The following is a 72089-nucleotide window of genomic DNA, read 5'->3' on the forward strand; positions in this document are numbered from 1 at the left end:
AACACTTTTCTTTTAAAAGGATTGAGAGTGTTTATGCTTTGGATTCAATCAAGAGTGGATTACATATTAAATCTACCCCAGATCCTATCTAAAAGACAACTCAGCAACAGCAAGCACAACCAACCTTCATCATCCTTCAAAGGGTTTGGATTCTTCAAAGCTTGAACGCCAGTTGGTTCAACATATCAATCAATGACTTGCAAAATATTTGTAATCCTTTGGATGCATTAGAAGCACATTTGAAAAATAAACACCTTGTGGAGCTAAAGTTAATATGGAAGTCGCACTACATCCCTGATGATCCAAGGAAAGAGAAGAAATACTTGAGAATCTACATCCTCACAAGCACTAGGAGCGTTTGTCAATCAGGAACTACAGTGGTACAAAATTTCCAAGTTGGATATTTGATAATTCATTGTCAAATCTGGTGTTCTTATGATTGGTGGACTGTAAAAATTGCCTATTGTTCCCGCCGGTTGACCAGGGTCGTCTTCGTGAGTGGCTTGTCCTCGCGAGCTATGGCACCTTCGTTCCGCTCCGTTTGTGAATACTTGAAAAGAAGTGAACAAAGGGGCGCCCTCGCGGCCGTTTGCACTCCGACGATCAAGTCAGCTAGCGAGAAACATCAAAGGTGACGCACCTCCGTATCGGAACACCGTAAACGAATGCTCTGAAGGTGGTCAGAAATAACTGAGTGACTAAAACTGTGTTGCCCTAACTGCCTTGTGCACACAGTGGGTGCGCAGCGAAAACAACTAGGGTTTGTGCTCTGTGTAACTCTGGGAATTAGGTCAAAACTCCCGTCCCCTTCAAATGCCCCAAGGTCCCTTTTTATACATCTCTCATGTTTAAAGCGCGTTAAAGCGCATTGAAAGCATATAAAAATATTCCTTGGAATGTTCAAATCTTAACTGAATTAATGCGTACCTTGGCAAACTTTCACTGAAATCTTTAATGAGCACGTGCGCATCGTCACGTGCCCTTCTGACTTGATCATTATTCTGCGCAGAGGGTCCCACAGCGCCGCAACCCAACTTAGGGTTATTCCACTGTGTGGGCCCTCTTTCCTTCGAAGTGCTTCTGGCGCATGGGTTGACTTTCTGGGAGCCAACTCATGCGTCCCAATCGCTAGTCATTCACCCCTGGGAGTGTACCTACCTTTCTCTCGTACCATGCACGTGGTTCTCCCCTAGTCGTGGCCCTCTCATGGGTCGTATCTGTCCCAAGGTCTCCCAGCAGTGGCGTGGGTACTTCACGAGTCAGGTTTACCCCCTACTGGTACTAGAACTTATGGCCTTAAAGCCACCTTTCTCTTCTCTCTGTTATTGTTCTGAGCTATCAAGGTCCAAGGCTTCCTCACGGTCTTTCCTACCCATGGGCATCGGGGGGTAACACCATTGATATCTTTGCTTGGCGATGCCTCTCTCGGGCGATGCCTCTCTTGGGAGATGTCTCTCTTGGGCGATGTCTCTCTTGGGTGATGCCTCTCTTGGGCGATGTCTCTCTTGGGCGATGTCTCTCTTGGGCGATGCCTTTCTTGGGCGATGTCTCTCTTGGGCGATGCCTCTCTTGGGCGATGCCTCTCTTGGGCGATGCCTCTCTTGGGCGATGACTCTCTTGGGCGATGTCAGACCACCTGATCTTCCATTATCTAACACGTCGGTGACACACAAAGCGGCGACAACTGATTATGTATGCCGCAGAACGCCAGTTCCATAAACGCCGACTGTGTTGACTTCTTGGCCACCCACCTTTCTCTTGTCCACGTCATCACACCCGATGACCTGATCGGTACACCTATGTTTACCTCTGCTCGGAATTTTGTCATGTCTAAAGACCCTCGATCGAGATTAGAGGGTTTGATGGAATAGTGAGCATTGGAGCTGAATTAAATGGAAGAAACTCTTCATTTGCATCCTTGGAGAGATTGGAATTCTACAACATGAAGGAATGGGAATGTAAAACTACTTCTTTTCCACGTCTTCAACATCTTTGTATGCATAATTGTCCAAAGCTGAAAGGTCTGCCAGAGTAACTTCTTCATTTAAATAAACTAGTTGTTGGTGATGAGCATATAATTAGTAGAAATAGTAAGGACACATTGGTGCTTGAAACCTTTTATATTGATTCATGCCTACTTCTTATTATTCCCATGATCCATCTCAATTTACTTCATGAAATGAGGATTTCTGGTGGCTGTCACTCTCTTACAATCATAAAAGATGCACTACAAGGGTCTCTGCCATCTCTCCTCTCTCACACTTCATGATTGCCCCAGCCTTCGATGCTTACCAGAAGAGGGTTTGCCCAAATCCATCTCCTCTCTTTCAATCGGGAGATGTCCATTGCTGAAGGAGCGTTGTCAGAATCCAGATGGTCAAGATTGGGAAAAGATTGCTCAAATCCAACAACTTCATCTTCAATCATTAGATGAGTGCAGTTATTTTATTTCCATTTGTCTGCCACTTGAACAGGTTATAATTCTCCACGATATATTTGTATCTTTACACTTACAATTTTCTTAGTTGCAAATACTAATCCTATAATTGGCGTTTTTTCACTCTTTTTTTACACCATCCCCTTTTACATATGGAGGCAGTAGATGACACCTACTTCACTTCACCTGTTGACTTCTTAGTCTTGTTGAACAAATAATTACTGGATAAAATTCTTGTATTTAATTACATATATTAAATTAAAAACTATTATCAATAATATCAACTAATTTACTTATTAATAATTTTTTAGTCTCTAAAATAATATTTAATTTAATTAATATAATAATTAATTATTTTTTTTTCTAAATTTAGTTTTATTTAATGATTTTTTAAGTAGATTAGTTGTGAAAAAAACTATCTTGATAAGCACAAAATAGGTTAAAGAAACATATATGTATTTGATGCAGTGATGCAGACATGTGCTTTATCATTGATCAACTACATCACTCACTGAGCATAGTCAATTGAACTTGTAGCTAGTCCAATCCCATTGCAGAATGTCCTTAAATCAATATGGCTGAACAATAATTTATCTTAAATTTGTTTAATTTCGCATACTTTTAATCTAAACATGCAGCTAGCAGTGAATGCAATTACAATTGTGAAGCTTTAGCACTGCGATTTAATTGGAAAAATCTAAACATGCAGCTCTATAAAATTTGTATGCTGATGTATATTCTATTTTCGGGTGTTGATTTTGAAGTTAATGATTTAAATGGGAACAGAAGAGATCCCATGCTAATCACACTATCTTGTTTACAGTGTTTGTTTGTATGTCCGGAGGAGTAGAAGGCAGTCTCTTCAGCTCACCAGGAACAATGTGCTTACCAGGAACAATGTGCTTAGTCTTTATGTGAATACGAGCCTTCAGGAGATACTATACCCTTTTGGGTGTTATGCGTTTCTTTCTACCTTATTTCTTCCACACCTCTTCCAAAGTTGGTTTATACAATGTCACACAAGAAAACAGCCAAATAGCTTCCAAATTTCTGCGTGGGCCATTTTCGGACGCTACTATCGTCGGCCAAAATGGCGAGAAATCCACGCAAAAATGGCAATGGACGCAAAACGGACGCACTTATGAATTTAATGTTTTTTTTTTAAAACAGTCTAGTTTGCGTCGGCCCATGCCCACGCATATGTGTCGGCATGCGTCGACTGCGTCCCACGCATATGCGTCGGATTTGCGTCGACCACGGCCCTTGCATATGCGTCCGCCACGGTCCACGCATATGCGTCAGTCACAACCCACGCAAAGCCCACACATGTTTATATTTTAGGATTTTAAAATTATTAATTTAAATTTATTTAATGTATAACAAATATTTTAATATTTAATTCTTTATTGTATTTATTTTAAAATTATTTCTTTAATATTATAATAAATTATTTAATTTATCAAATTTTAATATAAATTAGTTAAATTAAAATTATTAAATTAATTAAGTTTTTGATTTAAAATTAATTTAGTAAAAGAAAAGATCTATTTAAATTATTTAAATGTTATATAAAATATTTTATTATTTTAAAAATTATTTATTTTAAATTTATTTTATTTATATATTGTCATAAATATATTTTTTTAAATTATGATATAAATTAGTTAAATTAAATTTATTAAATTGAGGAAGTGTTTAATTTTGAAATTATTTAAATGAAGTTATCTTAAAAAGTTTATAAAGATTTGAAAACATGTAGAAAAACAATAATTAATTAAAAAATAGTAAAAGAAAAGTAAAAAAAATGCGTATTTAAATTTTGTAAATATTATATAAAATATACATAAATTTAAGAATATAAATTCAAGATGAAGTAATTAATTAGTCCAAATGGTAATGGATGTATTTAAAAATAGAGAATAAATTTTATCTAAAAATGTTTTATTTGGTTTAAGAAAAAAAAAGTTAGATAAAACTTTTAATTAGTAACTTAAATAAATTTAAATGTTATATGTGTGCAATGGCTGAATGAACTAGGATTTTTATTTTGATACCCATTATAATTTTAAAGATGTTATTTCTCAAAAATGAAGCATAAGATCATCTTAAAGAATTAGCGAAAATGTATATGATACAAACATATTAAGACTAAGTGCGTGAGTAAGTAACTTATTCTTAATTCTTAAATTAATACAATATCCAAAGTGTTTCAAAGTTGACTACATGCTCTATAAATGTCATTGTTATAGTTAATATAGTTTCCCAATGTTCTTTATAAGTGTGTTAATATAGTTTCTCAATGTTCGCCTGGTAGCGAGAGCTAAGGGAGAAGCACGAAGACGAGAAGTACCCCAGTCAAGCACCCAACAACCTGCCCGACCGAGGGAAGAAGACGAAACTTCAATAGTTCTCTAGGTCCCATCTCCCTAGCAGGCACAAGTTAATAACCCTAGTCCATTGTCAAGGTAAGAGTTGAACTAAGAAGTGCATTGTAAAGACTGAAAGAGAGTATCATAAGCAATTTGAGAAATATGAGTCATTTCGTGATAGTTATAAAAATTAACTTAGAATCATGCAATATAGCTGATTATTAGATTTTGGATTATAAGTTAGAAGGGATTATAAGTTAGATTTAACCACTACACCAAACAAATTCTTTAGTATTATTATGATTTTAATTATACTTATTATTATTAACAATATTAATTTTAATAATATGAATATAATATTAATAATATGAATATAATATTAATAATATGAATATAATATTAATAATATGAATATAATATTAATAATATGAATATAATATTAATAATATTAATATTAATACTAATAATATTAATAATATGTATAATATGTATAATAATATTAATAATAATATTAATAATATCTATAATAATATTAGTAATAATATTAATAATAATGTTAGTAATAATATTAATAATAATGTTAGTAATAATATTAATAATAATGTTAGTAATAATATTAATAATAATGTTAGTAATAATATTAATAATAATGTTAATAATAATATTAATAGTAATGTTAATAATAATATCTATACCTATATATAATGGGGATTCCCCATAACTGTTTTTTATATATATCTATACTTCCATAACTGTTTTTGATATATATATAACTGTTTTTTACATATATAAAAAAATTTATTTTATTTTTAGTTATTTTGTAAATATTAAAACAGTTATAGAGTTTTTGAACGTAAAAGTTTTGAATTTAGTTTTTTTAAATATATCTTTATTTCTTCGGTTTTCACTCACAGTTTATTTTCAATTTGAATTTATATTTGGAATTTTTATTATTGATGTGGGCATCGACGGGGAGGATGAATGCGTTCTAAATATAACATTCTGAAAGGGATTAGAAAATAAATATTTTCTTAAGGCTTGTTATGGATTTTCTTATCTTATTCTTCTTTTTTTCTTTTCATTATTATATTTCTCTTTTTTAGTTTTATGTTAGTAACAACAAATCAAAATTAGTGATTCACAAGAATGATGACGTAATTTCTGTAAGGTACAAAGTTAACTTGACATCATTGTTTATGTGGGCATGAGAGGATGTGTTCTGAACATTCTTGCGGAGGAGAGGAAAGAGATTGGAAAATAAATATTTTTTTAAGGTTTGTTACAGAGTTTCTTATCTTATTATTATTTTTTTTTCTCTTTTCATTATTATATTTCTCTTTTTTAGTTTTATGTTAGTAACAACAAATCAAAAAATTAGTGATTGATGACGTAATTGCTTTAAGGTACAAAGTTATATTGACATCATTGTTGACGTGGGCATCTAGGATGAATGCGTTTTGAATACAACATTCTTGCGGGGAGGAGGAAAGGAATTAGGAAATAAATATTTTCTTAAGGTCTGTTATGGAGTTTCTCATCTTATTCTTCTTCTTTTTGCTTTGCATTATTATATATTTATATTTTTTAGTTTTATATTAGTAACAAAAAATCAAAATTAGTTATGTTTATTGTGTTATAAATTTAAATTTGTTTATTTTTTACTGCAACTTAATTATTAAAATAGTAGGTTGAAACTCATAAATGATGAGAGAAAATGTTTCTATCTTATTTTTACTTAATAATATTTGATATTTAAAAGATATGAATACACATAATAATATACAATATAGTAATAATAAAAAAAAATGCGGATACACAGGTGCTTTTAGCGCCTGTGTTTCTGCTAGTTAATAATAATGTTAATAATAATAATATTAATAATAATTTTAATAATAATATTAATAATAATATTAATAATAATATTAATAATAATTTTAATAATAATTTTAATAATAATATTAATAATAATATTATTAATAATATTAGTAATATAAGTATAATTTATTTTATTATTAATAATAATAATTATATTAATATATATAAATTATATTAATAATAATAAGTATAATAAAAATGACAATATAATCAAAGAATTTGTCTGGTCTAGTGGTTAATGTTTTCCTGGTCATTGGAAGGATTTGAATTAGTCATGAGACTAAACCAAAATCCATGTAAGAAACAAAAACACAACTTAAATATGGAATAAAAAATTTGGTATTTGTTATGGAAAAAATAAAAGCTAACTAGCCATTACAAAGTGCCAAATAAAGTCTAACTTATTACCAACATTCAAATTATTCCCAATTATTTCCTTCCTTAAAATATGAGAAATTTTGAAATTCATGTAATATGAGAAACATTACACATAGCTGCATAAATCTTCTCCACCTCCCTCTAAAGTCCATCGAACCACTCCCGTAGAAGAAAAAGCTTGACCAAACAAAGTAGAATTACTCTCCACCCAAAGCTTTCTGAACCCAATCCTCTAAGCATGTTCAATGGCAAGAATAGCCCTCCGCATACAAGGCATTCTAATTCCTCAAAAAAGTAGATTAACCACCAATATAGTCCTTGTGACTTTCTTTAAGGATACTTGCACAAGCACTAGAGCCTGGAGCTCTCAGACAACACTATCAGTGTTCACTTTAGTCCAACATTGAAGTCTCAATACACTTGTAAAGGAATAAAGACCTTACTAGGCTCGTGCTAATGTTAAAAAACTTTAAGAGAGATATTTCATCCATATGATTAGACATATATTGTTCAGACATATTACCTAAAATCCTAATGCAGGCCTTATACCATACTAATGCACGGTGTAATATTAAAATAATAATATTAATATTAATATTATTAAAAAAAATAATATTAATACTAATTTTACTATTAGTATAATTAATAATATATAATATTATTATTAAAAATAATATTAACAATAATAATATTAATAATAATAATAAAATTAATAAAAATTAATATAAATAATAATAATAATAATAATAATATTAATATTAATATTAATAATAATAAAATTATTACAAAGAAAATAAATCCTACTTTTATCAATGAATAGATATTACATTTTACTATTACAGTCTACCCTAACCTTTTAGGAAAATTTTAGTCAGAAACCTTTCATTTTAAAAAAAATTGCATTATATAATACCTAAAATCTACAATATTTTACAAGAAATCTCAAACCACAATATGCATTCAGTGGAAATAGCTCAAACAAGTTCACTCAAATCGTCTATCACACAAAGATTAACTAACAAGGTTGAATTGAAGTGTTAATGAATTTTAATTTATGTCCACAACAGAAATTCACTACCACACACAAAGATTACAAATCAAAGTTTCTATCTGAGAACTTTCTTGCTTAACTATTATAATATAGTTGAACTCACAACTCTCAGATAAACAAAATTGTTAATACAAGATCTTATATTTAACTATTTGACATCTGACATATATTCATTACGTCGAGGAGGAATTCTGGAAAAAATTCTTAACAGGGTCAAAGTGCTATATATAAATAAATCTAGTCTAATCGGTTATCTACGGCGTTTTTCTAGTACCTTTTCTCTATTTCTAAATTCAATAAGGAAAGAAATCATTAAGGAGCTGCAGCATATTATGAATTCATAGCATTAGCAATGGATTTGAAAAATAAAACACACCATTGTGAGGTTAAAGTTAAAATGGAACAAAAACCACATCTCTGATTCAAGGAAAGAAACGGAACTACTTGAGATTCTACAGCCCTCCAAACACTTGGAGCGTAATCAAGAGGTATAGAATTCTCAAGTTGGATATTTGATAATTTATTATCAAATATGATGTTCTTACGGTTAGAGGACTGTAAATATTGTCTATATTTGCCTCAAATGATGGCATTTCATGTGTTCTTCTTGAATCAAAGTAGTAAAAAAGATGCGGAAGCAATGGGTGAGTGAAACAAAGCCCTCCTAGGAGTTGTGTTGGCTTTGAAGGTGCATGAGGAGTGTGGTGTTTGAGTGGTTCGGCCAGCTCAAGGGAGAAAGGTGAAAGGATTGAAGTTTATAGCCTAGATTTCTAGGAGAAGTAAAGCTAGTGCACAAAATTGGCAGCATAACAATACTCAATTAAACTTGTCAAATACAAGGAGATAGCCTTCCTATTTATAGGCTATGTGGACGTAAATGTTAAGCCACATTTCTAAAGAAAATAAAACCAAAATTAAATCTAAATTCTAAGGTGCAATGACCGGCCATACACAACCCTAGATTCTAGAAGGTTTCCATCCAAAATGCTTCCTACACTATCCTATCTACTAAGTACCCCCAATGGGCCTTTATGCAAACATATACAAAGCTTTCTCTCTTCCATCCGTGGCCTCATTTGCTTGTGTTTGAATATGTTTGGCCATTGATCTTGTAAGGGGTCCTAGACGGTCTAGCTCCAAGGATAGCCTCCCTCCTTCACGTCCTAGACGCTCACCTTCACGTCCTAGACGCTCACCTTGGTCTTGGTCTTGGTCTAGACGCTCTCCTTGGCTTGTGCCTTGGCTTCCTTGGGTAGGTGTGCTTGGCCCTCCTCCATCATCCCCTCCCCCTTGGAAAGGATTTGTCCTCAAATCCAGCTCGTCACCGTCATTGGTACCTACAAATGGAGAAAGATCAATTACATTAAAAGTGTCATGTACTCCATATTCAAGAGGTAGGTCCAACTTATATGCATTGTTGTTGACTCGCTTGAGAACTTGGAAAGGTCCATCACCTCGGGGACTTAGTTTGGACTTCCTTTGATTTGGAAATCTATCTTTGCGAAGGTGAAGCCAAACTAAGTCTCCTTCCTCAAAAATTATTTCTCTCTTCCCTTTGTTGTTGTATTTTGTGTACTTCTCATTTTGTTGTTGTATTTGAATTTTAATCTTCTCATGCATTCTCTTGATAAAATCAGCTTTGAGTACTCCTTCCTTATGCACAAAATCTTGTGGATTAGGAAGGGGTATCAAGTCCATGGGCGTGAGAGGATTAAAACCATATACTACCTCAAAAGGAGAAGCATTAGTAGTCTTGTGAACTACTCTATTGTAAGCAAATTCAATGTGGGGAAGGTACTCATCCCAAGATTTGTGGCTGCCCTTCATGATAGCCCTAAGCATAGTTCCAAGAGATCGATTGACTACTTCGGTTTGCCTATCCGTTTGAGGATGACAAGAAGTTGAAAATTGTAGTCTTGTTCCAAGTTTACCCCAAAGAGTTTTCCAAAAGTGGCTTATAAACTTGGGATCTCTATCGGACACTATACTTCTAGGGAGACCATGGAGTCTCACCACTTCTCTAAAGAAGAGTTTAGAAATATTTTGAGCATCATCCACTTTGTGGCATGGAATAAAGTGGGACATTTTGCTAAAACGGTCCACTACCACAAAGATAGAGTCATGGCCTCTTGCAGTCCTAGGAAGTCCTAAAATGAAATCCATGCTAATGTCTTCCCAAGGAGCATTTGCAATCGGCAAAGGGGTGTAGAGTCCATGCGGCATTGTTCTAGACTTTGCTTTTAAACATGAGATACATCTAGAACAATGTCGTTGGACATCTTTCCTCATGTGTGGCCAACAAAATTTTGCTTTTAAAAGATCTAGAGTCTTATCAACTCCAAAATGGCCCATGAGTCCCCCTTCATGTGATTCTTTGACAAGGAGTTTTCTATGTGTTCCTTGGGGAATGCAAAGTTTTCCTTCTTTAAAAAGATATCCCTCGGACACATAATAACCTCCTTGTGCTCTATGTAGACATTGAGCATAGATGGATGAGAGTTCTTGGTCTTCTTGGTAAAGCTCTCTTATGTGGTCAAATCCAAGAATTTGGGCACCTAGTTTTGAAAAGAGTGTGTGCCGTCTTGAAAGAGCATCGGCCACTATATTGGTGCTCCCTTTCTTGTATTTGATTACATAAGGAAATTGTTCAAGAAATTCCATCCATTTAGCATGTCTCTTGTTGAGCTTGTGTTGGCCCTTCAAATATTTTAAAGACTCGTGATCACTATGGATAACAAATTCTTTGGACACAAGGTAGTGTTCCCAAGTCTTTAGGGCTCGCACAAGAGCATAGAGCTCTTTGTCATAGGTGGGGTAGTTGAGGGTGGCACCATGGAGTTTTTCACTAAAATAAGCAATGGGGTGTCCACCTTGCAACAAAACCGCACCTATGCCTACCCCCGATGCATCACACTCTATCTCAAAAGTTTTGGAAAAATTTGGAAGAGATAGAATGGGTGCATTGGTGAGTTGAGCTTTGAGCCTTTGAAAGGCTTGCTCATGCTTTTCATTCCAACAAAATGCAACATCTTTTTTCACAAGTTCATTCAAAGGAGAAGCTAGACTAGAAAAATTAGGTACAAACCTTCTATAGAAGCTAGCTAATCCATGAAAACTTCTTACATCACTTACATTTTGTGGAGTTGGCCACTCGCGGATGGCTTTGATTTTCTCGGGATCTACATGCACCCCCTTTTTGTTAACTATGAAACCTAAGAAAACTACACTATCTACACAAAAGGTACACTTATCCCTATTGGCAAAAAAACTATTTTTCCTAAGAACTAGAAGAACTTCCCTAAGGTGACTTAGATGGTCTTCTAGGCTTTTACTATAGACTAAGATATCATCAAAGTAAACTACTACATATTTACCTATACAATCCCTCAAGGTGTGATTCATAAGCCTCATGAATGTGCTTGGAGCGTTAGTAAGCCCAAAGGGCATCACCAACCACTCGTATAATCCAAATTTGGTCTTAAAAGCGGTTTTCCACTCATCACCCTCCTTGATTCGAATTTGGTGATATCCACTTTTAAGGTCAATCTTGGAGAATAGAGTTGACCCATGCAATTCATCAAGCATATCATCAAGCCTCGGGATTGGATGCCTATACTTGATGGTGATGTTGTTGATTGCTCTACAATCACAACACATACGCCATTTTCCATCTTTTTTTGGCACCAACAAGACAGGTACAACACAAGGGCTTAGGCTCTTTTGAACCCAACCCTTCTCCAACAAGTCTTGAACTTGTGATTCTATCTCCTTTGTTTCCTCGGGGTTGGTTCTATAAGCAGGCCTATTTGGTAGGCTTGCCCCCGGTATAAAGTCAATTTGATGTTCTATCCCCCTAAGAGGAGGAAGCCCAATGGGTCCTTCTTGGGAGAATAGATCTTCAAACTCACTCAAAAGGTTTTCTACTTGAGGAGGTAAAACCATGAGTTCACTACTTGTGGCAGTGCATGTAAGTGCTCCTTTACAAAAGATAAGGCTTGGTTGTTCAACAAGAAGCAAGTTTTCAAAAACATTTTCAAGAGGTTTTTCTTGTTGACCAACCTTGTGGGAAGGAACACTCTTCTCCCACGCCTTTCTATCCCTAAGGATTTTCTCTTTTTCTAGCTCTCTTTTTTTTTTTGTTTTCCTCATCCCTCTTTTGTTTCATTTGTATTTGGTCTTTCACCATTTGAGAATGTGGTAAAGGACTAAGTACAAACTTCTTATATTTATGGGTGAAGGAAATCTCGTTAGTGAGACCATCATGCAAGGTTTTCTTATCAAATTGCCATGGCCTCCCTAATAAGATATGGCAAGCTTCCATAGGCACTACATCACATAAAACTTTGTCTTTGTAGTTCCCTATGGAAAACTTGATTTCCACTTGCTTGTCTACATGTAGTTCCTCATTTTCATTAAGCCATTGAAGTTTGTAAGGTTTTGGGTGAGGAACTACTTGTAGCTTAAGCTTTTCAACCATCCTAGCACTACAACAATTACAACTAGATCCACTATCCACAATGAGGGAACATATATTTTCTAAAACATTGCATCTTGTATGAAAGATGTTCTCCCTTTGTGTTTCCATGGATGTGCTAGGGTGATTGTTGAGGGTTCTCCTAATCATAAGCAATTCTCCCTCTAGTGGAGCTACCCTCTCATCCTCTCCCCCTTCCTCTTTCTTACTAGGCTCATCCTCGCCACTAGTGTACTCGTCTACACCTTTTAAAAACAAAGTCCTTTGGTTTGGACATTGTGCTTGCACATGCCCCCTACCATAGCACTTAAAACACTTGACATCTCTAGCTCGGATGGGTGGGGTTGAGGTTTCTTTGGTGAAGGGCTTGGTAGGCTCTTTTGGTTTTTCCTTGGATGTACTACCCTCCCTTCTAAACTCTTTCTTGGGATAAAAGCTAGAATAGGGGCTCACCTTTTGACTTGAGGTTTTGCGCAAGTTTTGTTGCTCAACTTTAATGCAAAGTTGAACCAAATCATTCAAGTCTTGATAAGGTAAGAGCTCTACTCTATCTCTTATCTCAAGTGATAGGCCACTAAGGAACCTAGCAATGGTGGTTTCCTCTTCCTCTCTAATAGAGGCTCTCATCATATAGAGCTCCATCTTTTGTCTATACTCCTCTACGCTCATATTTCTTTGTTGGAGTCTTTGGAGCTTGTCCATCAACTCCCTATGGTAGTAAGAGGGTATATGTCGACGTCTTAGGGCTCCCCTAAGGTCATTCCAATATGTAATGGAAGGTTCCCTATGAAGACGTCTATCTCTTTCGAGAGAGGTCCACCAATACATGGCATTCCCTTGGAAACTAAGGGTGGCTAAGGGTACTTTTCGTTCCTCACTTACCCTATGGCAAGCAAAAAGTTGCTCTACCTTCATCTCCCAATCTAGATATACTTCTACATTTTCCTTTCCATGAAAATGAGGTAGGTCTACTCTTGTTTCCCTTGGCACCTCTTGTTCCCTTTGCCTAGTTCTTCTAGGGGGTGGTTGGTAATAATCATTGATTCTACGGCTTCCCTCCCCTAGAGACTCAATACTTTGAGAATGGGATGCATGAGTTTTTTTTTATTTTTGTGATTTTTGTGATTTCTCTTCTTGAGCTTTAGCCAACTCATTGATTTTGTTCTCATTCTCCAATTGTCTAAAAGATATCAATTGTACCGCTTGGGATACTTCTTTTAAAAGAGTTTTCAAAGATTTTACTTCACTTTCTATAGACTTTGGAGAGTGAGAAGAAGAAGACATGGCTAAAACTTTGTGTATATAGGTGTTTTACTTTGAGAAAGTTTAGGAAAGTTAGAGAAGGTAGTTTTCCAGGTAAGGGAGGTGAGTCACAAAGGACTACTTAAGTACCAAGCCTTTTCCTTGCCAAAAACTATCCCCCAATATCTTCACACAAGACTTTCTCTTAGTGAAACACTTAGAACACAAATAAGTTGAGAAATAAATGCAAGAAAACAATGCAAGCTAACTATGCAATCAAAGCTAGTCGGTATAGCACAAAATTAAACAATACTAAGCATGCAAAACGTTTCTACCAAATCAAAAGAAAAACAAGTTCAAACAAGCAACAAATTACTAAGCAAAATTACTATGCTATTCGGCCCTAGGTGAGGCTTCTTGGACACTTTGAGCCCTTGAAGACACACTCACCGTCTAAAACGTAATTTAAAAGAGGTAATTAACAATAAACCAAGTTGTAAAGGAGATAAGAAAACCCCCTTTGTTGTTCCTCTTTTTTGGTTAGTGCACTTTCTTTGTTGTCTTGATTGTTGATCTTCTAGGTGTTTGTAGTGTTTGTTTCAAGAAGCTTGTTTCGCCTTAGCTTTGACTCCTCCTTAGAAAGTTGGCTTTAATTCTCCAATTTCCAGCACCTATTCACAAGGGCTTAACCTTAAACCAAGTCAAATTCCATGCACATAAGCACCAAGGAAGAAATTAAATTCCAGCACCCAAAAAGAGAGGTCAAGGAACAAAAGCAAGAAACAAATTTAATTGAAAGAAAACAGTACCACCAAAAGGATTTATAATATGACAACTTAGAAAGAGATTCAAGAAATTAAAGCAAACAATTAAAGGTACTCAATAAAAGTTGGCACACAAAAGGAATTCCTAAAGAAAAGCACTAGATTAGATGACCAAATAAAAAAACAGCACCACTGGAAAATGTTGTGGGCCAGAAAACGTGTTTGTTCCCCGATTTATGCTGAGCTGTAATTGTAAAATTTGTTTCTGAAATTTGGATGCAAGAAAATTCAGGATCTTATCTAAATTTTGGCTTTGGAATCACCTAAAACGCATGCACCATTTTTTTTTAATAATTTTTGCAAATTTGGTGTGCAGTTAGGCCAGCTGGAGCGCTAAAGATTTGCACTCTGATTTTGTAAGATTTATCATTTTTTTTCTGTTGCTTCTTTTGACCTCATTCTTTTTTTGTCTTTTCTATAACACTTTAAACTTGCATTTTCCAGAAAATCAGAATTTTCCTATGGGTGGAAATATTTTTTCAAACAAAAAAGCCCAGAACAGAGAGATGATACAGGGGAAATCTGGAAAACTGGAAGAAAACAGCAAGATAACCAAAATTAACACAATGGAAATGTAAGAATGGAAATTGTGTAAGAACTAAGACACAATTATGAACTCAAACTAAAAATTAAAAAGCACCAAAGGATCAAAATAACAGCAGATTAAAGCAATATAAAGAGACCCAAAAACAAGAAACAATCAAACCAATAATAGAACTACTAAGAATTGTTGACAAATATGGATTCACATGACTTGACACAACATTTATAGATTCAGAAAATAAAGACTCAAAGCATAAAATGAAGCAATTATAAGAAAGCAATAAGGACTCAAATTCCTAAAAGAAAACAGCCACACAATGGTGTAAGGAATCCTATCACAAGCTGCACAGAATTTGTTCAAGATCAATTGAACAATTGTGCTTTGGTTGGATCTTCCATAAGCACACCAAGAACAATTTAAAATATAAAAACAGCAAGACAAGTAAGGAATTGAAATGACAAAGATGAAATAAAGAAGAACTGAAATTAAAAGACCAAGCTACTCATCTTGAAGAACCAAAAGCTCATGATACCAAATGATGGCATTTCATGTGTTCTTCTTGAATCAAAGTAGTAAAAAAGATGCGGAAGCAATGGGTGAGTGAAACAAAGCCCTCCTAGGAGTTGTGTTGGCTTTGAAGGTGCATGAGGAGTGTGGTGTTTGAGTGGTTCGGCCAGCTCAAGGGAGAAAGGTGAAAGGATTGAAGTTTATAGCCTAGATTTCTAGGAGAAGTAAAGCTAGTGCACAAAATTGGCAGCATAACAATACTCAATTAAACTTGTCAAATACAAGGAGATAGCCTTCCTATTTATAGGCTATGTGGACGTAAATGTTAAGCCACATTTCTAAAGAAAATAAAACCAAAATTAAATCTAAATTCTAAGGTGCAATGACCGGCCATACACAACCCTAGATTCTAGAAGGTTTCCATCCAAAATGCTTCCTACACTATCCTATCTACTAAGTACCCCCAATGGGCCTTTATGCAAACATATACAAAGCCTTCTCTCTTCCATCCGTGGCCTCATTTGCTTGTGTTTGAATATGTTTGGCCATTGATCTTGTAAGGGGTCCTAGACGGTCTAGCTCCAAGGATAGCCTCCCTCCTTCACGTCCTAGACGCTCACCTTCACGTCCTAGACGCTCACTTTCACGTCCTAGACGCTCACCTTGGTCTTGGTCTTGGTCTAGACGCTCTCCTTGGCTTGTGCCTTGGCTTCCTTGGGTAGGTGTGCTTGGCCCTCCTCCATCAAAAATTAGACGGCTGGATGAAATAGTGAGCATTGGTGCTGAATTTTATGGGACTAACTGTTCATTTACGTTCTTGGAAATGTTGGAATTCTACAACATGAAGAAATGGGAATGTAAAACTACTTTTTCACGTCTTCAACATCTTTCTGTGGATCAATGTCCCAAGCTGAAAGGTCTCTCAGAGCAACTTCTTCATTCTTCATTTAAAGAAATTATTTATTTGTCATTGTGATAAGCTCATCATTAGCCCATGGACACATGGTCACTTGAACTCTCGGAAATTGTTTCATCGCATGACCCATTACAATTTCCTTGAACAATTGACGATTGATGCTGGCTGCAACTCTCTTACAATCTTTCAGCTAGATTTCTTTCCAAAGATCCATTTAATTCATCTGAGAAGGTGCCAAAATCTGAGAAGAATTTCACATGAGCACACTCATAATGGAATTAACAATTGATGATTGCCCTCAATTTGAATCATTTACCGGTGAATTATAATGAGTGAAAGGGTTTGAAAATTGTGACTCCTAGATGAGAAAACAAGTGAAAGGGTTTGAAATTGTGACTCCTACACGAGAGAGGGAAATTGAAGCAAAAGGGAGTTGTGAAATGTAAATACTTTTAAATTTCCTTTCATAGAACTTGAAGTTGTATTTGTCCTCATGCTGTGTTGGGAGTGGCACTGAAGCAGTGAGCATTGCAAATAGCTTTTTACTTCTGACATTATAATTGTCCTCCTCAGATTTCCATTTATTTATAAAATTTGCAGAGGCAGGATTGTTTAGCCTGTCACCTGATGACATGCATATTAGGTATGTAAAGCTTGTGTAATTATTGAACTATAAAAGGTATCTGTGTTTGTTATTGGAAACAACATTAGATATTTTACAATATATTTTAGATGTGGCAAATAGAAATTATATTTCACTTTATTCATATTTATCTTCCAATATATATATATATAAACTGTTTTGTCATCTGCTTTAGGAGAAAATTATAATCTGTTTCTTCCAATGTGTCAAGTTATGATTAAGAGAAAACAAGTAGAGGGGTTTTACTTTTTGCTTTTCCACCTTGGATTTCCATTTGTTCATAAAATTAGCAGAGGAGAGATTTCAGTAAGTAGTCTATTAGTAAAGCTTGAGTACTTGAACCAAACAAGGCACATGTATTTGTTAATGGAAGAAGCTTAAGATATTTTACAATATATTTTACCTGTGCCAGCATAACACAAAACCAATTTATCCTCGTCAACAGTGAATGAACTATTATTGATTAGTTCAGCGAACTAGTTATGTACTAACAAATTGAATTGAACTGTTAGAGACTTCTAAACTTCATTTTTCTAACTAATCTTCATGGGTCTATTGCTTCTAAATTTGCTTTTCAAGGAACAAAACAAAGCGCACTTTTCTGCAATGCACGCCACTGTTTCAATTAATTTTGCCACCTTCAATTTTGGAAACTAACAATCAAATACTATAGGCAAAGTCATGAATATAAAAAGACAAATAAATAGACTATAAAATATTATGCAACGTACTAAGCCATGTACCAAATACTATGTCAGGCACTGATAATCCAGCATGCTATAATTAATACACTCTATAATGACACCTTTTGAAATTTTCTAAGCTTTTCCTTTCGCTCCCAACCCAAGGTGTAGATTTCCCATGGCATGCACATCAATATCAATGCAAACATAAAGTCTCGTTGAGCGATTTAATATAAGAAAGTGAAGCATTCATGCACACTTTGCATTCTCACCCATGGCTGATATCATCAGTAGCTTCCCAGACTCAATTCTTTGTTACATTCTCTCTTTTCTCCCAACCAAACAAGTTGTTACCACCAGTGTTCTCTCCAAGCGCTGGAAACTTCTATGGCGTTCAGTTCCCTCTTTGGATTTCCACCTCCGTGCGCCAGATATGGATTATATGAATTATGAGTCACGAAAGTTGTTCTTGTCTTCCCTTCTTTTCTCAGTGTACAATTTTTTGCTTTTCCGTGAAATGGAACAACCAATCCATAGATTACGCTTTACATCTCGCGGTTTCCATAATTTTGAAAGTATCGAGAGATGCATTAAAACTGCATTGAGAATAAGTGGTAGACTTGAACACCTTCATATCAATCTGGATTGGGTTGTTGAGCTGCCCTCTACGGTGTTTACCTGCAAAACTCTTGTAGTTCTCGAGTTGATCATGCCACCGAAAAAATTTTCTTTCGTTGATTTGCCTTTGCTTAAAATCTTGCATTTGAGATATGTTCCTTCATTTGAATGTGAAGATCTTCAACGTTTTCTTTCTGGGTGTCCTAATCTAGAGGACTTGGAAGTCGGGTCTAGTTTAGCCGAGAAATCGGCATCTAATACTGCAGAAAAATTCCATAAATTGCCCAAGTTGATAAGAGCTAACATTCATACAGATTTAGTTTCATTGGGATTTGTTAAGAATGTTGAAGTTTTGGTCACTGATAGGGTAATGCCTGTAAACTTTCTTTCTTTTTACTTTTCATTTTTAAGAAAAAAAATGAATTCTAATGTTTTGTTATTATTTTGTATCTCTTGCAGATATATAAAGAAGACCTTGGTTTTGATTTTCAGAATTTACTTCAACTTGAGTTGACCCGTTTGGAGCTTAGTACGAAATGGTTTGAGGTATTGGAGTCGCTCAAGCATTGTCCAAAACTTCAAGCTCTTGTCATTGATATTGATGAGGTTTAATGATTTAAGTTTTTCAATTATTAATCTTCTTGTTATCTTTTCTTAAAACATTAGGATTAATATAGTTTTATAATTGTTTTTAACAGGGTAGAGAAGCACTTTTGCCATGCCCCGATCCTGTTCCTACATGCATTTCATTACACCTTAGAACCTGTCGTCTTAACAATTTCAGGGGTTCTGTAGTTGAGCTTCAATTTGCGGAATTTATTATGAAGAATGCACATTATTTACGAACAATGAAATTCTGCTTTCCCAATTATTATGCTTTTGATTCTTTGACAAGAGGTGAATTGACGAGATATATATCCTCATGCATGAAGAAGAGTTCTGATACTTGTATGCTCTCATTTGAGTAGTTAAGGTTAAGGTCTGAGCAGTAATCCTGATGGTTTCTTTTTGTTTGTATTTTCAGTAGTAACTTCAAGAATGTGGTTTTGTTTATCAAATGAATATACTTTTCTACACTTAACGAAAGTTTTTTTGTACATTACCGGTTTTGTGTTGTTTTAGGAATTTTTATATATAATTTTTGTAAGATATGTTCATAGTTCAGTAAATTATAAAAAAGTTAGATGGTACTCAAATTAAAGAAAAACATAATAAAAAATATAATAATTATCAACTTGTCTAACTGGATCAAATTATATCTTAAAATTATTATTCTTCTTTTTCACATATTTGTTGCTGTTGTAACATTTGAATATCCAAGGCGACTAAAACTGGCGATATCAAATGCAATATATACAGATGCAATATTTGCAAGTGCAAACATCTTGAGAGGTGTTGCATAAGGGTTGGGAGTCTTTACCTAAATGGTCTCTATTTCAGTGATCAAGGCTTTTAATAACAAATATGGGATTTAATGCAACATTTTTTGCTAGAATGAGATCGGAAGTGAAAGTAAAGTGGAGAGATATTTTGGAGTCTAAATATGGGGTTTTGAGGAATTTAGGCGAGAGTTACTAGGTAATCTTGAATCTATCTATACTAAAAATTTAGACCCATGTGCAAATTGTGTAAAAAGATATTAAAAAGGAATCTAATGGAGCATAATCCAGCAAAAATGAATACACTGTAGAATGACAGCTATTGAAATTCTCTATGCTTGTCCTTTCACTTCCCAAGGTTCAGATTTGGCATGGCATGCACATCAATTCCAATGCAAACATAAAGTCTCGTAAAGTCATTTGACACGTTTAGCGATGAGTTATTCCTACAAGAAACTGAAGCATCCATGCACACTTTGCATTCTTAACCATGGCTGATATCAGTGATTTTCCAGATTCAATACTTTGCTACATTCTCTCTTTTCTTCCAACCAAACAGGTTGTTGCCACCAGTGTTCTCTCCAAGCGTTGGAACCTTCTTTGACTTTCGGTTTCCTCTTTTCGATCATGACATGGAGGAGACAAAGAGGCCTGCTCTACCTTTATTATCTCAGCGTACTCTTTTCTGCTGTGGCGTGATAAAGACCAACCCTTCTATAGATTACGCCTTAGATTTATGTGTTTATATAATTGTAATGAAATTGAGATATGGATTAAGCTTGCAATGAGAAAAAGTGATAGTCTTAAACATCACGACTTCAATCTGCCTTGTTTATTGTGGTGTCCTCTGTTGTGTTTAAGTGCAAAACTCTTGTAGTTTTCAAGTTGGCCAACTGAAAAATATTCGCTTTGTTGATTTTTCCCTGCTTAAAATCTTGCATTTCACTCTTTGTTTCTTAGAATATTAAGATATTCTTCAACCATTTCTTGCTGGGACTCCTAATCTCAAGGACTTGGTAGTTCATATTTTTATAATCAAAGATTTGATTGCTAATACTGCAAAAAAAAAGTTCTATGACTGACACCGTATTGCTTGTGAAACTTGTTTTTTATTTACTTTCCATTTTTAAGCAAGAAATTTGGATTTCTGATATTATTTTGTATCTCTTGCAGGTGTGTCAACAAAATCTGGTTTTTGATCTTCAGAATTTAGTTCAATTTGTGTAGACCCGATTGTTGTTTATCCATCAACTAGTCATTAGAATTAGTGAGATTTATTGATTTAAGTTTTTTAAGTATGAATCTTTTCTTTAAACATTAGGATTAATATAGTTTTATAATTGTTTTTAACATGCGGAGATTATTCAGTTTCTGAAAGCGAAGAAGAAAAAGGAGTTTTGTCATATCTACTTCCTGTTCGTTCATCATGTTGTCTTCACAATTACAGGGTTTGGTATTTGAGTTCAAAATATATTATGCAGAATGCAAAATATTTCCGTTCCATGAAATTCTACTTTTAACATATCTACTTATCCTTATAATAATCCTTTAAGAAGACAGGAGATCATAAAATTTAAGATCACAAATCTTAAAAGAAAGAAAAAAAAGTCTATATGAAGGAATAATATTCTAAGATATAATAATATGTTCAAGTAAATTTTATTTATATATTGAACGTTATGTTGTATTTCACTATAAGAAAAACTTGATTTAGCTTCCAAATTTTTGCGTGGGCCATTTGCGGACGCTACTCTTGTCGGCTAAAATGAGTAAAAGCCCACGCAAGATTTACATTGAACGCAAAACGAATGCATATATTGATTTAATTTTTCTTTTTAAAATTTTTTTTTTGCGTCGGCCGCGGCCCACGCGTATGCGTCCGTTTTGCGTTGCCCACAGAACCCACGCATATGCGTCCGCTATAGCCCACGCATGTTTAGAATTTTAAAATTTAAATATTTTTAATGTATAATAAATATTTTAATTTTGAATTCTTTATTATATTTATTTTAGAATTATTTTTTTAATGTTATAATAAATTATTTAATTTATCAATTTTGAATATAAATTAATTAAATTAGATTTATTAAATTAAATAAGCGTTTGATTTAAAATTAACTAATTTATTATACATTAAAAATAATAAAATGAACGTTATTTTTTTCTTTTTTATCAACAATAATTAAATTAAATAAGCGTTTGATTTAAATGGATACTGGCTGACAACAGTATCCATTTGAATATTAATACATGAACGTTATTTTTTTTTTTTATCAACAATAAAATGAATTGAATTAAATGAGATACTTCACGGTATTCCAATCCATATATAAAAAAAAATAAAAAAATACTTCTCCATAAAACAAAGAGAAGCCTACTACATAAGCAAATCTAAGGACAACAATCCAGCAACAGCACATAGTAGACACGTTTACAAATAAAACAAGCATGAAACACCACCAAGATAACAAAGATACTTTATAATCAACAGAAGTAGTTTCATCTTTCAAAACCTTGCAATTGGGAACCAACAAATGATGTCCACACGGGTAATTATCATTGCCCTGTACATCTTCAATATTCTTCTTGACATCCATAACTTAGTAGTTGGGTAACCGTGGTAGATGTACTGTTAATCACAGCCTGAGTTTGCACCGTTATTCCTTATGTAAATTAAAACATTGTTTATAATAGACTATATTCTCTAACTCCTTATTTGCATGTACAAAAACCTTATCCTAAACCTGAGAATTCCCATTTTCTTCTCATTAAATTTTAGTTTCATTCGAACATAATTTATTGCCCCATCCATGCAAAATCGATGATGTGATATATTGTACTCAAAAGTTTAAATAGGTCAAAAATTTCCAATACTAGTAAACTAATCAATACATATTAGAAAATTTTGCACTCTTATTTATTCTCCAAACAAAAAGCTTATTCTTTGTAGTTCAATTGAGTTGATAATGTTACTATCTTACTCGTATCAATTAATTAAATCCACATAACTCATTCTTGTAATATTATTGTCTTTACTTTAGTCATTAGGCTCTCTAAGTTGGCACGATATACTATAAATTTGACCATTACAACTATGCGTCTCCTGAGTACAAGATAAATAAGCATGTAATTTATATAAACCACGATAAATTTGTTTAAAAAGATAAAAAAAAAGTTATATTCGTTTCATTACACACTGGACACCATTTAGAAACCTTTTGCAACCTCAGAAAAAAAAAAGATCAACAAATTAAACTCTTTCAAAACACATGGCGCACCCTTAAGATTTGCACCGTTTCCACTTATCATATTCGTGACTAAGGATTTTGGCTTATTCAATAAAACCTATGAAACTCTCCACCATTGATTTTTCCGTTCAAATCAAAGTCTTCTCCACTTCAACCTCCACACCCATATTATATTCTCCAGATACTTAAAAGGGTAAAATCATGGACACACAATTAAGCATAATGGTGTTATAACTCATCTCATCAAAATCTTGTTTCTTCACCAAGCATCCCATATAGCTACGTTTTAACCACTCGTGATCATCTTAAGGAGCCTTTATATCAATAACATCTCACCAGATTGATGTTTTTTGTTGTATATTCATCATGAGTGTACGTTTCTCCTCCTTCAAAGCTTGTGCATACGTTATCTGGTTTTTCTTCTTTTTCCACACTTGAGCAATATTTCTCCTTTTAAATGGAGTTGTGGCTTTGTGGTTATTGTTAAACCTCTCGTCAACTCTTCATGTCTCTATATTTTGGCCTATTCAAGTGCAGTTACATGTTGCTTTGCCAATGTTGTCAAGTTGTCTTTCCAAATATTGTTTAGTCTCAATTAGAAAAATTAGTCTCAAGATATACCGATAATAGATTTACTGAAAGATTGATTTGGTACCATAGAATTCCAATGTGATCCTACTTTTCTATCATTGTAAAGAGTGAAATCTTGTAAATATAACTAACTTATAATGATCTGGATATATTAAGGACCAAAATAGAAAAAATTACTATTAAGGAACATAAACAACCTTAACTTCAATATAATACAAATCATATTTAATCCATCTTTTATTTTTGGATATATTATTTTAATTATATTAATTTTATTTTTCAATTGTTATATATTTTTATATTGTATATTTAACGTTAATCTTATAATTATATCTTACAAAGAACTTTTTTTCCCCTCATTTTATTCATCTTCTCACTCCCATGCAAATTCTTTTCTTTTCTTTCCCTTTACCTCATTCGTTCATTTTCACCTTTTTCAAAATTAGATCGTTCATCAGTAATTGGAGAATCAAGGAACATCCTTAGCAATGGCTTGTTTTCCAAACGAAGAGCTTCGAGCGTTAAGCAATGCATTGAATGAACAGAAAAGCTTTTAGTAGAAAAGGGAAAAAGTTCAAATAAGTAAAACTCTACTTCTCTATGCTTTTACACTTCCCAAAGTTTAGGTTTCCGTCGCACGCACATCAATTCCAATGCATTGTGAAACTCTTTATATTCTAAATTTATATTACTTGTTCATAACTGAAATTTACTTAACCATTAAGAACATACACAATGCATTTTCTTTTTATTGTTTCATTTGTCACTTAAAGAAGGAATATTAAAAGTTAAACATGGATGCAAAATGTATCTGAAGGAAAATTATGTTAGGTTGGATCATATTGATTCATTTTTAAAATAACATGTTAAACCTATTTATCCTTGACATATGAATAGTTTATCACTTAAAATATGTCAACACTGAAATAAATAAAAATTATATAAGGAAATTTGAAAATTTTATTTAGGACCGAAACACCACATACAAATTTATTAAAAGAAAATATTCGTCTTATCAATCATTAATGATGTATCACTTTAAAAAAATATTTAAGTTATTTTATTTTTTAATGATAAAAAAACTAATTTCATGGTAAAAGTCATAAGTTTAAATTTAATTAGTTATTCATTAAATTAAATATTATTTTAGAGACTAAATTTTTTATTAATATTTAAATTAGTTTATATTATTGATAAATAGTTTCTAAATTGATATTTAATTAGCTATAAAATTTTTAGCTACGTTAGATTCTAAAAGAGGTATCTAAAATCTGGGTAGCTAATTAGATACCAATCCAAAAAATATCTATCAATGATAGAAACTTAGTAAGATACCAATAATTTGTTTAATTTATAAAATAATATTTAATTTAGTCAATATAATCCAAGTTCATTTGGATCTTAATCTTTTTGAAAAGATAGGTTTTCTAAAAGGGTGTGAAATTTCAACCGGTTGAAATGTCGATTCAACCTGTTGTGTGACACAGTGGTTTTTAAAATGGCTTGAAAAACTTAGTTTTGTTTTGGCTTTGCTGTCAAACAGATTCAACCGATTGTTTCAATAAATCAACGGGTTGTTTTTGTGAAAACCTTAACAAAATTTTGTTAAGTGGTTTTAATATGTTTTAAATGATTCCAACAACTTTTGGTTTTTCATTTAACTGTTTTGACCATTTGATCGAGACATATAAAGGTTGTTATACATTCCTTTGCATTAACTATGAAAGAAAGATTAATTAAAACAGTTTTCAAGATTTCAAAAAGCTTCAGATAATCTCAAGTGTGTGGAATAGGATTGGATCTTGTACTTCTGAACTTTAAGCTTTGATTTACCTAGGTGTATTTTGTTCCTCTTCTTCTCTTAACATTGTATTTTTTTTTTATTGAAGTGTGGTGCAGTTTAATAAGGTGTTTTTGGAAATTGCATTGTTTGCCAAGAGTGGTGAGTGTTCTTGAGAGATTTAAGATCATCACTTTTGGTGTGTGTTTTGTAATCTAGATTTGATTACATAGTGAATTCTTAGTGGTTAACTGAGGACTGAATGTAACTCTTGGTTAAAAGTGAACTAATATAAACATTTTGTGTGAATTTCTCTTTCTCTACACTCATTAAATTGTTTTAACATTGTTTTTCAAATCTACTAGTATAAGCAACTGGTTTTTTCGTGAAAACAACAAGTTGATTTTTTGGAACCAAACTTAAAAAAACTTTCTATTGGTTGAACAAAATTTTCAATTGATTGAATCTTCATATTTTTGCGAAAATCTTTCAAAAACAATTCACCCCCTTCTTGTTTAAGGCCTTTAACAAGACCTTCTAGGGTTACATTGGGCTCAAAGAAGCCCAATTGTTATCTTAACTAGTTACTTTTAACCCTAACTAGACCTATTCTACTATTGGCTTAAATACAAGCCCAAAGACCTATGCTATTTGGCTCAAATACTTGGTCCAATTATTTTATGCTACTAGGCGCAATATATGGCCCATGAAATCCTAAACAACTTTGTACAATTTATTTAAGCTAAAGCTTGGCCCAAAAATAATGTTGACTAGTCAACCAAAACTAAGTCTTCTTTTGTTCTTCTGACCAAAACTCTTGTTTATGTTTTGATGTGTTGAAAGCCTTCTTGGATATTCTTTGTACATTCCTTCATCCTAGAGGTTTCCCCTTGATTGGGCCTACAAAAATAAACAAAAGTCGAATTAGACCGATATTTGCAAATAAGTCCATAAACAGACTTTAGGTCTTCATCCTCCTTATTATTTAGTTGTGTGTGGTTGGGCCTCTGCCATCAATTTATGAATGTTTGTGACTAAGATTCCACATTATTTATGACATTGTCCACAATGTAGTAAACCATGACCAACCAAAAACATGTTGAAGTGGATATATTATTTAAGGTAAATTTATAATGAAAAGTTATGGACTTGTCATAATTCATTCAAAGCATCAATTAACTTATATTGTGACAAAGGTCATCTCAAATATAATATTCTAAAAAATGTGTTAAGTCTGACATGTGGGATTTATATGCATCAATTTGAGAATGAATGTTGAAATTCTTTTTTTTTTATTCTTCTTATAAAATAAAATTACGTGTTTATCATATTTTATTAAGATTTTTTTTTGTATATTTGTAAAACATTCACTACAAGAAAATAAACATTTAGTATTAGTCAAAAGTTGACTATAAGAAGTAAAAACAACATTATTAGTCAATAGTATTGGATTTGTGTTGCACATGCAACGAACACTAAAACCATCAACACTAATTCATTAGCATTAGCTTTTGAAGACAAACTTTTGTTAGAATGTGTGGCCAAAACAAGAGGGGGGGAATTGTTTTCACAAGATTTTTGCAAAGATTTGAAGTAGAGTGAAAAGATTTGTAAAAATCAACCAATTGATTTTCTGTTCAACTGGATAAAATATAAGATTTAGGGTTCTTTATGAAAAATCAACCAATTCTTTTATCGAAACAACTGATTGTTTATATCAGAAAACAAAAAACATATTACAAAGTAGTGTATGAGAGTAGGGAAAGACAAATTCACACACAGAGATTTATACTGGCTCACTCTTAACCATTGAGAATTCACTATGCAATCAAAACTAGATTACAAAACACACACAAAAAATGTTGATCTTGAACCCCTCAAGAACACACAACACTCCTTGACAACACCACAGTTTCCAGAAACCCTTTTTGAAACTAACTTACACACAATTACATTATTCAGAGAAGTAAATAGAATACACCTGGGCTTTACAAAGCAGTAGTACAAATGAATAGAAAACTCATATCCTATTTCACACACAAAGCAATGTTCTGAAGCCTTTGATCTTCTCTTGGAAATGTTTTTAATAAACTCTCTTTCTTGTACTTTTCAAATGATCACAAAATAGTATTTTTATAGACTCAAAGAAGTGGTTAAAACTGTTAGATCATTAATCAAAAGCAATTAGAAACATTTAAAAATAGTTTGGAATTCCTAACAAAATTTTGTTAAAAAAGAATAATTGATTGATTTGAAAACACAACTGATTGATTTGAAAAACTCTCTTTCTTGTACTTTTCAAATGATCACAAAATAGTCTTTATATAGACTCAAAGAAGTGGAAAACTGTTAGATCATTAATCAAAAGCAATTAGAAACATTTTTAAAAAGTTTGGAATTCATAACAAAATTTTGTTAAAAAAACAATTGATTGATTTGAAAAACAATTGATTGATTTATTTTTCTGCTAAGAATTTCACATAAAACAACTAGTTGTTTTATCGAAATAACCGACTATTTTTGCCTTACAGAAAAGACAAAAGAAAGTAAAACTTTTTCAAAACTGTTCTTGTCGGTTGACTTGCTCGTCTATTGACTCTGGTGACAAGCTCTAGCTCCGTTTGTCTCTTCAAGAATCTATTCTATCTCTTGTTGTTATTGACCATAACTCCGTTGAAACGGAGGGGGCCCTACCTGTTGATTGCATTCCGACGATCAAGTCAATAAAAAACTTGCTAAAAATCAAGAAGTATTCAGTTTCAGTTTTCAGAAACAACGTACCTTTACTTGGGGTCTCAAGCCCCTTTTATAGCTTATCTCTTGTAACAAATTTCTCTCATGAGAATCTAATCTCAACTGAAAGCATACTTAACAGGGAAATATTTTGTTTATGGGCGCCTTCTCTCCTGGTGCTGCAACAGAAAGGAATCTTATCTCTGAGGAAAGCATAAAATAACAACAGAACAACCACCTGCAAGCAGGGCACCAACTTATGTGCCAACAACAGAGGAATATTTTGCTTATGTGAGCACCCTACTCATGGTGTAACGTTATCTTTTATCATGCATGCAACTTAACCAATATGTGCCCTAGAACACACGTACTTAAGGTAAGAGAAACATTTACTTGACCTAGGCACCACATATACCAAGCGTACCCCTAGGTTCAAAAATACTCTTTGCAAGCCGCCTTTCACTATCATTTAAAAAGATTACTTTAATTATGTCACAATGGGCTTACCAACAACCTGGGCCAACTCATGACCCGTACCCTGGGCTCAATAGTCGAGTTGGCCTACTCACCCAATGTACCGAGCTCCAACTACTTGTTGAAGAAGAACTTTGATAACTCCAAATACCCATGGATTGCTTGAAGGCTGATTGTAGCTTAGTTGGGTGTGTTCCGGGGTAGTTTGAATTTGTTAATTCACTCTTAGTTTAAATCCAAAGCTAGTTTAATTCAAATCTTTTTGAAAAGAGTGTTTTGTGAAGAAGTAGAAAAACAACCAGTTGTTTTATCGTTTCAATCGGTTGTTTCATACTTAAGGTTTTTGAAACTGGTTTTGCCATATTTGAATTTGGTTGACTTTGTTGTCAAACCAATTCAATCGGTTATTTCGACAAAACAACCGACTATTTTTTTAACTGTCTTAACAAAATTCTGTTAAGTTTGTTAAATCTGCTTTAAATGATTTGAAACTGATTTGGCTTTTATAATAAATGTTTTCAACTGCTAATTGGAGTATAAATGTTCTGTTATACGCTCCTAGCATTAAGGTTACAATATCAGTTTTTGAAATCAATTTTTCTCCAAGATTGCTTAAGGCTTTGGATATTTCTCTAAGAGTGAAGTAGGACTTGCTATGTACTTTGATTTGATTTTGTACCAAGTGTGATCAATCCTATTTATTCTTGATTTGTAATTCTGTAAGTAATGGTGTTTACAGAGTCAGAGGGTGTCTGATTTGTGGTGTGTTTGTGGTGTCCCAAAGGAAGTGTGTGTTCTTGAGGGGATCAAGATCACTTCTTTGGTGGTTGTGTGTTTGTAATCTGGTTTTTGATTACTTAGTGGATACCTAGAGGTTTATGGGAACTGGATGGAGCTCTTGGTATAAAAGTGAACCAGTATAAAATTTCTTGTGTGATTCTTTCTCTCCCTTAACTCTTGTATATCTGTTTTTAGTTGTTTTATACTCTGCTGATAAAAACAACTGGTTAATTTTTTGGAATTCAACTAAAACTGTTTTCTGTCTTATGTTCTTTGATTCCTTTAGCTGTGATTCTTCTTTGACTTTCTTCATACCTTCAAAACTTTCAAAAAATGATTGAAAACAATTCACTCCCCTCTTGTTTAAGGCCCTCAATTTTAACAATTGGCATTAAGAGCTAGGTTCTTGAAAGATATTCAAGTTTATCAAAATTTATGAATTGATGGTTGATAAACTACCTTTTGGGGAAGGTGCTTCTATAAATAGACCACCACTGTTTTATGGTGTGAACTACCAATTTTGGAAGGTACGAATGAAAATCTTTGTTGAATCTATTGACAAAGGTATTTGGAATGCAATTAAAAATGGACCTTTTATTTTAGCTTGTTTCTAGCCCTTTAGGAAAACATTTTGACCTAGTTTCTAGAAGGACAAGCCTAGGATGCGGGATTGACTTAGTCAAACCCTAAGGCAACCCTTTTTTCCCCTTTTCCATTCCTACCCCTCTTGCTTGTTTTCCAAGGCTCTTTCCCCTATAAATAGGAGGCTTACCCATTGTATTTTACATGTTGAATTGAATAGAAAAGTTACTCTGCACAAATATTGTGTGAGATTGAGTGAGTGTTATCTCCTTTCCCTGGGTCTTATCTTGATGAGAATGAAGCGCTCAAGTGGCGGCCTTCCACTTATCTTGGTGGTTACCACCCATCAAGTGGCGTGATCACGACTCCCTTTTCCATAAGTTTCCTTCTTCCATTCTCCTTCATTTCTCCTTCCATTTATGTTCATTGTCTTTGTATTCTTTCTTGATTTTGCTCTCGGTTTTTATCATGTTTAATTGAGTTTTTCATCCATTCTCACCATATATTGGCTTTTATCTTTGCCTTTGTGAAATGCACCTTCACACATACTTAAACACTTGGTTAAGTTAGTGTCCAGTGGAAGTTTTCCTAAGGTTTTCATTCTTAAATTCCTAAAACCTCAATCCTAAAAGTAAAATAAACTCGCATCATGTGGTTATCAGAGCTCAGGTTCTCGATTTTTTTTTTGCTTAGAGTTGATTGACACTTTACATTTCTTGCAATTTTAATTCCTTGTCTTTACATTCTTTACATTCAAGTACCTTTAATTTCTGGTCTTTACATTCTTGCAATTTAATTTCAAACCTTTATTTTTCTTGCAATTTCATTCGGCCATTTTATTTTTCCATAACATTGTTTCACTTTTGGATTGTTATTTTTGTGTCTTATTATTGTGTTCTTGCCTTTTTCTTTGAGTCATATGTTCATTAGTATTTCTAGGAGTCCTTACTTTGATTCTATTCACTTGGCTTTTAATTTTGAAAGTTTAAGAAGTAATTAAAAACTTGTTTTAGTAGAAGTAGATTTAAGTTCCAAACAAAAGATTTCAAGTGATCAATTAAATTAAAACCCAAGAGTTTTGTGAAAATTAGAGTTATTGGAAAATATGCATGATCAAAACTATGGACATTTCATTTCTATAATTCAAGAACTAGTATAAAAAAAGGAAGTGTGAAGTGCAAATTTGGGGTTCATTTTCTTAAAGAAAAAAACTTTTCAAAATTTTGGGTTCAACTTGATTGACAAATTGATTTCAACCATTGTGGAATTTTTATCCTTTTGCTTTAATAATTTCTAAAGAAAGAGTTTCATTGTTAAAAGTTTAGTAAGTATCTTTGAGTCCTTTTTGTGGGCCTTTTTCCTTGATTGTCTTTCCTCAAGGTTTTGTCGAAATATCTTTCTCAAATTTGGTTTAGTTTTTCTTGCTTAAGCTTTTCTTGATTGTCTTTTGTATTTCTTTTCTTTAAGTTTTGTGGTGGTTTCCATTAAGATTAAGTGATTAAGGCTTTGACCTTTTTCATTTGAGAGTTTTCAACCTCAAGAAAGGCCTTTGTTGAGAGCATTTCTTTCTTGAGTGAATCACGCGAGGAGTGATTAAATTGTATTCACTAATTGTTTGTTTCCTTTGTGCAAACATTATGGGTCATTTGTCTTTAGGTGAATCTTCAAAACTGTAATCACATCACAAAGCCTACCTTTTGGGAGAACTTGTGGAAGTTAAGAAGCGAATGGTCCACAGAGACGAGGAAATAAGCCAACTAGCAAAAAGATTGCAAAGACTAGAAGAAGCTCAAGCAAGGGAAACTCAAGAAAGGAGATGAGAGCCGCCAAGAGCAACTAGACATTCCGTGCACTATGGGAGTCAAGAACATGATTGGCGAGTGCACAATTTTGACAAACGGCACCATCAACACCAACCACAACATTCTTTTAATTTTGTAAAGTTACCTAGTTTTAGTGGGTCCAATGACCCTACTTTGTATTTAGAATGGGAAGCTAAAGTTGAACATCTCTTTAATGTGTATAAGGTCACCGAGGACCAAAAGGTTAGGTTAGCTTCCCTAATTTTTTTAGACTATGTCATCCAATGGTGGCAACAAACTATAATGGACATTGGGCTAAACAAGAGGTCAGGCGTGGTCTTTTGGTATGATTTGAAAGAATGTATGCGCGCACGGTTTGTTCCTCCTCATAGGAAGGAACACTTGTTGAAACTCCAACGACTTCATCAAAGACCTAGGATGGTAATGGAATATTTTGAAGAGTTGGAAACAACTTTGACTAAATTTAATATGCCTAATAGTGATGGATCAAAGATAACTCGGTTTTTGAGTGGTTTGAGGAGAGAAATCTGAGATGTTGTAGAAATATATGAGTATTCTTCCTTAAAGAAGTTGGTTCACCTAGCCATCAAGGTGAAATCACAAATTTCAAAGAAAACAATTTTCAAAAATACTCCTAATGATGGTTTCTACAAATCTTCCGGGAAGGGTACAAACAACATTTCTACAAAACCTTCTCCTTCCCATTTTTCAAAAGACATCACTTTTCACCAAAAAGTTTCTCAACACAATCCTTCTACCTCTACCTCTAAGTCACCCACCAAAACTTCAAGCACAAAATGTTTTAAATGTTTAGGTTTTGGGTACATAGCTGCCAATTGTCCAAATAAAAGAATCACAATGATACAAGAAGTAAATCAAGACCAAATTAAAACAAAAGCCAAAAAAGAAAATGAAAAAAAGGAAAGTAAAGTTGATGTGAGTTGAATCAAGCAAAGACACTTTCAACACTTTGAACACAACAATATATGTGAAGGAAGACAACAATTAAAGGTAACAAATGAATGCTAAAACACTGAACCGAAATTAACATCACCAAAACAGAATGCTAAAACAAAATTGAACTCAAGGAAGCTTAAGGAAACATCAATGGAGACAATGCCTTCCAAAATGATGAACCAAACTCAAAATTGAGTGTTATTTCCTTGTGAAAAACAATTGGAAAAAGATTACTGAATAGAAATAGAAGAAACACACATTAAACCGAACATAATTGATTAAGAACACAAGCTACCGAATGAAAACACAAATTGAACAAGTTTAACCGATTAAAATTGAATTCAAGAAAGAACAACCGATTGAATGAATAAGGCAAGGTGAAGGAAGATGAAACTTATGTGGTTGTAGCATGGTTTGGGAATGGACACGCCACTTGGAGGTGATGATCCAAGATAAGTGTTGGTTAGCCGCCACTTAAGAGCTCCCAAGGCATCACAAGATGAGACAAAGAAGAGAAGAACAAGTCTCACACCAAAACACTCACAAATTGAGTATAATAACTTTACTTCTATTTCAATCTTGTCTTTACAATGACCAAACACCTCTATTTATAGCATTAGAGGGCTGGAATGAAAGTGAAACAAATTCAAAATTCCCTCCTAATTCAAATTTAAATTCAGCGCCTAAATCTAGAGTCATAAGGAAAATACGACTTATTTTCTATTTTGGCACCTCTTAAACTACTCCTACCGATGTGAATGTAACTACAAGAACACATGATTCTTGACATTCTTAGGAACAACTTGAGCTGGATTTGAAAAGGCACTTTACTTTAGAATTGGATCAATGTTCTAAATTCAAGAACTCACCAAAACTAAGCACCAACCAAGACTCATATTGAAGTCCATGTATTGTCAAATTGAATCAAAACGAAAGGAAGGAAGAACAAGAATTAAAACTGGACAGAATTAAGAAACTAGCTACTGAACCGAAAAAGAAACAAAGAACAAAGCTGGAAAACAGAATGTAAATGGTAGAAAATGAAGGAAGCACATTAGGAAATGAAACTACCGAATGGAAAAATTGAAGAAAGGAAAGAAGACACTTATATGAAGATGCTTGCTGGATTTTGAGGATTGGAAGAAGCCATTCACGCCACTTGGAACCTTGAACCAAGATAAGTGATGGAGTGCCACCACTAGAAGCTCACCATAGCTCACAAGATAAGGCAAAGAAGAGGAAGACTCAAAAACTCACAAATTCTCTCCCAAATTGAGTATAGTCTCTCTACTATAAAATTCCAATCTGAATTGTACAAGCTAAGCACCTTTATTTATAGCCTAGAGGTGCTGAAAATGCAAGCTAAATGGCACACAAATGCAATGAAATTCGGTTTGGCACCCCCTAGGCTCCTATCTACACTCCCCCCTAGACTCCCTTACTACTTACACCTTTTTATTACACTCACACCCCTATTCTACAAAAGAAATAAGAAGAGCCATTTTATTATACTCTTGTCCCAAAGCTCTTGCCATGCTCCTAGTAATTCGTTGGGCTTGGGCCCCTTGTTGGGCTTGGGCCCCTTGTTGGGCTTGGACCCCTTGATGGGCTTGGGCCCCTTGTTGGGCTTGGAAGGTGTGACTTGTTTTGTACATTAATACCCATTATTTAATATCTACACCTCCCTTTTAAAGTTATACTAAAACTACACAAAAGTAATTACAAAAATAGTCATCAAATGATGCTCATCTCCCGAAGCTTTAGCCATGCTCCTAGTGATCCTTTGAGGCAAGAAAGATGTTGAGCTCATGGGTTGGGCTTGGGCCCCCTCTTGGGCTCGAGCTTCTTGGGCTTGGGCCTCAGACGCCTCCTCTACTTGGTCTTCATCAAAAGTGGGTCTCATCTTGTTGACTCCTACGAAAATCACTGCACCTCTTAGGTATACTTCTTCCTTCTATTTTTTATTCCAAAATAATTCTAAATACTTGACATCTTTGTTAAAGAAGTTTAGGGATGATCTTCAAAAACCTCCTAAAGGTTATCCACTTCTAAGAGGATTTTCAAAAACAAATCATCTCTTCCCTAAACATTCTCTACAACCATGTCATGTATCAATAATTCACCCATGTGAACTCCCCAAGCTTCATGAACATAAGTTTGTTTAACATCCTAAACTTAGAAATATCTTCTTTGGGAACAAATTAACTATGTTATTTGTAGGACTTCTAAAGTCGAGGACAAATTCTTTCCAACCGAGGGGCATGATATAAACCAAAGCAACCAGCAGATGACTAAGGACACATCAAGCACCTCACAAAAAGGTTAATCATCTCAGTATACAAAGTCGGGCCCCACCAAACCTCGAGAAAGCATCAGCGAAAGAAGAAGCTATAAACTAGAATATCAAAAGTTCTTCCTTCTGATCTTTTCCACAAGAGAAAAGTTAAGTAAATAAACTGGGCTCACTTTAGGGGTCCAAATAGCAAATATAGGCTAGAATAAGGTGCCTTTAACATAATAGAGGGTGTAGGTATCATTTTAGCTTGTTCCTAGCCCTTTAGAAAGACATTTTGACCTAGTTTCTAGAAGGATAAGCCTAGGATGCGGGATTGACTTCGTCAAACCCTAAGGTAGTCCCTTTTTTCCCATCCTACCTCTCTTGCTTGTTTTCCAAGGCTCCTTCCTCTATAAATAGGAGGTCTACCCATTGTATTTTACATGTTGAATGGAATAGAAAAGTTACTCTGCACAAATATTGTGTGAGTATTATCTCCTCTCCCTTAGTCTTATCTTGATGAGAATGAAGCTCTCAAGTGGCGGCCTTCCACTTATCTTGGTGGTTATCACCCCTCATCAAGTGGCGTGATCACCACTCCCTTTTCCATAAGTTTCCTTCTTCCATTCTCCTTCATTTCTCCTTCCATTTATGTTCATTGTCTTTGTATTCTTCCTTGGTTTTGCTCTCTGTTTTTATCATGTTTAATTGATTTTTGCATCCATTCTTACCATATATTGTCTTTTATTTTTTCCTTTGTGAAATGCACCTTCACACCTACTTAACCACTTGGTTAAGTTAGTGTCTAGTGGGAATTTTCCTAAGGTTTTCACTCATAAATTCCTAAAATCTCAATCCTAAAAGTAAAGTGTCACCTAAATGAAAGCTCCTAAAAATCAACTCACATCACCACCCGCTATTAGAAATGTTTCTATCTGTCATGTGAATAAACTAACTGTGTTATTTACACAAGTTCTAAATTCAAGGTTGAATTATTTCCAACTTGGGGGCATGATACAAATCACCTCGACAAGCAAATGACTAAGGACACAACTGACACTTAAAAATTAGGTCAGTCATCCCAACATACAAGACCAGACCCCACCAAACATAAGAAAGACCTCAATATAAGAAGAACTAGACATAGGCCAGAGCATCAAATGTTCTTTCTACTGGTCTTTTTACAAGACAAGTTTATGTAAATAATTTTGACTTTTTTTGGGAGTCCAAATAGAACATTAAGCTAGAGTAGGGTGTGGTTTGTAATTTGGGCTTATGCCAAGCCCACATTTCATGACATGTGCACCTAGGTTTAGGGTTTCTTTGACCTACCTTCTATAAGGTTTCTCACAAATGATGCCCCTACCCCTTCTCCCCAAATCACTCTTTCCTATATAAAGGTTTCCTTGTCTCATGTATTTTAACTTGAACTTTTAATAGAAAAGAAACTTTGTCAGAATGTTTAGTGAGCTGAGTCTTCTAGTATTTTGGTGTTATCTTGAGTGTATTACACTTCAAGTGGCGGCTTTGCACCACTCATCTTAGAGTATCCCATCCTCCAAGTGGCGTGACAACATCTCATCAGTACAAAAAACAGTGTATAATGTGGCAGTTATTTTCGTATAAACTAGCGGTTTCCCAAACCGCCATAGAACTGGCCGCCAGAAAGTTTAAAGTGGTTGTTTTACACTACCCGCTGCAACACCCACCACTTTAACACTATGTTTAAAGTAACAATTTTTATATGTAAGTAGTGTTAGTTATAACTTTCGCAATTTAATTCATTGAAGAAGATTCCAATGTCATTATATAGGGTACAATGTGACATTTTTAACTGTCGATATTATAATAAAATTGTAAAATAATGTGTTGGTTTCAACTAACGTAATTTTAATTCTAAATAAATGAAATTTAACCTCCACTTTTTTATAATTTGGTTTGCACAATTAAATAAACATAATATATTTTCATAATAAAAAAATAAAATACTAATAAAATGAAATAATGTATAAAGTTATAAGCATCCATTCATTTTGTACCGTCCCGTATCAGGGCGTTGACTAAGTCAAAGTCAACGACTGGAAAGTCAAAGTCAACTCAAGGTGTCGCCCAGGTGTAGAGACGCCAGGAGGAAGCGTCGCCAAGATAGGACAAGGCGTCGCCAAGGCAAGGCGTCGCCTGGGTGGAGGCGTCGCCTAGCCAGGGCGTGGCCAGATCAAACAGTGTAAAAGTAAGGCAAATCACAGTATGGTTCCCCGATACCCATGGGTAGGAAAGACCATGGAGGGAGCGACGCCGTGGGAAAGCCTCAGGACCCGATATCTCGGGAAAGTGATAAAGAGAAGGAAAAGGTGGCTTCAAGGCCATAGTGATAGTACCAGTGAAGGGCAGCCTGACTCGTGAAGTACCCCTGCCTCCCCAGAGACGCCTTCGGGACAGATACGACCCAAGAGGAAGGTCACGCCCAGGATAACCGGGTGCAGGGTGCGAGAGGAAGGCAGATACGCTCTCAGAGTAAGTGGCTAGATACTTGGGGGCATGAGTTGGCACCCAAAAAGCCACCCCTAGCGCAGTAGCACTCCCAAGCAGGAGGACTCACACGTAGAAACGTCCCCAGATGGGTAGAAACGCCCCCAGATGGGGTCATGGCGTCGTGAAGCCCTCCACGTGTACGACAACCATGCCAGAATAGAAACACCCTCTAGACAGGTGCCAGGTAATTAAAGATATTTAATACAGTTTCCCTTTCGAGCATTCTGGTACTATTAGGGCTCCCGAGCGTTTCAACGTCTTAAATGCGCTACGTTTCGTAATTAAGCGCTTTAATGAGTGCGTTACGTTAGAGATTAAAAGCGCTTTAAGGCGCTTTAAATGCTGGGGCAGTTTAAATAGCGCTGGGAATGTCGGAAAAAGGGTTCGAACCTTTGGCAAATTTACGAGAAACTCTCCGGTTGCTTGCCCGTGCTTTAGGATTACGTACAAGTGACTGGAGAATATTTTTGCCTGAAGGAGACAACACACACACATATACACAGTTATTTCTTTTACCACCTTCAGAGTGCCACACGCGGTGCTCAGAGACGAGGGTGATTAGTTTTGGTGTTTCTTGCTGGCTGACTTGAGCGTCGGAGTGCAAACGGCCGCTAGGGCGCCTCTTTGTCCTCTTTTTTGCAGGAATTCACAGGCAATCAGTGGGAAGGAGTCCTTAGCTGACGGTTGAGGTCGCGCACGAAGACGTCCCGGTCAACCGGACGGAACATTTGGCGCCCACCGTGGGGCCGATATAAAACATCAGTCCCATCACAAGTTCGAGAAGGTTAATCAAGTTACAGTAACGGTGAAGGAGTTTGGAGCGACAATGGCCCCCACCAGATGAAGAGCAGCGCGCGCAGCCCCAGCAGACCTATCCATGCAGCAGGTCCTGGAAATAATGAGGGGGCTGCAACAGGACATGGCGGATTCGAAAATGGAGCAGGAGCGCATGCAGGCAGACCTTGACGCCTCGCATGAGCGGAACGAAGAGCTCCACCGTGTGAATGAGGAGTTGCGTCAGGGCCTGAGAAACGATAGGAGGCGGCCTGGGCATGACGAGACGGAGAACCAGTCCCCACCAAGGGAGTTTTCCACTCCTTTCTCACAGGAGATCCTGGACGCAGCGATCCCGAACACGTTCCCGGGACCCAAGGTGATCTTCACCGGGATGGAGGACCCAGAGACGCACCTGGCTGCATTTCACACGCAGATGGTCCTGATAGGCGGTTCTGATGCTGCCAAGTGCAAGCTCTTCATGAGCACCCTGACCGGGATGGCTATGGACTGGTTCATTAGCCTCCCCGAGGGCCATATCACGTCTTTCGCCAATTGTCGCGGTTATTCAGAGAACAGTACTTGGCCAACAAGGCCCCGCCGCCGGTCTCTTACGACCTGTTTGACGTGAAGCAGTATCAGGGGGAGACCCTGAAGGAGTATATCAATCGCTTCGGGGCCCAGGTCGTGAAGGTTGGTACAACAGAGGAGCCTATGATCGTGTACGCATTTGTGAAAGGCGTATGCCCCGGCCCCTTTGGAGAATCTATTATCCGCAATCGCCCTAGGACTTTCGCTGAATTACGGCGTAGGGCGGTAGAGCATATTGCTTCGGAAGGGGAGGTATGTGTGAAGCGCACCAGCGCCGTACCCTCACGCCCGAGGGGACCGGCGCGAGTTCAACCCGTCAGAGTCAATGAGACCACGACGGGGAGAAAGAAGCCAGAGGCGAGACGCCCCTACGAAGCCAGAAAGCCCCAGCCGCGGGGCCCCGCAGGAGGCGAACGCCCCGCCAGAGAAAGAGCAAGACCGGCGAGGTACAACTTCGTAGTTGAGTTGAAGGATTTGATCGCCGTACCCAACATAGCCGAGAGGCTGAGGCGACCGGCGAAGACCGACAAGGTGTTAGGGTCCCGCAAAGACTCTTGGTGCGAATTTCACGAGGCTTTCGGGCACCAAATTGATAATTGCCTGTCGTTGGGCTACCAGCTAGATGAGCTGGTGAGGACTGGGTTTTTGAAAGATTATGTCGCAGAGTCCACCACGACCGCCACCCTGCCGCCGCCGGCAGATGAGCCAGCACACGAGATGCCTGTGCTTGGCAAGGTCCACACCATTGCTGGAGGTTTTTCCGGCGGAGGACCCACCGCCTCCCAGCGGAAGAAATACGCGAGGGGGGTGAATTCAATTGAAGAGAGGCTCTCGGGGGAGCCCTGGGAGTCAGATATTGTGTTCACAAGAAGAGACCTCCGAGATGTGGTGCCCCATGACAACGATCCCGTTGTCATCTCAGTCGTCACAGCTGGAAGGAAGGTCCACAGAGTGCTTGTTGATCAAGGAAGCTCAGCAGACGTCATGTTTCTGTCGACCTTTAATAAGTTACGGTTGTCCCCCGATCTGCTGAGTCCCTATACGGGATGTTTGTATGGGTTTGGGGATAACCAGGTAGAGGTCCGGGGGTACCTGGAGTTGAGGACTACGTTCACAGACGGAGAGGCCTCCCGTACAGAGAGCATTCGGTACCTCGTCGTGAACGCCAATTCTGCCTACAACATTTTGCTGGGCAGACCAGCGTTAAACCGTCTGAGTGCAGTGTCCTCCACCCGTCACATGAAGATGAAGCTACCGGACCTCAGTGGCCGGGTGATAGTCATCAGGTCAGACCAGGAGGAGGCGAGGAAATGCTATGAAAACAACCTGAAGACGAAGAGAGGCGTGTTTATGGTGTACGAACGTCCGCCAAGAGCGGACACGACGATGGTTGAGGCGACGCCCGAAGCGGCCATAGCAGAGAGGGCGAGGCCCGAGGCGGGTGTGCCAATGGAGGAAGGCCCTGACGACGCGGCGCCCGTAGAAGAGGCGGCGCCTGTCGGAGAGGCGGCGTCCGTCGAAGATGATAGCAGGGAGTAGCCTGCAGCTAACGCCATAGAAAGGGAGATTGGCGGCAAAGCTTTCAGGTTAGGAAGCTCGCTAAGCCCAGAAGAACAGGAAGGGGTGGTAGAAGTGATTTCGCGCCACCTGGATGCCTTCGCATGGTCCGCCTCGGACATGCCAGGCATCGACCCTGATTTCCTGTGTCACCACCTCAGCATGGACGCCACGGTCCGCCCCGTGCGTCAGAGAAGGAGGAAGTTCAATGAGGAACGACAACAGGTGGTGAGAGACGAAACGCAGAAACTGCTGAGTGCTGGCCACATTAGGGAGATTCAGTACCCTGAGTGGCTCGCCAATGTCGTCTTGGTGAAAAAGGCGAACGGAAAGTGGAGAATGTGCGTTGACTTCACGGACCTGAACAAGGCGTGCCCAAAGGATTCCTATCCGTTGCCCAGCATCGACGCCTTGGTGGACAGCGCGTCCGGCAGCAAGGTGTTAAGCTTCCTGGACGCCTTCTCAGGGTACAACCAAATCAAGATGCACCCAAGAGACGAGAGCAAAACTGCATTCATGACGGAGACATGCAGTTACTGTTATAAGGTGATGCCCTTCGAGCTGAAAAATGCGGGCGCCACGTACCAGAGGCTAATGGATAAGGTCCTGGCGCCAATGCTTGGGAGGAATGTGTATGCTTATGTCGACGACATGGTGGTGGCGTCGCAGAGTAGGGTGCAGCACATGGCAGACCTCGAGGAGTTGTTCAACACAATATCCAAATACCGCCTCAAGTTGAACCTCGAAAAGTGTGTTTTCGGGGTAGAGGCCGGTAAGTTCTTGGGTTTTTTGCTCACCGAGAGGGGAATAGAGGCGAAACCCGACAAATGTGCGGCTATTATCGCCATGCGGAGCCCGACATCGGTAAAGGAGGTGCAACAGTTGACAGGGCGGATGGCGGCGCTCTCGAGATTTGTTCCCGCCGGAGGAGAAAAGGGGCACCTGTACTTCCAGTGCCTCAAGAGAAACAATCGCTTTGCCTGGACTGATGAGTGCGAAGCGGCTTTCATTAAGCTGAAGGAGTACCTGGCGACGCCACCGGTTCTCTGCAAGCCGGTAACGGGCGTGCCCCTCCGGTTGTATTTTACTGTAACGGAGCGAGCCATCAGTTCTGTGTTGGTCCAAGAGCAGGACCAGAGTCAGAAGTTCATTTATTTTGTAAGCAAGGCCTTACAGGGGGCTGAGACAAGGTACCAAGCACTGGAGAAGGCGGCGCTGGCGGTAGTGTTTTCTGCTAGGAGGCTCCGTCATTACTTCCACAGTTTTACGGTGGTAGTGATGACCAATCTCCCCATACAGAAAGTGCTGCAGAAACCCGATGTGGCAGGAAGGATGGTACGCTGGGCAGTGGAGCTGTCCGAATTCGACATACAGTACGAGCCTAGAGGATCCATCAAAGGGCAGGTGTACGCGGATTTTGTAGCAGAACTTTCGCCCGGAGGTGAGCAAGAGGTGGAAGCGAGTTCACAGTGGCTGCTCTCGGTTGATGGCTCCTCAAACCAAGAAGGGAGTGGTGCGGGAATAGTGCTGGAAGGACCCGACGACATACTGATCGAGCAGGCCTTGCGTTTTGCCTTCAAGGCAAGTAACAATCAAGCAGAATATGAAGCCCTAATTGCAGGAATGCTCTTGGCCAAGGAGATGGGCGCACAGAGCCTCCTAGTGAAGAGCGACTCCCAGTTGATTACGGGGCAGGTGTCGGGTGAGTTCCAGGCGAAGGACCCACAGACGGCGGTGTATCTAAAATACGTCTAGTTGTTGAGAGGGGCGTTCAACGCTCTTGAGTTAATACACGTCCCGAGGGAGCAGAATGCCAGAGCTGACCTGCTCGCAAAGCTGGCCAGCTCAGGCAAGGGGGGTAGACAGAGGACAGTGATCCAGGAGACTCTCAAAGCTCCACGTCGATTCGTGGAAGACAACAGGGTGGATGTCCTCTAGATTTATGCATCAAGGGGAAGGCCGAGGAGTCATTCCTCGTTGACCCAAGATACGCAGAGGGCGCCCCGCATCAGTATATACGCGGGTGTGTCTGAGGAAGAGCAGATGCAGGTCTGTGTCCTGTCCAAGGGAGACACCTGGATGACGCCCTATAAACGATACCTGGAGGATGGGGCCCTTCCAGTGGACCCTGAAGAGGGTAAGAAAATCAAAAGAAACGCCGCAAGATATACTTTGGTGGATGGGGTGCTGTTCAGGCACGGTTTCGCTCACCCTATCCTAACATGCGTCAGTGGCGATGAGTGCACCAGGATAATGGCGGAGCTACACGAAGGCATCTGCGGAAGCCATGAAGGAGGAAGGTCCTTAGCCTCCAAGGTAATACGCGCAGGTTTCTTCTGGCCAACAGTGAAAGAGGATTGCGCACGGCACCCCCAGCGGTGTAAGCAATGCCAAAAGCACGCCGACTGGCACAAGGCGCCGCTAGAAGAGTTGCGGTCCATATACAGCCCGTGGCCTTTCCACACATGGGGAATTGACATCTTGGGCCCTTTCCCACTGGTAATCAGGCAGATGAAATATCTGATCGTCGCCATAGAATACTTCACTAAGTGGATAGAGGCAGAGCCCGTGTCACAAATCACTGCGCATAAGGTACAACATTTTGTGTGGAGAAACATCGTGTGTCGCTTTGGCGTACCCAGGCGCCTGATATCTGACAACGGGACCCAGTTCGCCAGTCAGCAGTTGAGAAATCTGTGCGCTGAAGTGGGAATCAAGCAAGTGTTCGCGTCGGTCGAACACCCCCAGACCAATGGACAAGTAGAGTCAGCAAACAGAGTTCTGCTGAGGGGGTTAAAAAGAAGGTTAGAGAAGGCCAAAGGGGCGTGGGCGGAAGAGGTGCCAAGGATTGTATGGGCATACCACACCACGCCCCAATCCTCTACTATGGAGACGCCGTTCAGTTTGGTGTACGGGTCGGACGCGATGATTCCAGTAGAAATACACGAAAGCTCACCGCGTTTTCAAAACTTTGTGGTGGAGGAATCTAATGAGGAGAGACGGGTAAACCTAGATCTGCTAGAAGAGGCCAGGGAAGAAGCTAGAATAAAAGCTGAAGCGATGAAAAGAAGAGTGGAGCGGCAATATAGCTCTAAAGTAAAGCCGCGACAGTTTCAGGTGGGCGACCTAGTGATGAGGAAAGCTCACCCTTACGAGTTGTAGAATAAGCTGTCTCCCAAGTGGACCGGGCCCTTCAGAGTTACCGAGGCTAAGGGCAACGGTTCGTACAACCTGGAGACTTTAGATGGAGGCCCTATCCCGCGCCGTTGGAATGCAGCCAACTTAAAATTTTATTTCAGTTGACTTATGTAAGCAGCATGTAACAATTTAGTTGAAGGGGACGCTCTTTTTCCCTTTCGGGGGTTTTTTAATGAGGTCACCCTAATAAATGGAAAAACCAGTTGAGAAAAAGAAGTGCCTTGGTTTTCAGCCTTTATCTTTCCTTGTTAGAAGTAATGTGATGCGCCGCCTAGGCCATGGCGTCACCAAGGAAGAAGGCGTCGCCTAGGTCTTGGCGTCGCCCAGAAAGAAGGCGTCGCCCAAGTAAAAGCATGCATCGTTGGCAGAACGAGACGAAAGGAAGTCACGCGGTATATGAAGCATATGCAAAGTAAAGTGGCGTTGTAAAGAATTATGATATTGAAAAGTTGTTGTTACAAGCAATGTTCGGTACAAAATGCAAAAACACAAACAAGCCACTTCTCAGAGTTCATCAGAGTCATCACTGGAGGAAGGCGAAGCCTCTTTCCCAGCCCGTAGCGCTCGAGTAAGTCGTGTCCTCTTTTCTTGGCTTATTTTCGAACCTGCACAAAGGGAACAGATGTATTAGCGACACCGTGAAGAAAGACAGGCACAGTTAGAAAGTAACGAAGGCCGAAGTTGCCTAAGGCAGTGGTTCTCACATATGTACTTCTCAAGAGTCCTAGCGTTGAACTCCAAGCTGATCACCGTAGCAGAGTCAAAGCCTCCCGCCTCAGCAAGAATCCGGCAAGCTATTTGATCACTTGGAGCCAGATTCTTGAGAGGTTTGGCTTTGAGGGCCTTTTCCTCTCTCACCCAGTACAGTGGAAACCCATCCAGAGCGTCGGGAACAAGGTCAGTACGACAGATCTTGAAGAACCGGCCTTTCCACCCGGTGAACGAGCTCTGGAAGGGTGTGAAGAGAACCCTCCCGGGCACATTACTGAGAGTTACCCAGAGGTTGTGTCTCTGTCTCTTCACCTCAAAGAAGTGAAGAAAGAGGTCAACCGAGGGTGCACAACCCAGAAACCCGAAGAGAACGTCGAAGGCCTTGACAAAGGCCCAGCTGTTGGGATATAACTGGGCCGGAGCAACGTTGATCTCCGTCAGCAGTTCCTTCTCAAACCAGGAGAAGGGTAAGCGCACCCCGACGGTCTTGAACACCACCTGGTAAAAGTAAAAGAAAGGGACCCCGTCGTTGGCCCGTTCGTCTCCACACACTGGCTCCCCCAAAGTGCAAGGGAGCACAGCGATGTCGTCATCGTGCCTCCTTGCGAAGGCCCGGTGGTCATAAGAACACGACTCCCCTTTGTGTTCCCGTACGGCCCTGGTGGAGAGCAAGCATGAACACTCATCAAGAAGTTCACTCGAGGCCCAAGGGTACAAGTCTTTGGGACGGACCCTGGAGGAAGCATCGTGCGAAGACATTCTTTAACAAGAGCAGGATGGCCAGAAATGCAAGAGTTGAGCAAGGGGAGCGAAGGTTAGAACAACCCTTCGACAGAGAAGAAAGGGTGCAAGAAGGAAGGGTGCAAGGAGAAAGAACGCAAGTAGGTTATGAAGAGTGAGAAAATGGTGAAGATAGTTCCAGAGTTTGAAGAGTTAAATAAAGCGGTTAGAGCGCCAAACGACGCGAACGGATGCACCGTGCGATTGATACACGTGGCAGAAGATGAAAGGATGACGCTGGCACCACTGGCTTAAATCAGAAAACGTTGTGTCAGCAGAATACCCAGTGGTACGATGCGCCGTCGAAAGTGAGCCAGGGGTACAGCAGGAGTCAGAAAATGGAATGACTAGATACCCCATCAACCATGCAAGCGGCGCCACGTGGATCAAGTCGAATGACAGAAGGTCCCATCAGCTATACAAGGAGCGCCACGTGGATGGCACAGGCAAAGCCTTGGGCTCTTCGCTGTTATCAGGCGCTGACCAAGGCAAGAATTAAGGTCAATGTCGAAGTAAAGGTAACGCCCGAGGCGTTGCCAAGAAGGACGCAAAGGGCGACGACAGCGCGAGATGTCGCGGGCGTCGCCAACCCAAATACCGACTGGCGTCACCTCCCCGATACCCACAGGTAGGAAAGACTGAGGAGGGAGAAGAAATCAAAGAAAGGAAAAGTTAGTCACAGGCGTTACCTCCCCGATACCCACAGGTAGGAAAGACTGTGGAGGGAGATGAGATCGCCAAACGCCAGCGAATCGCTGGCAGGGTGTTCCCCGATACCTATGGGAAGGAAAGACCATGGAGGGAACAAAACCCCACAGCACTCAGCGTTTTAGACACCCGGGGACGATACGGTGCTGCTTTAGCAGGCCTCTCCTTAGGTGTGGGCGCCGAGCGTTAAAAGATCAAAGAAAGGGCCTTTCGGTATCAGAGACGTCCCGTGGACGATACGGCGCCACTTAGTGAGCCTCTCCATGGGCGTGAGGGTTGGCGGGCGACCTTACCCGATCATACCAAACCGCCCAACGAAGTGTGAGAAATGGGCAGAACACAGATAAAATAATTGAAGCGTATGAAAGGAAAAGATGAGAATGAGATCGCATAGGCAGAATCGTATGTGACAAAGAAATAAAGACAACCATGCGAACGTCCCAAATCAGTAACAAGAGTGCGGATAGTTCAAAGAATTACAAGTTTTGGCAGATAAAATCAAAAAGCGAAGGTAAAGAATGAAGAGTTAAGCTTGAAGAGGAAGGTGGCGGATGAGGGGCAGCAGTTCAGTTGTTCAAGTCCATGGGCACGACCTTCCCGTCGACTACGTGGTGTGTGGGGTCGCAGTTCGAAAGGTTGACGCCAGGATTCTCGCAGGACGCCTGGGTCAGGGCCTCTTGGAACCCCTCCTCGAAGGTACCCGCCATCTCTTGGATAAGGGACTTTTTCTCCTTCTCCAGTTCCTCAATGGCGGCGTCTCCAGAGGCCACCTGCTTCTCCAGAGCCTCTTTCTCCACGCGAAGCCGGCTAACCTCGACCTGCAGTTTGTCGTAGTCAACTCGGAGAAGGTCCATAGCTTTGGCCTGCGTGGCCATTTCCTCCTCCATCCGCTCCACCTTGGCAGCCTGTTCACAGCAACGGTCCTTCAGGTCCTTGTGAGTTTCTGCATCCGCTTTGACCACTTCCTGAAGACCCGCTACCTGCACTTGAATAGCAACTTCCCGAGTGTAGAAGCCTGCCTGGAGCTCCAATGCCTCCGCCAGTCGCCTCTCTGTTTCCGCTTTGGACTCTTGCATTTGTCTCAGGGAAGTTTGATAGGCTTCGTTCTGGCGTCCCAGGGTCCTCATTTCCTCTTCCAGAGTAGATGTTTTCATTTCCAAGGCTTGGAGGGTATGAGCTTGGAGGACCACGCGATGGGCCACGTGGCGCGCGATCAAGGGTAGCCCAAAAGGTGTTATCATCCCCATTTCAGGAAATGTCCAATCGGTCATTAAGAATACCCAGTGGTTCAGAAAGTGTCGCGTCAGTAATTCGAAAAATTGCTGAGTCAGCAGAGAATGACACGTCATCAGGAAGGTACGCGGACGGTGGGGGCAAGGCTTTAGTCTTTGCGCTGAAGATAAGTCTTCGGCTTAAGACTGGGGGGCTTGTGTACCGTCCCGTATCAGGGCGTTGACTAAGTCAAAGTCAACGACTGGAAAGTCAAAGTCAACTCAAGGTGTCGCCCAGGTGTAGAGACGCCAGGAGGAAGCGTCGCCAAGATAGGACAAGGCGTCGCCAAGGCAAGGCGTCGCCTGGGTGGAGGCGTCGCCTAGCCAGGGCGTGGCCAGATCAAACAGTGTAAAAGTAAGGCAAATCACAGTATGGTTCCCCGATACCCATGGGTAGGAAAGACCATGGAGGGAGCGACGCCGTGGGAAAGCCTCAGGACCCGATATCTCGGGAAAGTGATAAAGAGAAGGAAAAGGTGGCTTCAAGGCCAAGGCCATAGTGATAGTACCAGTGAAGGGCAGCCTGACTCGTGAAGTACCCCTGCCTCCCCAGAGACGCCTTCGGGACAGATACGACCCAAGAGGAAGGTCACGCCCAGGATAACCGGGTGCAGGGTGCGAGAGGAAGGCAGATACGCTCTCAGAGTAAGTGGCTAGATACTTGGGGGCATGAGTTGGCACCCAAAAAGCCACCCCTAGCGCAGTAGCACTCCCAAGCAGGAGGACTCACACGTAGAAACGTCCCCAGATGGGTAGAAACGCCCCCAGATGGGGTCATGGCGTCGTGAGGCCCTCCACGTGTACGACAGCCATGCCAGAATAGAAACACCCTCTAGACAGGTGCCAGGTAATTAAAGATATTTAATACAGTTTCCCTTTCGAGCATTCTGGTACTATTAGGGCTCCCGAGCGTTTCAACGTCTTAAATGCGCTACGTTTCGTAATTAAGCGCTTTAATGAGTGCGTTACGTTAGAGATTAAAAGCGCTTTAAGGCGCTTTAAATGCTGGGGCAGTTTAAATAGCGCTGGGAATGTCGGAAAAAGGGTTCGAACCTTTGGCAAATTTACGAGAAACTCTCCGGTTGCTTGCCCGTGCTTTAGGATTACGTACAAGTGACTGGAGAATATTTTTGCCTGAAGGAGACAACACACACACATATACACAGTTATTTCTTTTACCACCTTCAGAGTGCCACACGCGGTGCTCAGAGACGGGGGTGATTAGTTTTGGTGTTTCTTGCTGGCTGACTTGAGCGTCGGAGTGCAAACGGCCGCTAGGGCGCCTCTTTGTCCTCTTTTTTGCAGGAATTCACAGGCAATCAGTGGGAAGGAGTCCTTAGCTGACGGTTGAGGTCGCGCACGAAGACGTCCCGGTCAACCGGACGGAACACATTTCATTGAAAATTAAAGGACACATAATATTGTTCAAAATTTGATACATAATTGAAACTTAAAACACATAGTTGTTCAAAAGCTCACACATTCCTAATCAAGTTTAAAATTAAAAGACATATTCCTAATGAGTTTTGCTTCTAGCACTTGATCCGATTATTTGATTAGGTGATGGAGCACCATTTCCAGTATCTGATGCCTGAAATAAATAATTTTAAGTTAATAAATTTGATTGTTTATAATTATAAAATAAAAAACACAAAAAAATATTTAAATATATTAATACTTCATTGATGGATGCATGAACCAAATTAGCTGCAATTGTAGCAAAATATTCTGGAACATCTTTTCTCGAAACAATATATGCAAGCAAAGTGTTTATTTGATTTTTCACAGTTGCAAGCTCAGTTTCCATTTAAGTTACCTTGTCCTCCACATTTGATGAAGTTGCCATACCACTTAGCCTTGTTGTGGATCCTTTGAAAGCAAGGTGGGACAAGCTCCATATGATAGCCCTTTAACTCGACCCAAATGCTCATTACCAAATATGACACCAATTGGATCTTCTGTAGATATATCTGAAGCACCTTTTGCATTTGTCAACTTTAGTTCATCAATTTTTTCTGGATAAAATTGAAAATAATCAGAAGAACAACATATACTTGTTAGAATATATTATGAAAGTAGTAAGCATAATCAAGCATTAAACCCCTTTTACTGTTTGGTTAGTATTAACATAATCAAGCACTAAACCCCATGACTTAAAATGTAATATTAAACCTTGAAAGTGATGTCTCAATAATTTCATATTGAATGCAAACACATGACCCAATAACAAACTCGACACCTACCAAATGATCATTCATCATCTATTTATAGGATCCTTTATTACCATTAAAACAAACACCATTACGTGAGTCTAAAAAGGAAAAATAATGAATGTCCGTTAAAAGTAAAAGAATTGTGAAAATGATCCAGTTTTCATTAAGAATTTCAGAACCAGGAACAAATCATTTGAACCCTCTAAACCCCAAGACTTATCAAGTCCTAAAGAATGTCATATGGGACGTGATCACATTGTTCCTAGAACCATTTTACCACTCAGGTGTTGCTGAGATTATACTAGGTTGCTGGAAAAATGATCCCACAATTCATAAATATCTATCAAATGGTTGAACTCTCAACTACAACTACAACTTAGATTCCAAACAACATGGCATTTTGCATGTAATCAGGATGCTTACTCAGGAGGAAGATTTGATGTATGTAGGGTTATGATCAAAATATGTATGCAAGCATTTCAATATATCATCATGATCAATACATCATCATCAAAGCAGCCTAGACACTTACCCCAATTTCCAGTGCCTCATCATTTACATATGTGCACTAGTGCAAAAAGAAGAAAAGGATACGCTTTATTTAGTGCGGCTTTTGCGCTACCCGCTTTCGAAAAAAACGCGGTGGCATTTTTGAAATTATTTTGATTTACGAATGCGGTTATTTGAATAACCGCATTCGTAAATCAAAATTCTTTGATTTACGAATGCGGTTTTACCTTTAACCGCATTCGTAAATCCTTTTTTACCTTAAATTTTGAAGCGCGCCACACACAATTTCAAACTTTATTTCTCGTTTTTGCCTTCGTTTCGCGTTTGCACTCTGAGTTCGTCTCCTTCTACTGCATCTGCATTCCATTTGTGCAATGTAAGTTTCTTGAACTCTCTTTTTTCCTCTTCATCTTCACAAATATATGCATAAATGTTTTTCGTTTTTCTTATATATGTTTTTTTCCTTGCATTAGTGGTCTCGAAGCACTCTTTCATTGTCTTCGTGGTTTCTTGTGGATTTTTTGGTTTGCTCCGTTGCTGCTTCCCTGTCCGTCGTCGCTTCTGCTGCCGCCACCGTTGTTCGCTCCCGTGACTCTTCATCAATCTTGGCTTCACACAAGATTGACGATGTTTTAAAATTTTTAATTTTTTTTTAATGATTCGACATATACAAGTGCGGTTAAAGCAAATAACCGCACTTGTAAATGGTATTTATAAATGCGGCTATATAGCCGCATTTATATTTCTTGATTTACAAGTGCGTGTTGATCAAATGCGGTTATAAAACCGCATTTATAAATTCAAAACAACCGCATTTGTTTTATGTTTCTGCACTAGTGGTGCCATTTTTCCTCTTATGTGTGATCTTCCACATTTCAGCTCGTCCAATATTCATACCAGTCTCAATTTTCTATATGTTCAACAATAATAATATAAGTATAATGTGGTGGAAATTATAATATATTAAAATAGAGAGCACAATAGGGTATTCAATTTGGAAATATTCATGTTAGAAGAGTCATCCACACGTGAAGGTCTATTAGTTCTTATCTCCATCCCTTCCATATATTGAGAGCAAAAGGTTAGAACCTCTTTAGCTAGGTTCCTTCAGCAATAGAACCTTCATGTTATGTCTTGTTTCAAACATACGATTTTAAGTGCCCCAAATACCTATAAAATGCTTTCGCAATTAGAATAATTAAACTTTGAACATAAAAAAAAAAATACAAAGGTCCGCAAGAAATTTACCTTTCTATGGGATACATCCAACGGTAATGTACTGGTCCTCCAAGATTTGCCTCACCATCTAGGTGACATGTTAAATGAACCATGATTATAAAAAGGTAGGAGGAAATAACATTTCCAAATGGCAAAGAGTTTGAATCATGCGAGACTCAAGTTTATTAAGACCAAATTGACTTAAACTTTTCCCACATAATTGTTGAAAAAATGAACACATTTCTACTACCATTGCAGTCACATTTTTTGGTAGAACATTACGTATGACAATAGGTAGTAATTGTTCCATAAGAATATGACAATCATGAATTTTTGAGTCAAAAAATCTTTCCACCTTTCAAATCAACACACCTTGCAATATTACTTGAGTATCCATCTGGAAAAAATGTTTTTTTCTTTGTTTTTTACAATGAAAATACACTTGGCCGAAATCTTCCTTTATCATATGGTCAAAGCTCTTTCCATATACCCATTTCTTTAAGAACCTTTCAGGCTTTGAGATTATCTTTGGACTTCTTAGGATCATTAAGTAATGTATACAAAACATTGTCACAAACATTTAGACAATGGCGTCACAAACAGTTCTCAATATGCATCACATCTAGACAATGGCGTAACAAGTTGGTCCGCCAATAAGGAAGTTCAAAAAATATACTTCTCTTTCTCCATTGCTCTGCTCCAACTTGAACAACATTCTTTCCACGATCCCTCTTACTTGTATTTATAGGGTCTAATGGTTTTTCAAATGTAACATTCACACCCTCAACTTGATTTTATATGTCTGACCCTGACAAATGTTCTGATGCATCCCTTAGTTGATTTGTTCTATTATAAATATGAGGATTCAATCTGAATTTGTGCTCTTTATTAAAAAAATATACGATGTCCCATAAACCATAATTTGCCTCTGTACAACCAAGAAGAGTCAGTTTCAAAGTTACAGGTAGGGCAAGCAAGACCAGTGTGCGTGATGTGATTCCAATAGCCACATAGAACAAGATTCTTGACACTTTGAGGAATCACCTTGAGCTGGAAAATAAAGAGGCACTTTCTTAGAAGTTGGATCATGGTTCTAAGTCAAGAACTCACCAAAACAAGTACCAATTCCCAAACTCATTTGGATGAACCAAATATTGTCAAATTGAATCAACAAAGGAATTATAAAAGAGAAGACCGAACAGAATTAAAACACAAACAAATGTACCGAACAGAATTTAGAAAACCAAAACATAGGTGCTGGAAAATTAAGGACAGCCGAACCAAAAAATGCTCAAGAACACAAGACAACAAGAGTAATTGAAAGAGAAGAAAGGAAGGAGAAGAGAATGCTCATGAAGATGGAAGATAGGTTGGATGATCACGCCACTAGAAGTATGGATGCTCCTAGATGAGTGTGGAAGCCGCCACTTGAGGAAACCATGGTCCTTCAAGATAAGACTAGAGTAGAAGCTCAAAAGCTCTCCAAATGCTCACTCCAATTTTGAGTATAGTTTCTTTAGATGAATTCAAATCTGAATTTTACAAAGGAAGCACCTCTATTTATAGCCTAAGGTGCTGAAAAATAGGTGGGAAATTTCAAATAAACTCATTTGAAATTCCCACCAAAACAAGTCACATGGGAGGTGTGACCTTTTTCTACTATGACACCTCCCAAAAACTACACCTACACCACTCTCCTAAGTCACATGGACAATGTGACTTTATTTTACATTTTCACACACCTTTATTTAATAACCAAACCTCCTAAAACTATACAAGAGTATTTCAAAGCTTGGCATTGCCCCTCATGGGATGGACTTGGGCTCTTTGGGCTTTGGCCTTCTTGGGTTTGGGCTTGGGCTTTGGGCTTGGGCCTCATCTTTATTTTATTTCTTCTTTTAATTTTGAGAAGACTAGAAGGAAGAACTTCAAATGTGAGGGTGGATGTCCTCTTCCTCCATTAATAAAAGCCTCCTTTATTTGATTCTCATCATACTCCTCGAGTTGGAGAGAATTCGTCCACGAATTCTGAATCCTTGCATATAACAAAGTCAGTTTAGTTTTACAATTAAAAGTGGAAGAAAAATGTAAACATGACTTATCTTTTGTAAACAATGGGATTTCAGAAAAGGAGCTTCTATAAATCGACCAAGTTGGAAAAATTTGTTTGTGAATGATGATATCTTTTGGGAAAAGGCATCTTAAATGGTGAAAACCATTAGGAGGTATGAAATCATCCCTAACACTTTTTAACCAAGATGGTGTTGAAATAGAAACCTTGGGTAATGAAAAAGATAAGGAAGGAAAACACCTTGGAGGTGAAAGGAGAAGACTCATGTCAACTTGTTCTTCTTTGTCTTTTTTATTTTGACTTGTGGGAAGTGGGTGAGTTAGGTCTTGTGTTACCTTGTTTATCTTTAAGATTTGCTTTTGTGGACAATGAAGAGCTATGTGCCCAAAACCTAAACATTTAAAACATTTGATATTTGAAGTTTTGGTAGGTGACTTAGGAGTAGAAAGATTTGTGGTAGAAACTTTGTTTGGAAACATGGTTTGTTTGGAAAAATTGGAAGGACAATTTTGAGTAGACATTTTGTTGGCATCCTTCCTAGAAGAGTTGTAGAAATTATAATCATGAGTATTTTTGAAAGTTGTTTTCAAAAGATAGGATTCTACCTTGATGGCTTGGCGAAACACTTTCTTTAAAGAAGAGTACTCATTTAATTCTACAATTTCTCTAATATCTCTTCTCAAACCACGTACAAACCATTTTAGCTTTGACTCTTCATTAGCATGCATATTCATTTTAGTCAAAGTTGTTTCAAAATCTTTAATGTATTCTTCTACCATCCTATGTCTTTGAGGAAGCCTTTGGAACTTCAACAAGTGTTCCTTCCTAGAAGGAGGAACAAACCTCGCGCGCATACACTCTTTCAAAGCATTCCAAGAAACCACGGGAGGTTTCTTGCGATATATAATGTCCATTACAATTTTATGCCACCATTCTTTGGCATAGCCCAAAAAGGATAAAGAAACTATTCTAAGTTTTTGGTCATCTTGGACCTTATACACATGAAAATAATGGTCAACCTTAGTCTCCCATTCTAAATACACATTAGGATCACTATCACCATTAAAACTAGGGACTTTTTTACAAGCAATGTTGAACACTTGGTGATATCTTTGGTCACGGTTATAGCTCTCTTCATGAGAATGATGGTGATGCCTCCTTCTTCTATGTTCTTCTTCACCAAGGACTGAAGCTTTGGAAGGAGAATGCTGTTTGTAAGATGCACCACTTGAATAGCCAGCCATTTTGCAAATAAAAAACAGCAAACACACAAAAACAGCAAACAAGTTAAGAAACAAAATTAGCAAAAACAGTGAGCTTGGCAATGAAACTGCCGAAGTGAAATGAGGCTGAAAAAAGAGATCACTCTCAAAGAAATAATGTTCTTGCACCAATCTGATCTTGAGGCCTTGGAATCCTCAAATGAAATATGTCAAAGCAAGCACACCAATCTTAAGAGCAAACCACCACAAAACCAAAGAAACAATAAAGACAAACAAGAAAAGGTATAAGCAAGGAAAGGTAATTGCAAAAGGAATACTATATGTAAGACAAACTCAAAGAATAAGAATGAAAGACAATCAAGAAAATAAAGAACTCAATGAGAAAAGTAGGCACACAAAAGAATACCTAAGGAAAAGCACTAGAGTAGATGAGGAAAACAAAAAATATTAGCTACTGGAAATTTTTTTTTAATGCAAACTGTGTTTGATATTCACTGATTTAACTGGAACGTTGTAGAGCGAACTGGATTATGAAATTTATACCACAGAAACTTCAAGGTGTTAACTCAAAAATGGCACTGGAATCAATTAAAAACAGTAAGCCAATTGAGAGAAATAAATTTTTCAAAATCGCTGCCAGATTACCGTATTTTTTTCGGCAGAAATGTACACTTTTTTTATTTTATTTATCATTTTTTGTGTACTTCATATTTTTGAATGATTCTTTTTTCTATTCTTTTCTAACACTTTGAATATCTCAAATCCAGAATTTCAGAATTTTACAGTACGTAAATCAATTGCAATAAGGAAAAACAGTAAGCACTTTTTTCAGAAACAGAGGAATCCTAATAGGAATAAAAAACAGGATGATGAACTAGCAAAGACATAATAGAAAAAGATGTATTGGAACTTGTATAGGTCTAGAATACAAGTATGAACTCAATTCTAAAAAGAAAATGCACAAAGGATCAACATCAATTCAGAAAATTATATGACACTAAAGCAAGAAACAATCAAAACAATAAAAGTACTACTAGAAGTAATGACATATATGGAATAACATGACTTAAGACAAAACTTGACATGATTCAAAAATTAAAAGACACAACACAAATTGTAACAAGTGAAAGGAAGCTTAAGGTAAACTCTAGGAAGGATAATGCCATTCCAAAAGAGCAACCTTACTCATAAGAATTATGAGTGCCATAAACCTTTCCACAAACACTTGGAGCAAAAGAAAAACAGCAAGAAAACTCAATTAAAATTCTAAAACAGAAACTTAAATTGCAAGAAATTAAAGAGCTCTTGAAATAAAGTGCACACAACTCAACAATTAAACAAGAATGAACCTAAGACTCATGATACCACATGATGTGATTCCAATAGCCACATAGAACAAGATTCTTGACACTTTGAGGAATCACCTTGAGCTGGAAAATAAAGAGGCACTTTCTTAGAAGTTGGATCATGGTTCTAAGTCAAGAACTCACCAAAACAAGTACCAATTCCCAAACTCATTTGGATGAACCAAATATTGTCAAATTGAATCAACAAAGGAATTATAAAAGAGAAGACCGAACAGAATTAAAACACAAACAAATGTACCGAACAGAATTTAGAAAACCAAAACATAGGTGCTGGAAAATTAAGGACAGCCGAACCAAAAAATGCTCAAGAACACAAGACAACAAGAGTAATTGAAAGAGAAGAAAGGAAGGAGAAGAGAATGCTCATGAAGATGGAAGATAGGTTGGATGATCACGCCACTAGAAGTATGGATGCTCCTAGATGAGTGTGGAAGCCGCCACTTGAGGAAACCATGGTCCTTCAAGATAAGACTAGAGTAGAAGCTCAAAAGCTCTCCAAATGCTCACTCCAATTTTGAGTATAGTTTCTTTAGATGAATTCAAATCTGAATTTTACAAAGGAAGCACCTCTATTTATAGCCTAAGGTGCTGAAAAATAGGTGGGAAATTTCAAATAAACTCATTTGAAATTCCCACCAAAAACAAGTCACATGGGAGGTGTGACCTTTTTCTACTATGACACCTCCCAAAAACTACACCTACACCACTCTCCTAAGTCACATGGACAATGTGACTTTATTTTACATTTTCACACACCTTTATTTAATAACCAAACCTCCTAAAACTATACAAGAGTATTTCAAAGCTTGGCCTTGCCCCTCATGGGATGGACTTGGGCTCTTTGGGCTTTGGCCTTCTTGGGCTTGGGCTTGGGCTTTGGGCTTGGGCCTCATCTTTATTTTATTTCTTCTTTTAATTTTGAGAAGACTAGAAGGAAGAACTTCAAATGTGAGGGTGGATGTCCTCTTCCTCCATTAATAAAAGCCTCCTTTATTTGATTCTCATCAGTGCGTGTTCCATCCAAACAAATTACCTAGCCCAGGGAAGTCACTAATTGTCCACAACAAAGTCGCTCGCAATGTAAACATTTTTTTTAATAGTCAAATGTTTGCCCTTCATCAAACCATAACTCCTTCAATTCGCTTATGAGTGGTTCTAAGTAAATATTAATGTCATTTCCTACCATTTGTTTTCCAGGAATTATCATGGAGAGGATAAAATATGTTTGTTTCATACACTTCCAATGAGGGTCATTGTATGGGATGAGAACCACTGGCCATATACTATGGTTTATACTCATGTTTCCGTAAGGATTGAAGCCATCAACAGCTAAGCCTAATCGTACATTTCGAGGATCATTTACAAATTCTGGATGCAATAAATTAAATGATTTCCAAGCCTTAGAATCTCTAGGATGCCTCATCAATCTATCTTGATTATCCTTTGATGCATGCCATTTATAAACTCAATCGTCTTAGAACTCATAAACAATTTTTGCAAACGCGGTTTTAATGGAAAGTAACGCAAGATTTTTGCGTATTGCTTCTTATCTTTATTTTTCCACTTAGACGTTTTGCACCTTTTACATTCTTCTAAGCCTTCATTGTCTTCACCCCAATATAGCATAAAGTCTTTTGGGCAAGTTTGTATTTTGACATAATTAAGTCCAAGTTTGGTAATCACAGTCTTCGCCTCATAGAACGAGTTAGGAAACTTAGCATGTTCAAATGCGTGCTTTAGCAAGTCTAGAATCATGGTCATTGCTTTGTCACTCATTCTACTCATGCATTTGATATGGGACAAATTCAACATGAATGATAACTTTGAATACTGTGTGCAACCTTCATATAAGGGTTCATTATAGTCCCTCATCAATTCATCAAAGATTGTATTTTCTTCATCACCCACCATATTTGTTTGCATAACATCAGCTTCAATATCCTCATCATGCCCCGCAAACCCGAATGCATCATTCAACACATCTTCCATCGGATTTTGAGATTCTAGTAAATCTTCAATGACATGCGCACTTGTAGCGACCATTGACTCAGTTACACTTGGCTCTGCACCGTGCAAATACCAAGTTTTGTAGTTTTGAAGGAAATTTGTACATGTTAAATGTTCTTGAACTACAACCCTTGTTTGTCACTTTTTGAAACCACATTTTGCACATGGACACTTAATTACAGGACAATTAGCATGTTGAAATGCAATATCCAAAAATACGTTCAACACATTTGCATACTCAATGGTGTTTCGTTGTTTACAAATCCAGGACTTATCAATTGGCATGACTACAACAAAACAGCAAAATAAAACATTACTTATCTAGTAATGTGTACATATATTAAATTGAAGTCAACTCTGTTAAATAAAACAGAGTTAACTAAAAAAGTTAACTAAAACAAATACTTAAATAAAAAAATAGTTAATTGGGTTGTAAAAAATAGTTTATTCAAACAAGTAATAAATAGTTAAATAAAAAGCAAACTTACTTGGAGTGATGGTTGTCAAAACTAAATAAACATACGAACTCTGAAGCTGCTAGATGAATGTGAAGCTGGAAAATGTCCTAATAAAATACTGCAATTAATGAATGAATAGCTTACCTTGTTACTACTTTACATAGTTAGAAACTTTACAGGAAAAGATTATTAAGTAGCACATTAATTTGGTGGACCGTTGTTATCTTACAGTCATATGTCTAGTTGTGTGACGAACCCAAAAAACGAGAGTAAATGAAGACTTTTTCCATAAGAAAGAAATATAATAGACTTTCCTTTCAACTCATAAATGAAGTCCTTGGAATCATAAGTGGGTTTAGGTCCTATTTGGATAAAAAAAAAGAGTCATATGCATTAACAAGAGAAGAAATAAATAATAAAAATATGAGGTTCTCATATAAATAGGATAAAATCAACTTTTAATAAAATCTTTCATTTAACATATCCAAAAGTTGAAATGCAAAAGTTCACTGTTTAGACATATATCCTTAATGAAATGTTCATTGTTGGAACAACATAACTGGGAAGAGGAAATAAAACAAAAAAGAAGGAAGAAATAATGGAGTTATGGTTGAAGATGAAACTTTGATGATTCCAAATCCAAGAAAGATGCTTAAAGCTGGATTGCTACTTGTGCGACTTTTGTTCTGTGTATTTAGAATTTGTTAAATCACTCTTAGTCCAATCCAAAGTTAAAACAATCAAGATCTTTTAAAGAAAATTGTTTTTCAAAGTAAGTAAAAAACAACCTGTTGTTTCTACGTTTCAATCGGTTGATTTACATTAGTTGTTTTGAAAAGGATTTTGAAAAGCTAAAATTGGCTGACTTTACAAGTTAAAGCCAAATAAATCGATTGAATCGAGGTTTCAATCAATTGTTTTTTGAAAAACATAAAAGGTTCCGATTTAACTGTCAAAACTGTTTTGGCTTGATATGCATCTGTTTTGGGCTTTGCCTAACTGAATCAAACAACTCTTTTTGTGGGCTTATAACTGGGTTTTGAATCTCAATTAAAAAAAAAGAAAAATCAGATTACAGAAAATAGGTTCATATTTTTTCAAAAAGATCGCAAGATTGTTACATGTTTTGCTTTGGTGAAAAGAGTGAAACAGGAGTTGTGTTTTTCTTCTTGTATTAGGTGTAACCTTTCCTATTCATTCTTGTATTTCTGTTTACTTTTGAATACTGTAAATTGTTTTGTATTTGAAGTCAGAGGGTGTTCTGACTGTGTGTCGTGGTAGTGCATCAAAGAGGTTGTGTAGTCTTGAAGGTATCCATATAGGCTCTTTGGTGTGTTTGTTTTTGTAATCTGTTGTAATCTTTGGATTATCCAGAGGTTGTTCTGGGACTAGATGTAGCCCAGGTTATGAGTGAACTAGTGATGTGATTCCAATAGCATAGAAGAGAATGATTCTTGACATTCTTTGGAATCAACTTGAGTTGGACAATTGTTAGGCACTTTTTCTTAGAATTGGATCAATGTTCTAAGTCAAGAACTCACCAAAACTAGTACCAAATCCAAACTCACATGGAAGTTCCTCATATTGTCAAATTGAACCAACAAAAAGAGGTAAAACTTAAAAACACCGAACAGAATTGGATAAGACACAAATTGAACCGAACAAAATGAATTTAAAAGGCAAAGAACTGAAAATGATTGCTGGAAAATAAGAACAACCGAACCATAAACTCAAGAACACAAGACAACATGAACAATTGAAAGAGAAGGAAGGAAGGAGAAGAGAATGCTCATGAAGATGGATGTTTGGATGAATGGTCACGCCACTAGAAGGATGGTTGCTCCTAGATGAGTGTGCTGCCGCCACTTGAGGACACCATGGATCCTTCAAGATAAGACTAGAGAAGAAGGCTCAAAAGCTCTCCAAAGCTCTCTCAAAAATTGAGTATAGTTTCTCTTCTTAAAATTCAAATCTGAAAAATACAAAGGGAACACCTCTATTTATAGCCTAAGGTGCTGAAAAACAAAGCTAAGAGAATTCAAAATTCCCTCCTAAACCTATTTAGAACCGGCCCCTAAAACAAAGCATGAGGAAGGTGTGACCTCTTCCTTCACTTTGGCACCTCCTTTTCTACTCCTACACCTATCTACTAACCCCCCCCCCCCCCCTCCTAAAGCTCCTAACTAAAATCTAAAAGATGCTTTAACAATAGAGGTGTCTAATGTTTCCCTCTAAGCACCTTCAACCAAAGAAATTACAAAAAGAGTGAATAAACGTCCCCTAGCTCCTAAAGCTTTGAACATGCTTCTTGTAAGCCTTTGAGGTGGGCTTTGACCTCCATGTGCGTCCTCCATTTGAGCCTCTACCTCTTCTTGATCTAGTTGATTGGCCTCCATGTCCTCTTGAGCTTGATCTCCATCAACTAGTATAAAAACATTGTGTGTAAATCTCTCTCTCCCTCTATGTTTTTAAATTTGTTTTTGTTGAAGTGTTGGTAAGAAGAATCAATTGATTTGCAGAAACAACCGATTGTTTTTCTGGAATCGGTTTAAATACATTTTGTTTCTTGGATGATCTGATTGCTTTATCTATAATTCTACATTTACTTTCATTCTTATTCAGTTTTTGCGAAAATCCTTCAAAAACAATTCACCCCCTCTTGTTTAGTGATTATGATGAGTTTACGCAATATAAATATTAATAATTATGGTAGTTTTTGGAAGAGAATGAAAGTTGGAAAAAGAGTGTACCGTTGTTATCTTACACTCATATGTCTAGTTGTGTGACGAGCCCAAACAAACTTTTGATGATTTTCTTACTCTAGATGCCTATAATTACATAGTCCTGCATCACCCAGGCATTCATCAAAACTTTGAACTGAGAAAAGGGTTGCTTCATTATGCTTAGTTATTGGATCATTTGAATTATGTCTCGAATACTTAAGTCCTCCTTCTCTTATTTTCAGTTCATCAGTTTATGGAAAGTTCATAATTATGCGAGGAAGAAAATTAAAAAATTGAAAAAGGTTTCATGAATGCAATTATTTTTTCCTGTATCTCGATAAGCTTTCTTCATCTCTTCACCTTTTCCCTTCATTTTCTTTCTGCCACTTTTCTTCCATTTTGTGTTCTTGTATTTTTCATTTCCTTTTCGGTTTTCATTGTGTTTTCTTTCAATTTTATGTTCTTCATTTCCGCCCATCATCTTCTAAATCATCATATAATTATGTTTTCTCTTTGTCCTCTAAAAGAGAACCTTCACACTTACTTAACCACTTGGTTAAGTTTGTGTCAAGTGGCAGTATTCTTTGGGTGTCTCACCATATTCTGCTAAAATAAAAAATCAAACAAAGTGGAACCCCATAAAAATGTGCAATCGTAAAATCAACTCACTTCACTCAGTTTCCAATCATTATCCTGATTTAAATTTTAGTTGTTTATGTAATTGATTTTTATTTTCTTGAAAAAGTAGGAGGTCAACAAACAAAAACAACAACCTTATATGAAGTCAACTATGATGAGTTTCTCATAAAATTTAATATCTTGCAACTTCATTATACATAAATTTTTATAAATGTTGGGAAATCATTTAAAAGAATGTAGACCAAATCATTCACAACGATAGGAATAGGTAATTTAAAGAAATTATTATTGTTAATTTTTATTATCAACTAAACTATTTATTCAATGTATTGGAAGTACAGGACAAATACACTCCTTTATTGAATGTGTTGGAAGCACGAGCCATATACATTATTCACCACACTCAAAAGTTATTGACATGTTATAAAAAATTCCAAAAACAATAAATACCCGTTGCACCAAACACAATCCCACAGCCCTGGACGGCTTCCCCTTATATTGGGTGGAAGAACCAAAGTTTATCAAGCCCAAGTCTTTAGGCGAACTAGCATTTGCTGATAGAGAGGTATGTGTGGCTTTAGCCGGCCTGGGAGTCGTCTTCAGCACCGTGAAGCTCATAGCTTGCGAGTTTAACGCGAGCGCCCTTTCCACGTACTTCGGTAGGAAAATCTACACCCCTACTTGTCTTCTTTATATCTTGCCTCTTGGTGTGCTTTCTCTGATTGCTGTATGTGTTGTTTATCTTCTCCAAACCTTCGCATGTGCTATATGTGCTTTTAACTGGTATTAGCTCTAACCTCTTGCTCCTTTACTTGTCTGATGCAACATCAGTGATGGACTCATCGAGGTGAATCGAGTTGGCCAAGACCTTGAGGGCTCGCCCCAAGGCAACTTTTGCGAAGGCTGGCGCCTCCAACGCCCTCTCAGAAGCCCCACAAAGTCCAAACTCACCACATACTGCCCCCACAACCAATTCGCCTCACTCCCTTCAAACGCCTAACTCACCCCCACCCATTGCTGTAGTCCCACTGGCTGTGGCACTCACCCCTACTCCAACCCCCCTGGACAAAGGCAAAGGTTTCCTTGCAGCCCCCTCCGATGACGAAGACTTTGGCGAGGGACAAGTCTTCAAGAGGAGGAGGACCAACAGGGTCATCTCCTCACGATCTGCTTCCCCACCACATGGAGAGTCACTGAGGGACAACCTTCCCAGTGCCACATCTCCCCCATCGCAAACAGGCCCAGAGGAGAGGGCAGAATCTACACCCCCACCAACACAAACTGCACCTCAAACTTCCGCCCTAGAGGTCTTGACGATTCCCCCTACAATCATGCAACTGATGAGGGGGTTCAACGAGAGGTCGTCGGGGAGCTGTTCTGGCGAAGCTAAGAAGGAAGGTATGCCCTACTACATAGGGGCCTTCCTGGCTATTGCACTCGATTGGCGCGCACAAGCTAAAACCAAGGCCTTCGAAATGCAAACCCTTCAGGCTCTCAAGCGAGAGGTGGCCACCCTGAAGGAGGAAAAGCTGAAGCTGGAGGATACTTACCAGGCCTCCCTGGCAGAGACCCGGAGGATGGAGGAAGCGGCCACCTTGAGACTGCGCGAGGTTGACCAGAAGCACGCCAACCTTCTGGGCTCCATGGCCCCTTTGTAGGCGGAGGTGGCTGAATCCTCAAAGGCCCTTGGGGTGAAGCTAAACGAAGTTGAGGGGGAGCTAGCTGCAAAGACTGAAGCTCTCAGCCTTCTCCATGCCGAACATGACAAATCTCGAGCTGAAGTGAACAAGCTTCAGGTGGAGAAGGAATTCCTGGAAAAGCAGCTAGCAACCAGGGACTCCAAGATCGAGAAGTTGGAGAAGTCCAACAAAGAGCTGCTCGAGGATATGGCCAACACCTTTGAGGAGGGATTCAAAGAGGCTCTGGCCCAGGACATATGCGAAAACCTAGGGATCAATACTTCCAACTGTGATCCTGGCAATTATATCGTCGACGGGAAGGTGGTGCCCCTCGATCTTGGAGAATGAACTAACCTCAATAGACTTCCATCTTGCTTGTAAATTTGTATTTACAATATTTTAAACTTTTACTTGTAATTCTGGTACTTAACTTTATTTGCTTGAATGTCATTCGAACGTCGCCTTTGAATTCTCGTGCGATCTCAACCTTTCTTGCACCTTTATCTGCTTCTGTTTTCTTTACTATATCGAATGTGTTGCCCTCGACACGCCTCTTCATCGCTTTTGGCTCTAACTCTTTAGGTAGCACGTGACCTTCTTCCTTACTCTTCGAGTTTCTTTTTCCTTCTGAACTTATAAAATCTTCAACTTGCTCTTCACTTACTTGTTCTGAGTCCCGAGGCGCTTGCTGCCAAGGGCATTACTGGCTTTTTCATCGCTTCAAGAAAAAAAGGGGTCTCTTCTCTTTCCTGGCCTCGACATCGCTCAAGGACGAAAGAGGACTTGATCTCTTCTATGGCCTCAACATTGCTCGAGGGCGAGGAGGACTTATCTGTTCATCTGGGGCCTCGACGTCGCTCGAGGGCGGGGGAGGACTTTACTTGTTCATCTCTGGGGCCTCGACGTTGCTCGAGGGCGAGGAGGACTTATCTTACCTGTAATGGGTGTCCACGTTCGAGGAGAGACCTGCTCTGGGTGTCCTCAGCATGTCTAAACACTCGGGACAAAAGTCGCGCTTCGGTGCCCACGCCCATTGATATGAGTTGCATTGAACATAGGCACTTTAAAACTCTTGAAAACAACATTATAGGATGAGGATAACAGCAATTTAAGGATCAAGGAGTGCTTATAACAAAGGAAACGAAATTAAAACCACAAAACAAGAAGCTGAAAACAGGAATGGGATAAAGGAAGCTTAAGGAGTCATCAATGGAGTCATAGCCTTCCAAAATGATGATCCAAACTCATTAAGAGTGCTATTTCCTTGTACACCACCATGGAACAAGGTATAACCGCAATTGAATACAGAAAACACAAGAACCGAACAGAAATTGAAGAACAAGCTAAGAAATACAAAATCAAACAGTGAAAAGGATGAAGAACACTAAAACAAACCAAACTACCGATTGAAATTGCAAGAGATGAAAGAATGAACACTTATTGGATGAAGCTTGTTGGATTTGAGAATTTGGAACTGCATCACGCCACTTGGAGTCTTGTTCCAAGATAAGTGAAAGGATGCCGCCACTTGAAGCTCTCCATTGGCACACAAGATAAGGCAAAGGAAGAAGGAGACAACAAAACTCACAATTTCTCTTTAAACTTGAGTATAGTTTCTCTACATCTAATTTCCAATTTTGAATTTTACAAGAGCCCACACCTCTATTTATAGTGTGAGGGTGCTGAAAAATAGGTGGGAAAATTCAAATGAAACTCATTTGAAATTCCCACAAAAAACAAGTCACATGGGAGGTGTGACATTTTTCTACTATGACACCTCCTAAAAACTACACCTACACCTACTCTCCTAAGTCACATGGACAATGTGACTTTATTTTACATTTTCACACTCCTTTATTTAATATCCACACCTCTTACAACTATACAAGAGTAATTCAAATGATACTCTTTTATTTAATACTTGGCCTTGCCCCTCATGGTTTGGACTTGGGCTTCTTGGGCTTGGGCCTTCTTGGGCTTGGGCTTTGGGCTTGGGCCTCATCTTTTGAAAAGACCAATAAGAAGAACTTTAAATGATTTGGCCCTTGTCCATTCTTCCTATTAACAACATATTTTTGATTCTCATCACCCATGGAGAGGCCTATACGACAACGCCGTATCGTGGGGTGTCTCAAACACCAAGGCAACTTAGCCCTTATCTCTTCGCGCTTGGTGCCCACGCCTGAGGAGAGGCCTATTACAGCAGCGTCGTATCGTCCTCAGGGTGTCTGAAAACACCAAGTGACCTGGTTCTCCTCTTACCTTCTGATGCCCACGCTTGAAGGAAACGCCCCCCGCTACTTCCTTGCGAGGTGTCTAAACATCAGACACATGAGCTAGCTATTCATACCTGAGGAGGGGGCATCCCGAAGGAATCCCTTAACCTCTGCTCAGGGGCTAGGCACCCGGATTTCAACTTATGTCTAACATCTAACACCGGGGCTAGCTATTCATACCTGAGAAGGGGGCGTCCCGAAGGAATCCCTTAACCCCTGCTCAGGGACTAGGCACCCGGATTTCAACTTATACTGAACGTACCTTTCGTCCTGATCTCTGGGCATGAGCATGCGCTCCTGCTACTTGCTCTGAATATGACGCCTACTCCCTTATCTAGCGATGCCTACACTGGGCGACGCCTCAGCTTGGCGACGCCTCATCTTTGGCGAGGCTTCAGCTTGGCGACGCCTCAGCTTGGCGGCGCCTGCCTCGGGTGATCCCTACGCCTAGCGACGCCTACGCCCGGTGATGCCTTGAGTCTTTGTCTTTCGTTCCTTTAATCTTTGATCTTACATTCGGGTGAGCGGGAAAAGCTAAGACGAGGTTTGCTTTGAACTTTGTTTTTTACTTGAGTGACCTCATTAAAAACCCCGGAGAGGGAAAAAGAGTGTCCCTTTTACAATTCAATTGAAATAAAACTTTAAATTTGCCGCATTCCAGCTGCGTGGGATGGTGCTTCCTTCTAGAGTCTCTAGATTGTACGAACCATTTCCCTTGGCGTCGGTCACTTTGAAGGGTCCGGTCCACTTGGGAGACAACTTGTTCTCCAACTCATACGGATGGGCCTTCCTCATGACCAGGTCACCAACTTGGAATTGTCACCGCTTCACCTTAGAGCTGTACTGACGCACCACTCTTCTCTTCATGGCCTCAACCTTTATTCTCGCCTCTTCTCTGACCTCGTCTAATAGATCTAGATTCACCTTTCTTTCTTCATTGGATTCTTCTGCCACAAAACCTAGGAAACGCGGGGAACTCTCGTGGATCTCTATAGGGATCATAGCGTCTGACGCGTATACTAAGCTGAAAGGTGTCTCCATGGTGGAAGATTGAGGTCTGGTGTGGTAAGCCCACACTATTCTTGGTACTTCTTCTGCCCACACCCTTTAGCCTTCTCAAGCCTTCTCTTCAATCCCCTCAGCAGAACTTTATTCGCTGACTCGACCTGCCCATTCGTCTGGGGGTGTTCGACTGATGCGAACACCTGCTTGATTCCCACTTCTGCACACATCTTCCCCAATTGTTGGCTCACAAACTGGGTGCCATTATCTGAGATGAGACGCCTTGGCACCCTGAAACGGCACATAATGTTTTTCCAAACAAAGTGTTGTACTTTGTGCACAGTAATTTGTGCCACTAGTTCTGCCTCTATCCACTTCGTGAAGTACTCGATGGCGACTATCAAATACTTCATCTGCCTTATCGCCAGAAGGAAAGGCCCCAAAATATCGACTCCCCATGTGTGGAAAGGCCATGGGCTGTAAATCGATCTCAGTTCCTCTAGAGGCGCCTTATACTAGTCTCCATGCATCTGGCACTGCTTGCATCGCTGGGCATATCTTACACAATCTTCCCTCACTGATGGCCAATAAAACCCTGCGCGAATCACCTTGGAAGCTAATGATCTTCCCACCACGTGGCTTCCACAAATCCCTTCATGAAGCTCTGACATGATCCTCGTACACTCGTCGCCACTCACACATGTCAGAATCGGGTACGTGAACCCATGCCTAAATAATACTCCATCAACGAGAGTGTACCTTGCAGAGTTCTTCTTTATCCTTTTTCCCTCCCAGGCTCTTCCGAGAGAATCCCATCTGCAATGTAACGCCTGTAAGGCGTCATCCACGTGTCGCCTTCCTCTAAGGCACATACTTGCGCACACTTCTCTCCTACGAGCGAGGCCGCATAGGTGCTTATGCGGGGTGCCCTCGCCGTATCTTGAATCAAAGAGCGATGACTCCTTGGCTTTCCTCTTGCTGTGCTAATGTGAAGAACATCCACCCTGTTGTCTGCCACAAAGTTTCGCGGCGTTTTGAGCGTCTCTTGGATGACTATCCTCTACCTTCCCCCCTTGCCTGAGCTGGCCAGCTTGGCGAGCAGGTCAGCTTTGGCATTTTTCTCTCTAGGGACATGCACCAGCTCAAAGGCAGCGAAAGCTCCTTTAAATAGTTCGACGTACCTTAAGTACGCAGCCATCTATGGATCCTTTGCCTGGTACTCCCCTGTTACTTGTCCTGTGACCAACTGGGAATCACTCTTCGCCAGGAGGCTTTAAGCACCCATTTCTTTGGCCAAGAGCATTCCAGCAATCAGCGCCTCGTACTCCGCTTGGTTATTGCTTGCTTTGAAGGCGAAGCGTAAGGCTTGCTCGATCAGCAGTCCGTTAGGCCCCTCCAAAATTATTCCAGCGCCACTCCCCTGCTGGTTGGTTGGAGGGCGCCTTCTAGTGAGAATTCTGCGACGAAATCTGCATAGACTTGCCCTTTGATGGATCCCTTACGCTCGTATTGAATATCAAACTCTGACAACTCCACCGCCCAGCGAACCATCCTTCCGGCTACATCTGGCTTCTAAAGTACCTTCTGAATGGGGAGGTTTGTCATCACCACCACTGTGAAGCTGTGAAAATAGTGGCGGAGCCTCCTGGCCGAGAACACTACTTCCAGCGCCGCCTTTTCCAACGACTGGTACCTTGAATCTGGGCCCTGCAAAGCCTTACTGACAAAGTAGATGGGCCTCTGCACTTGGTCCTGCTCCTGGACCAGCACAGAACTGATAGCCCATTCTGTCACAGCGAAGTACAAACGAAGGGGGACGCCTACCCGTGGCTTGCAGAGCACCGGTGGCATCGCCAAGCACTGAAAATAGGGGTGGCCCTTTTCACCTCCAGCAGACACGAATCTGGACAAAGCTGCCATCCGCCCAGTCAGCTACTGCACCTCCTTCACTGAGGTTGGGCTCCTCATGGCAATGATGGCTGCGCACTTATCGAGGTTTGCCTCTATCCCCCTCTCTGTAAGCATAAAGCCCAAGAACTTACTCGCCTCAACCCCGAAGACGCATTTCTCAAGGTTCAGCTTGAGGCGGTACTTCGATATGGTGGCAAACAACTCTTCCAGATCCGCTGTATGCCGACCCCTTTCATGCGAGGCCACCACCATGTCATCTACGCATGCCTCTACGTTCCTTCCCAACATGGGTGCAAGGACCTTGTCCATTAGCCTCTGGTAGGTGGCGCCTACGTTCTTTAGCCCAAATGGCATCACCTTGTAACAGTAGCTGCACGTCTCCGTCATGAACGCCGTTTTGCTTTCATCTTTGGGGTGCATCTTGATCTAATTGTAACCTAAAACGCGTCCAAGAAGCTCAGCATCTTGCACCCCGAGGCGTTGTCTACCAATGCGTCGATACTGGGTAGTGGATATGAATCTTTGGGGCAGGCTTTGTTCAAATATGTGAAGTCGACGCACATCCTCCACTTCCCATTTGCTTTCTTCACCAGGACGACGTTGGCCAGCCACTCAGGATATTGTATCTCGCTGATGTGGCCAACACTTAATAATTTCTGCGTCTCCTCCTTTACTACGAGGCGCCTTTCCTCGTTGAACTTCCCCCTGCTCTGTCGTATAGGGCAGACCTTGGCGTCCATGGTGAGGTGGTGGCACAAAAAGTCTGGGTCGATGCCTAGAATGTCTGAGGCGGACCATGCGAACACATCTAGATGGCGCGCAATCACTGCTGCCACTTCATCCTGTTCCTCCTGGCTCAACAAGCGCCCTAGCTTGAATATTTTGCCGCCAATCTGTCTCTCCACCACGTTGTCCTCTGGTTGGTCTCTGCTACCCCCTCGGATACCTCCTCCATCGGCGAGGCGTCGCCACCTTTTTCCTCTGTGGGCGAATCTTCTCTAGGCGTCGCCCCTGTGTGTGTGGCTCCCAAGGGCTCTACCTCCATCGGGGTATCTGAAATGGGTGGCCGTTCAACCACCCTGACCACGCCCCCTTTCGTTTTTGTCTCCAGTATTGGCTGTGAGCACGGCATGGAAAACCCCCTTGGTGAAGTAAACTGCTCAGGCTCACTTATGTCGCGATGCCCTAAATTGTTGTGGCATCCACGACGCAACTCCTCATTTGCGCGGTGGAGCTCCTCATTTCTCTCCTGAGATGCCGCGACATCCGCCTGCATGCGTTCTTGCTCAACCTTTGACGCCGCCACTGCCTCCTGCAATCTCTGCACCATGTCCATGACCTGCTGCATGGTCATGTCTTCACTCCTAGCGCGCGTCGAACCTTGCCTTGCGGGTCTCATCTTTTGCGGTTTCTGGAAACCTTTCTGACTGTCGTGCAACTTCAAAGGAATTTGAACCCAGAGCGCTTAGCACAACTGTTCCAAGTTCGCGACGAACGGTGGGTCTTGGAGAAGTCCTAGAGAAAATATCTTGGAAAATTGGAACTAGAACTGTACTTGTGATGGGACTGATGTTTTAAATTGGGCCCCGCCGGTTGACCAAGGACGTCTTCGTGCGTGGCTTGTCCTCGCGAGCTAGGGCACCTTCGTTCTGCACCGCCTGTGAGTACCTGAAAAGAAGTGGACAAAGGGGCGCCCTCGCGGTCGTTTGCACTCCGACGATCAATTCAGCTAGCGAGAAACATCAAAGAGACGCTAAATACTAATTGAATGGATGTTCTGAAGGTGGTATAATAACTGAGTAATTGAATGCTACCCTAATTGCCTGTGTGTACAGTGGGTTCGTGAGCAAGCAACCAGAGTGTGTTTGTAAAACTGTCCAAAAAACTCGGATCCCCGTCTCGAACGTCCAAAACTCCTTTTAAACGCCTCCAGCATTTAAAGTGTCTTAAAGTGTATTTAAAGCGTCTTAAAGCGCATTTAAGGCGCTTAAAAACGTTCAACACGTTTAAAACGCTCAAAGCATTTAAAGCGTTTAAAGTGCTTTAAAGCGTTCGAAACGTAAGCTAAATAAACGCGTACCTTAGCAAACTCTCAAGGCAACGTGTACCCCCTGATGATTCGGTACTTACCGCCATGTGTTCCTCTGACTTGATCGCTATTCTCTGTGGAGGGCCTTACAACATCGTGTCCTAACTTAGGGATAATCCATCGTGTAAATCCTCCTTCCTCGAAGTGCATCTGGCGCAAGGGGTGACTTTTTAGGTGCCAATTCATGCGCCCCAACCTCTAGTCACTTGCCCTAGGGGTGTATCTACCTTTCTCTCGTACCATGCACATGGTTCGCCCCTGGGCGTGGCCCTCTCACGGGTCGTATCTGTCCCAGGGGTCTCCCAGAGGTGGCGTGGGTACTTCACAAGTCAGGTTACTCCCTACTGGTACTAGAACTATGGCCTTGAAGCCAACTTTCTCTTCTCTTTATTACTGTTCTGAGGTACTGAGGCCTCTCGTGGTGTCGCCCCCTCCATGGTCTTTCCTACCCATGGGTATCGGGGGGTGACACCGTCGATGTCTCATCCTGGCGACGCCTTATCCTGGCGACGCCTCATCCTGGCGACGCCTAAGACTTGGCGATGCCTCATCCTGGCGACGCCTTAAGCGGTCAACCTGTTGTCTTTCTTCCCTTGGGCCCCTATGAGGGGTCCCACCATATGTTGACTTTGACTTTGACTTTGGTCAACGCCCGGGGACGGGACGGTACAAATACTATTGCAAAAAAATTAATTATTCATTTTTATAGAATTAGAAATTGTTGTATTTGGACAACTTGGTAATCAGTGTGAGCATTATGTATGGTTGAAGTTTGGTATGAAAAAAGATCAGAAAAAAAAAACAAAATCAAAAAAATAATTTCTCCATATGTTGTCAGAAGGGAAAAAGTTCAACTTCCTTTTTTACAAAAATCTCCTTAATTGATTCAAAGGTTATTAAATGGTGAAGACAACATAGACAATCATTATTTACAAAATATCCAGAACTACAAAAATATGTTTTCATCACTTCAATTGGTGGGAAAATTCATTCTTTAATTAATGATGCATTTGAACCTCCACAATTTATTCTGAATGGCCAAAAATTACCATCGAATCAGAAGTTTGCTGCCAGAAAGTGGAAGCACTCGTAAGTTTGCACAACTGTACATATAGGATACTGAAAATGAAGTAACAAACAAAGTTTCTAACTTTGAGTAGTGTTGGTAAAAAAAAAAAATTCATAAATGTGGTACTGCTGACAACTAAAAACTTCATCATATTTTATGTATAGGTCCAAAATGAAAGTTTCCAGATTTGATAAGTCGTTAATTGCATATTTGATGAAGAAGATTGATGAGCATAATGTTCTTGCACAATCCTTTAGAAGGGTTAGAGATCTCCTACATACTCATGAACTTTCTGACTTTGGATTGATATTATTGAGAAATTGGTGCAA

The 72089-nt window shown here is 38.9% G+C and overlaps 1 protein-coding gene across 1 annotated transcript; it reads left to right on the plus strand.

Moving 5' to 3' along the window:
• The first annotated feature begins 18217 nt into the window (after positions 1-18217).
• On the plus strand, positions 18218-19529 carry LOC137838348 (FBD-associated F-box protein At5g56370). Its single transcript, XM_068647593.1, has 3 exons — positions 18218-18928; positions 19021-19167; positions 19260-19529. The coding sequence occupies exons 1-3, from the start codon at positions 18218-18220 to the stop codon at positions 19527-19529; spliced, it is 1128 nt and encodes a 375-aa protein (XP_068503694.1).
• The last annotated feature ends 52560 nt before the right edge of the window (positions 19530-72089 follow it).

The sequence above is a fragment of the Phaseolus vulgaris genome, chromosome 4, assembly GCF_051622355.1.
Source record: "Phaseolus vulgaris cultivar YP4 chromosome 4, ASM5162235v1, whole genome shotgun sequence".
In the NCBI taxonomy this organism is placed as follows: Eukaryota; Viridiplantae; Streptophyta; class Magnoliopsida; order Fabales; family Fabaceae; genus Phaseolus; species Phaseolus vulgaris.

What these genes read in the sequence shown, in the direction of transcription:
- LOC137838348 (XM_068647593.1), top strand. Translation starts at nt 18,218, where the DNA reads ATGGCTGATATCATCAGTAGCTTCCCAGACTCAATTCTTTGTTACATT. An exon ending in AAGTTTTGGTCACTGATAGG is followed by an intron (nt 18,929 to 19,020) that starts GTAATGCCTGTA and finishes TATCTCTTGCAG; the next exon opens with ATATATAAAGAAGACCTTGG. An exon ending in TTGTCATTGATATTGATGAG is followed by an intron (nt 19,168 to 19,259) that starts GTTTAATGATTT and finishes TGTTTTTAACAG; the next exon opens with GGTAGAGAAGCACTTTTGCC.